This window comes from Schistocerca gregaria, chromosome 2 (assembly GCF_023897955.1).
Source record: "Schistocerca gregaria isolate iqSchGreg1 chromosome 2, iqSchGreg1.2, whole genome shotgun sequence".
NCBI classification, from domain to species: domain Eukaryota; kingdom Metazoa; phylum Arthropoda; class Insecta; order Orthoptera; family Acrididae; genus Schistocerca; species Schistocerca gregaria.
Genome location: NC_064921.1, coordinates 409936113 through 410008201, shown reverse-complemented (window position 1 = coordinate 410008201; position 72089 = coordinate 409936113). Strand labels below are relative to the sequence as shown.

Sequence of the window (72089 nt, the reverse complement as noted above, 5' to 3'; positions counted from 1 at the left end):
CTTTGCCGTCTCTGACAGAATTACAATGTCATCGGCAAACCTCAAAGTTTTTATTTCTTCTCCATGAATTTTAATACCTACTCCAAAATTTTCTTTTGTTTCCTTTACTGCTTGCTCAATATACAGATTGAATAACATCGGGGAGAGGCTACAACCCTGTCTCACTCCTTTCCCAAACACAGCGTCCCTTTCATGCCCCTCGACTCTTATAACTGCCATCTGGTTTCTGTACAAATTGTAAATAGCCTTTCGCTCCCTGTATTTTATCCCTGCCACCTTCAGTATTTGAAAGAGAGTATTCCAGTCAACATTGTCAAAAGCTTTCTCTAAGTCTACAAATGCAAGAAACGTAGGTTTGCCTTTTATTAATCTTTCTTCTAAGATAAGTCGTAAGGTCAGTATTGCCTCACGTGTTCCAACATTTCGACGAAATCCAAACTGATCCTCCCCGAGGTCCGCATCTACCAGTTTTTCAATTCGTCTGTAAAGAATTCGCGTTAGTATTTTGCAGCTGTGACTTATTAAACTGATAGTTCGGTAATTTTCACATCTGTCAGCACCTGCTTTCTTTGGGATTGGAATTATTATATTCTTCTTGAAGTCTGAGGGTATTTCACCTGTCTCATACATCTTGCTCACCAGCTGGTAGAGTTTTGTCATGACTGGCTCTCCCAAGGCCGTCAGTAGTTCTAATGGAATGTTGTCTACTCCGGGGGCCTTGTTTCGACTCAGGTCTTTCAGTGCTCTGTCAAACTCTTCACTCAGTATCTTACCTCCCATTTCGTCTTCATCTACATCCTCTTCCATTTCCATAATATTGTCCTCAAGTACATCGCCCTTGTATAAACCTTCTATATACTCCTTCCACCTTTCTGCCTTCCCTTCTTTGCTGAGAACTGGATTGCCATCTGAGCTCTTGATATTCATACACGTGGTTCTGTTCTCTCCAAAGGTCTCTTTAATTTTCCTGTAGGCAGTATCTATCTTACCCCTAGTGAGATAAGCTTCTACATCCTTACATTTGTCCTCTAGCCGTCCCTGCTTAGCCATTTTGCACTTCCTGTCGATCTCATTTTTGAGATGTTTGTATTCCTTTTTGCCTGCTTCATTTACTGCATTTTTACATTTCCTCCTTTCATCAATTAAATTCAATATTTGTTCTGTTACCCAAGGATTTCTAGCAACCCTCGTCTTTTTACCTACTTTATCCTCTGCTGCCTTCACTACTTCATCCCTTAGAGCTACCCATTCTTCTTCAACTGTGTTTCTTTCCCCCATTGCTGCCAATTGTTCCCTTATGCTCTCCTTGAAACTCTGTACAACCTCTGGTTCTTTCAGCTTATCCAGATCCCATGTCCTTAAATTCACACCTTTTTGCAGTTTCTTCAGTTTTAACCTACAGGTCATAACCAATAGATTGTGGTCAGAGTCCACATCTGCCCCTGGAAATGTCCTACAATTTAAAACCTGATTCCTAAATCTCTGTCTTACCATTATATAATCTATCTGATAACTTTTAGTATCTTCTATAGCGATCCATAATTGCAAAAGTGTCGACAGTGTAGGATTTTTTTGCACGGACTGATCTCTCTATTACGTCGCATAAATGTTCGGTGAGATTCATGTCGGACAGTCTGGGGGCCAAATCATTCGCTCGAATTGTCCATAATGTTCTTCAAACCAGTCGCGAACAATTGCGTTATGGTGACATGGCACATTTTCATCCATAAAAATTCAATCGAGGTGCAGATAGTCTCCAAATAGCCGAACGTAACCATTTCCGTTTAATGATAGGCTCAGTTGGACCAGAAGACCCAGTCCTTTCCATGTAAATAAAGTTCACTTCGTTTGCAGTCACCACAAGCGTGCATAACGTCTTGTTGACATCTTGGGTCCATGTCCGCCCCGGTAGCTGAGTCATAACCGGCACGGTGGCTCAGCGTGTTCGGTCAGAGAGCCGCTTGGCCTCTGTAATAAAAAAACTGAGTGGAAGGATCGACCACCAAACTTGAACAGGATGTCTTGCGACGTCCGCAACGACCAAACACAACGATCAATAACGAACAAAAGGAAAAAAAAAATAGTGGTCAGCGCGACAGACTGTGAATCCAAAGGGCCCGGGTTCGATTCCCGACTGGGTCGGAGATTTTCTCCACTCAGGGACTAGTTGTTGTGTTGTCGTGTTGTCCTAATCATCATCATTTCATCCCCATCGACGCGCAAGTCGCCGAAGTGGCGTCAAATCGAAAGACTTTCACCAGGCGAAAGGTCTACCCTACGGGAGGCCCTCGTCACACGACATTTCATTTTTTTCAACTTGGGTCCATGGCTTCGTGGGGTCTGCACCACACTCCAATTCTACATTCAGTTGTTGCCAGCTGAAATCGGGACTTGTCTGTCCAGCCCACGGTTTTCCAGTCATCTAACGTCTAACCGTTACGGTCACAAACCTAGGGAAAGGCGCTGCAGGCGATGTTGTGCTATTAGTGAAGGCACTCGCTTCAGTCCTATGTATCCATACCCCATTAACGCCGAACGCAGTCAAGTCATCTAGATTAGTTTCCCTCAGTTCCCCTACATCACTGGAGACAGATAATGAGATGGCTCCTTCAGGAAAGTTAAAGTCAGATTTATTCCGCATAAATGTTCAATTGGGAAAGTGCTCCTGTCATTGATTAAACTGACAGCGACGGGACGTTAAACACAGTTATGTTTTTTTTCCTTCTTTTCGTCATGTCCAAATTCTTCGTACATTTTAAATTAGAAGAACCATTTGATCTCTGTTGTATGATAATCTCAAGAGGTCACTTTGCACGGATTGGTGAGAGTTGAATCTTCGGTTAAATTGGTACTGTCTGCAGTAACGTTAGGAAGCTGCTGCCGGTCGTCGTCTGCACAAGTGGCCATTTGGACTGTACACGTTATAACGGTAAAGGCCTCAGTTATCAGTCAATAAGAAACGAAATCCACATTAGCTATTCTGCTAGAACAAAAGACTGTTTATATAAAGGGTGACGCTTACATCGAAATCACCATGAATACTCTTTGTGGTAACGTAAACGTCAGTCCTGCGCTTGTAAGATGCGCGAATTGCGCATGAAATTAAATAACGTGATTCTCTTCCTCGACATATTTATGAGTTTCTGAAAAACGAAAATGAAAATTTAAAGCGCACCTTGGCGACAGTAATTTCACTGCATGTCCATTATACGGTTCATGTATTATTATAAGGTCCTGTTTGCTTACAAGGACGAAATTGCTACCTTGAACTTCATGTTAACGAAGAAGGACTGGACTGACTGAAGTTGAAAATAACTGCAGTAGCAAAAGAATGCAGCAGAATAGCAGTCAAACTACGCAGATAACATTGCTGCCTTTGGACGTTTCCGTAACTACTCTGAAAATCATTTACAATAACTTTGGAAATTCTTTACGACAGTGTGTATAACAGATGTATTATTTGGATCTAATTAGGTTATTATGACACTTAAACACATGCCAAGGAAAGTCAAACTTTTGCACAATGTCTAGGGCGCAAGACACCTATTCAAATGTATCAATATATAGGTTGGATTTCATTGATACTATCCGAACATGATCTCGGAATACGCTAGTATACCTCTAAACTATTTCTCCTTAATTAATCAGAATAATTTTCATTTTGCGAAAGGTAACTCTACAGTGTTACCTGGGTGGTATATGTCACACCACTGTATGTTTAGATATGATTTTCGGGGTAGTTAGTTTTCACTTCCCAAAAGTGCCACCAGTATCTTCATAAAAGTCAGAACGAAATAAAGTTTCCAATGTTATAGCAATAACTGCCCAGTTAGTGACGTTAATGAAGTACTACAAAACCAGTCGTAACATCATTTAAAAGTTGCCTGTTATACGGTTGTTTGTTTTCATTTGAAATCCTTCGAGTGTGTTTGCTTGACCTTTTGTGGTAGCCGGCGAGTTGGCAAGTTCAGTAACAGTGGTAGGAAATGCTTTCGTGTCGCTTACAGAAGCAATGTGAAGTGGCTGCATCACAGTGGTGTTTCAACACAAAGAATATTCCGAAGAACTTCTTATTGAGTGTGTAAAAATGTACATTTACCTGATTACTGTCTGAAAACATAGCAGTAACGGTGAGTTGTTAATCAGGAATATTCCAGAATTTGAAACACGAACATCTGCTAGCATGAGTTTCTTAGAAGTAGATACCTTAGGGGTTGCGAAGCAACTCAAATCGCTTGATACGGGCAAGTCTTCAGGTCCAGATTGTATACCGATTAGGTTCCTTTCAGATTACGCTGATACTATAGCTCCCTACTTAGCACTCATCTACAACCGCTCGCTCACCGATAGATCTGTACCTACAGATTGGAAAATTGCGCAGGTCGCACCAGTGTTCAAGAAGGGTAGTAGGAGTAATCCATTTAACTACAGACCTATATCATTGACGTCGGTTTGCAGTAGGGTTTTGGAGCATATACTGTATTCAAACATTATGAATCACCTCGAAGGAAACGATCTATTGACACGTAATCAGCATGGCTTCAGAAAACATCGCTCTTGTGCAACGTAGCTAGCTCTTTATTCGCACGAAGTAATGGCCGCTATCGACAGGGGATCTCAAGTTGATTCCGTATTTCTAGATTTCCGGAAAGCTTTCGACACCGTTCCTCACAAGCGACTTCTAATCAAGCTGCGGAGCTATGGGGTATCGTCTCAGTTGTGCGACTGGATTCGTGATTTCCTGTCAGGAAGGTCGCAGTTCGTAGTAATAGACGGCAAATCATCGAGTAAAACTGAAGTGATATCAGGTGTTCCCCAGGGAAGCGTCCTGGGACCTCTACTGTTCCTGATCTATATAAATGACCTGGGTGACAATCTGAGCAGTTCTCTTAGGTTGTTCGCAGATGATGCTGTAATTTACCGTCTAGTAAGGTCATCCGAAGACCAGTATCAGCTGCAAAGCGATTTAGAAAAGATTGCTGTATGGTGTGTCAGGTGGCAGTTGACGCTAAATAACGAAAAGTGTGAGATGATCCACATGAGTTCCAAAAGAAACCCGTTGGAATTCGATTACTCGATAAATAGTACAATTCTCAAGGCTGTCAATTCAACTAAGTACCTGGGTGTTAAAATTACAAACAACTTCAGTTGGAAGGACCACATAGATAATATTGTCGGGAAGGCGAGCCAAAGGTTGCGTTTCATTGGCAGGACACTTAGAAGATGCAACAAGTCCACTAAAGAGACAGCTTACACTACACTCGTTCGTCCTCTGTTAGAATATTGCTGCGCGGTGTGGGATCCTTACCAGGTGGGATTGACGGAGGACATCGAGAGGGTGCAAAGAAGGGCAGCTCGTTTTGTATTATCACGTTATAGGGGAGAGAGTGTGGCAGATATGATACACGAGTTGGGATGGAAGTCATTACAGCATAGACGTTTTTCGTCGCGGCGAGACCTTTTTACGAAATTTCAGTCACCAACTTTCTCTTCCGAATGCCAAAATATTTTGTTGAGCCCAACCCACATAGGTAGGAATGATCATCAAAATAAAATAAGAGAAATCAGAGCTCGAACAGAAAGGTTTAGGTGTTCGTTTTTCCCGCTCGCTGTTCGGGAGTGGAATAGTAGAGAGATAGTATGATTGTGGTTCGATGAACCCTCTGCCAAGCACTTAAATGTGAATTGCAGAGTAGTCATGTAGATGTAGATGTAGGCTGCTCACCATGTCAACAAATTTTCTTAAGATGATAGCAGACGATATTATTTAATCTTTTAATACCTTTTCTCAACAGCAAAAGACATCTGTTGTGAACTGTTTCTTTTTCATTCGTGAATCAAAAAGTAAATAATGTCTATGTTGGTGCTTATTTTATCCAGAACTTACAGCTAGTCAAAGAAAAATTATACAGAATTACACTACCAAATTCTTTAAAACGTGTAGATACAACTTGTGATAAGAGTAATGGAAAGAGAGGACCTTTGTCAGTTACTTCGTAAATTTGGTTCTGTGTGACGTTGCTTTATTATTCTGTAATATTTTTTACGTCAGTATCAAGTACATTTGGCTTAAATCATCTGAGTTGATGTTCCTCTTGGTGACATTATGGTGTTCCAACAGCTCGCTCTGACATTACAATTTGTGAACAAAAAAATTGTCACTGATGATAAACAATACAGTAGCCGAATACTAGTATAAATTTGTTTAAGCAGAAACACCATGAGGCCGCTGTAGAAATCCACCCTCGCAATACTCCTGAGCGAAGATTACATACTACTTAAGCCAAAGTGTAATGAGCAAGGATAAATAACATACAAAACTGTTTGTGTTATTGATTTTTAACAAAGAAATACATATAAATTTCATCACATGTGAAACTACACGTTGCGAAAACTAATAGCAGACGTAGAACCGCATTTATGTAACAATAGCTGATGTGCATAAACTAATTGTACAGAAGCGAATGTATACAATTATCTAGTTGGTGATAATTAAGACACTTTATTGTTGAATTAAATGAGGTAATGTTCAGGGAATAGGGTTACGGAATGACACGTTAAAAGCAGCAGATACGTTTTGCTACTTGGCCATCAAAATAACTCATTATGGTCGACCCAGAGGAGATCTAAAACGACAACTGACAAGTACGAGAAAAATATTTCTGAAACTGAGAAATTTATTAACACTGAATACAGACTTGAGAGTAGAGTAGTCCTCTCTGAAGACATTTGTCGGGATTTTAGTCTTGTAGAGACGTGAATAGTAAATAGCTCAGACTAGAAGAAAATAGAAGATTTTAAGACGAAGGTTGAAGATTAGATGCATAGATCCAATAACTAATGAAGGGATACTGACTCCAATTGAGGAAAAACGGAAATGTACGGCACAACCTGACTAGAAGAAGGGATCGGATGACAGGACACATACAGAGGTATCAAGGTATCACCAGTATTGTAATGGAGGGAAAATTGTAGAGGAAGACAAACGCTTCAGTACAGCACATAGATTTAAATAGATGTAGGTTGCAGTCGTTATGTGGAGATGAAGGACACACTGCTGTGGAGAGATGCATCTGTCTTCTGACAGAATACCGTAATAATAATTCCGATCCCAAAGAAAGCAGGTGCTGACAGATGTGAAAATTACCGAACAATCAGTTTAATAAGTCACGGATGCAAAATACTAACCCGTATTCTCTACAGACGAATGGAAAAACTGGTAGAAGCTGACCTCGGGGAAGATCGTTTGGATTCCGTAGAAATATTGGAACACGTGAGGCAATACTGAGCGAAAGGCTATTTACAATTTGTGCAGAAACCAGATGGCAGTTATAACAGTCGAGGGACACGGAAGGGAAGCAGTGGTTGGGAAGAGAGTGAGACAGGGTTGTAGCCTATCCCCGACGTTATTCAATCTGTATATTGAGCAAGTAGTGAAGGAAACAAAAGAAAAATTCGGAGTAGGTATTAAAATCCATGGAGAAGAAATAAAAATTTGAGGTTCGCTGATGACATTGTAATTATGTCAGAGTTCAAATGGTTCAAATGGCTCTGAGCACTATGGGACTTAACATCTGAGGTGATCAGTCCCCTAGAACTTAGAACTACTTAAACCTAACTAACCTAAGGACATTACACACATCCAGGCCCGAGGCAGGATTCGAACCTGCGACCGTAGCAGTCGCTCGGCCACCGGGGCCGGCTATGTCAGAGTTAGCAAAGGACTTGGAAGAGCAGTTGAACGGAATGGACAGTGTCATGAAAGGAGGGTATAAGATGAACATCAACAAAAGCAAAACGATAGTGGAATGTTGTCGAATTAAGTTGGATGATGGTGAGGGAATTAGATTAGGAAATGAGGTGTTTTGCTATTTGGGGAGCAAAATAGCTGATGATGGTCGAAGTAGAGAGGATATCAAATGTAGACTGGCAATGGCAAGGAAGGCGATTCTGAAAAAGAGAAATGTGTTAACATCGAGTATTGATTTAAGTGTCAGGAAGTTGTTTCTGAAAGTATTTGTATGGAGCGTAGCCATGTATGGAAGTGAAACACGGACGATAACTAATTTGGACAAGAAGAAATGTGGTGCTACAGAAGAATCCTGAAGATTAGATGGGTATATCATATAACTAATGAGGAGGTATTGAATAGGATTGGGGAGAAGTTTATGACACAACTTAACTAGAAGAAGGGATAGGTTGGTAGGACATGTTCTGAGGGATCAAGGGATCACCAATTTAGTATTGGAGGGCAGCGTGGAGGGTAAAAATCGTAGAGGGAGACCAAGAGATGAAAACGCTAAACAGATTCAGATGGATCTAGGTAGCAGTAAGTACAGGGAGTTGAAGAAGCTTGCACAGGATAGAGTAGCATGGAGAGCTGCATCAAACCAGTCTCAGGACTGAAGACTACAACGACAACACCGTAACAGAACGTCTAATTGATCTACTTTTGGTTATGTATTTAAGACACTGGATCTAATGCATTGTTAATTTGTTGGTACTTGTAATATGGATGAATACTGAAGCATAGACAACGTAAAATCAGCTACTGTTAATTACATTACATATCGTATTGTATTGTATGGAACTGGCGACCTAGAGACGGCGGAGAGGCTTCGTACCCGCTGTAGCCCTCAATGGTTCAGAACCCCCCGACAGGCTACAGCAGTCCACTCACCCCACCGCGAACCCAGGGTTATTGTGCGCTTCGGCCCCCCGTCGACCCCCACTGGGATGGTCTCACACCAGACGAGTGTAGCCCCAAATGTTTGCGTGGTAGATTAATTATGGTGTACGTGTATGTGGAGACAGTGTTTCTGCAGCAATCGCCGACATAGTGTAACTGAGGCGGAATAAGGGGAACCAGCCGAGGCAAATGGAAAACCACCCTGAAAACCATCCACACCGGACCTCGACACTAATCCGCTGGGCGGATCGTGGCGAGGACCGGCACGCCTTCCCGCCTGGAAAGCAGTGCGTTAGAGGGCACAGGTAACTGGCACGCGAAAGTACATATACTTTTTGTTTCTTGTTTTTCGTGTTCCGTGGAAACTATAGGCCAAATTCACTGTCTTATTGTTTATGCTTACAAAGATGTTATTATTTAATGAGATAATTTCCGTACATATCAGTCTATGTGATGTATGCTTGATTTAATCATCGGTATCGGTATCTTGTATCTGGGGCTATTCGGATACTTTATACATAACACTTTATGTAGAGTGAAACAACATCAAGGTGTAGATGACCACGTAAATAGAATGGACAAGTCGGATTAAGCGGGCCTGGAGAAGGCCGTGTCGTTTCCAAAGGTACCAGCCATGCATTAACCTTCATCCTCGTCTAAATCTACATGATTACTCTGTAATTCACAAATTAAGTACCTGGCAGATGGTTCATCGAACCACCTTTAAGCTACTTCTCTTCCATTCCACTCGCGAACAGTGTGCGGGAAAAACCAACACTTAATCCTTTCCATAGGAGCTCTGATTTTTCTTATTTTATTATGATGATGATTTCTCCCTGTGCAGGTGGAATCTAATGAAAGCTTGTAGTTGAAATTTAATGAGAAGTTCCTGCCGCGGCAAAAAGCACCTTTGTTTTATTGACTACCACCCCAGTTCGTGTATCAAGTCTGTGGCACTTTCTCCCTTATTTCGCGATAATACTAAACGGGCTGTCCTTCTTTGAATGTTTGCGATGCCCTCTGTCAATCCTATTTATACGGATCCAGCACCACACAGCAGTACTCCAGAAGAGGGCAGAAAGGCATAGTATAAGTAGTCTCTTTACTAGACCTGTTACGTTTTCTAAGTGTTTGCCAACAAATCAGTCATTGTTTTGGTTTCCCCATAACACTGTCTATGTGATCTTCCCAATTTAAGTCCTCTGTAATAGTAATCCCTAAGTGTTTAGTTGAGTTTACAGCCTTTAGATGTGTCTGATAGTAGTGGGATAAGCAGTTTCTGGTGCAAATCGATTAATTAATAACCCCCACTCCCAGATGACGTCATGGGTTTTCTCTAGCCAGCATGTCAGCCCCTACACCCTCCCATCAACCCCACCTCATACTGCCCAATTGGCGAGACTTTCGACTTTTGGCAGGAATACTGAATTTTATTGGTAAAATAGAATTTTCACGGTAAAATTCAGTTGTCAATTCAGAGAGCATAATATTAATGAAAAAAATGAAATTTGTGGTAAGATCTTATTGGACTAAACTGCTGAAGTCAACGGTCCCTAGGCTTACGCACTACTTAATCCAACTTAAACTAACCTACGCTAAGACAACACACACACCCATGCCCGAGGGAGGACTCGAACCTCCAATAGGAGGAGCCGCGCGGACCATGACAAGACGCCTAGACCGCGCGGCTGTCCCGCGTGGCTATATTAATGAAAATTATGGATGGAGACCAAAATTGTTGATGGAAATTGTTTATAAAATGGTGCTAGGTCACAAAAATCGAAAAAATTCCGAGGATGGGAAATTAGTAAATTATGCACTGCAGAGGAGATAATTTGCGTTTCGTAGGACAGGGATACCCTCATTTAACTTCTGCTCACATAGTAAAATGCGGTCGCACCACCATTAAGACACTCCAAGGTGCGCTGCTGGATGCTAGGGCAATGGCGCTTAAAGCTACTACACACGGTGCTCGTCCGTGACTGAATGAGCAACCTTGCACTCCGCACCAATCGCGCCGCTTGGCGCGGTATCTGGCGGCCATCAGCAGACTCGTGGGACCCAACCCAGACCAGGTTGGAGATGTCTTGCGCAGTGTTGTGGGCCCAGCCTACATGCACTGGGTCGCATACACCTCACTTCAACTCAGCCAGCTCGCCGCACACGCAAGGCCACCTTATCTCTTCCTGCTGCTGCTGAGTGCCGTGCTGCCTGCCACACATATGGTCACAGCTGCCCTGCATCTGGCCAGCCATTGAAGGGTATTTGGTATTTGGCGCGGCATCTGGCGGCCATCAGCGCAACCACGGCACCGGCCGCACACTGAGATGCAGATGGCTCACGCAAAGTTGATGGCCCAACCACATGCACTGGGCTGTCTCCCCCACTCCAATCTCGACTCAGACCCACCTTCCCACCCACACTGGGCCACTTCCCCGCATCCTGCTGCCTCTCAGCGCCATGCCAAGTGCCCTGCAAATGGGCACAGCTGCCCCGCGTGCAGCCAGCGATCGAAAGGAAGCGGTAGAAGTTTGTAATGTGAGCCACCATTCCCGAGGCACGTGGCAGGGGGTATCTGCCACATCCTCTAGGAAGAACAATACATTAGTTTTCGAAAGCTAGCGTCTTCCTCCCACAGCTGTGCATCAGAGAACAACACGTATTGCAAGAGACACCAAAGTTAGATTTCTAAAAAAACAAACTTTGGAAAAACAACGCTTCCAGACACCTGCAGCAGGAACGAAGGAAGTGCCAGGCTGTCTGTTTGTCCCTGAGTGAACAAAGGGTGATTTTCGAAAGGTTGCACCCGTGTCCTATTTTCCAGCACATATAGTCAGTTTCCAGCAAACAAGGATGTTTTGGAAAGTTCGCTCTATCACTCTGCCCCCTCTCTGCCGTAGATTTTTTTTTTGAAGATAGCTCTCCCTGACAGCAGCGTTCACTTTTCTGAGCCATTTGCACCAAGCCTGTCCCAACATCAAGCAACCAAACGAAGTCATGTTCTAAGTTGCTGGCAAGGCATTCTGAATTACTATCTACTCTGCAAAATTGAGGGTGGGGCGTGAAGTATATAGCCTACCTCCCCTGTCCCCCTATCCCACAACCATCATCACTCTGCCTTTGGCAGCGCCAAATTGAGTTCCGGTGCTCATTTTAAGGTGAAACGTTCACCTAGTAGCAGTGCCACCGGCAGTGGTGAAACGGCAAAACTTGGACCAATTGCCATGTAAGTGTTTATAAAAATTTATGAATTCAAATTTCGATAGTTACAAAAAAATTTATAACGAAGTATCAAGATCTTTCGAGATTGTGATACATTTTCGTAACAAGTGGTTATAAAAGTTCTCTTTCTTGCTGAAATGCTGGCAGACCTAGGGCATCACCTGGAAGATGAGAAGCAGCCATATAAATACATTTACAAGTTATGTGATAATTTACATGTTCAGAAAACATCTCTTAACGTATTCAAATGATAACAAGTGCATATAATATTTCTACTGTTGGATGCTAAAAGCCTACAGCAGCAGCAAGTCGAAGAGGTTATGCACCATCACGCAAGTACATATCCAAATTCTGTGTGTGTGATAATTTATGTGTTCAGAAAACAGCTCTTTATGTATTCAAATTGTAACAAATGCTTATAAAAGTTTTGATCTCACTGCTGCAGCATTAGAGTGGCAGCTGACTGAACTTGAACAGCTGCTGGAGGTAGAAAGGCATCGGCGGCAGGAACGTAGGTGCATCTGTAATATATTGTTGTTACATAGTTTTTTTTCATTGTATACAGTTGCGTGAGAAGTATATTGTTCATTGTTTTGGATACTGCTATGAAGCAAGAGGACAATCTAACAGGAGTGTATGTCGAGGATGATGACCAGCAGTCATCACTTCCATTTGGCATGAACCATGCATAATGAAAATCTTGTTGTAGGCAATTTCAGTACTTTTTTTGTTGTTGTTCTTTATAATCAATGCCTTATTGTAGACGACTTCAGTGAGATGGACTGATGGCTCCATGGCAGTTCTGGCGAGGGTGAGAGGCAGCCAAAGCAACTGCAGCCACTGCGGCGCCAGGCCTCTCACCCTTGCATATTCCCTAGGATCCGTGGAAGGTTCAGTTGGGCTAAGAAGCACAGCAACATTTTCCCACCCCCACCCCCACCCAAGGCTGACGGTGGTGAAGGCTCCAGCATGCATCAGCAGTTTTGCTGGACACTGTCCCTGGAACCCGGGTGCTCCCATAGGACCTCACTGCTGCCCCGTACTCCTACTCTGGCTCCGACTGCTCACCCTCGGCAACAAGCAAAGATATGTGCGCCTTGGCGCATACCCCTCATCCCAGCAGGTGCCTCCTCGCCAATGCCATCCTACACTGGGAGTATCCTGTTGTAAGCATTCCCTAGACATACAGTAGTTTTATTCATAGTATTAATGATAATGAACCTGTGGCAAACGGTAGAGCTCTCACCCGTTCTAATACTGAACAACATCAGATTAGCGGCGTCATGACCTCTCTAGGATACTCAGTGACTGCTAGGGCCTGCGTGGGTCGTATTGCTTTTACTAGAATTGAAAATCCGGCCAGAGGATATCGTGAGCCAGTCAGGTTTCTGGAAGCATGTCTCACAGTGCTTGAGACGTAACTCCTCAAAGCCCTAGATGACCTGACATTTAATTCCATTAAATGTAACACAGTACCCTCCCAAAAAGTATGGTGCTGCTGAGGAGAAAACACAGCACTACCTCTGTGGTGATAATGGTATTATATCTTAGAGCACATTAATTGGCGAGCGGTATTGTGAATCCACCTTGGGTTCTATACTGGCCCAGGTTTCCTAGAAGTAAATAAGAGACTCAGTTAAAACACTCAGCCGAATAGAACATGTCGACACCTACATTCATGTCTATGATCCGTTAAAATGAGAGACTAGTAATATTAAACTCCCTAACGACATAGCTGATAAGAAGGCATGTGTCACTGTCCAAAATGAAAAGGGTTAGACTTGTTTTGCAGTGTCAATCCTGGCTTGCAAAAGAAAAATCAAACAGAATCCAGAGCGCACATCTCGATATGGAAAATGCCTTAATATTCATGGATGTTATAACTATGACTGGTATTGAATTCTCCGCAAAGATTCAGGACATACCTAAATTTCAGGCACAAAATCCAAGAATATCAGTTAAAGGGTATGGCCTGAAGGAGCAAAAAACAAGGCAGATGAAGAAGAAGAAGAAGATGATGATGATGGTAACCAGCAACTGAAGCAGAACAAGTATACTGTAATTGGACCACTCCTTTTTTCGAAATGTGCAGGTGTGCGTGATCCTCATGTAAATATGCTGCTCTTCTCTGAAGGTGATAATTAGCTTTATGTATGTATCAAAGCCATGTCCAACGTCCTTAACTCTCAACTCAGTGAACATAAGAGTAAAAGACACAAGAGTAAAAAAACACATGTGCCTCAGGTGTCTAAATACCTTCTCAGAAGAAAAGTATTTAAAAAGGCATCTGAAGGACTGTGAATCCAAGGGACCATTATGTTTTGTTATGCCTCCAGAAAAAAAAATCATTAAATTCAAGAATTCACACCACCAGGGACGATGTCTGTTTGTTGTATACACTGTCTCCTTGCCCCTATGGCCCGCTATTAAAGGAATCCTGTAGCCTCACATATCACCTTCACAAGAAACATGTATTGTATGCTGCAGTGTACAGCTTGTATGCTCACATGATTCAAGTCTTAACCGTTGTTAATCTTATTTCAGTGGAAATCCTGCAGTTTGGTTACTCACTGAGCTTGAACAACTTTCTCGGGACGAAATTACAATTTATTTTAATACCTTCAGCTGCTAACAGGCCTTGATATATATCAACAGGGACAGGTGAAAATGTGTGCCCCGACCGGGACTCGAACACGGGATCTCCTGCTTACATGGCAGACGCTGTATCCATCTGAGCAACCGAGGGCAAAGAGAACAGCGAGACTGCAGGGACTACCTCACGCACACCTCCATCGAGACTCACATTCTCACCTTGTATGTCCACACACTACATTCGTGGTGTCCCACCCCAACACACTCATTACTCGTGGGAGACATTCTTACCAAGTCCCGTAAGAGTTCGGGGAATATGTGTGCATCGGAACAGAAGAAGAAGGTCATTGCCTGTGTTGCCAGAACTATATACTTATATGGATATGGTGTGTTCTTTTGGACATGTCCAAAAGAACAGACACCATGAATGACCTACAGACATCTAGAATGAAATTAGAATTATATTAATACCTGCAGCTGCTGACGGGCGTTGATATACACCAACGGGGACAGATGATGCTGGATTTGAGTCCTGGTCGGGGCACACATTTTCACCAGTCCCTGTTGATGTATATCACCGCCTGTTAGCAGCTGAAGATATTAAAATAATTCTAATTTAGTTCTAGATGGCTGCAGGTCATCAATGGCGTCTGTTCTTTCGCACAAGTCCGGAAGGACAGATACCATATCCACATAAGTATGCTTTCATTGGGATGTTGATAGGCTTTACGGTATTAACATCCCCGTGAAAAAATTGAAGAAGACAAAAAAAGTTAACTGTCATATTTGTGGGCTGCCGTTACATAGGAAAGCTGAAACTCCCCATAGAGCTCATTGCCATTTTATGGGGACGTTCTGCGGTGCCTCTATAAATGCATGCAGTTTGAAGTACCAATTACCACAACACATTCTCTCTTCTTTCACAATTTAAGCGGGTATGATGCTCACTTTCTACTTGAGTAGTTGGCTAATTTGGGTATGAAGAAAGATTAAGTCAGTGGGCTGCCTGAGAATTAATGACGCCAAAAATTAAGCTCCGCTTCCTTGAGTCTGTACATTTCGTGGAGGCTTCACTCCAGAAACTTGTTGGCACTAAACTTGTTGGCACTCTACCGAGGATGATATGCACATCACTCTACCTGCATACTCTGATGAGGAAAAGTTTCAACTTATAATTAGGAAAAGAGTTTTCCCTTATGAGTATAAAATAAGGCGAAACTTTACAAAACCAGACCACCCAATATATCTGCATTTACCAGAGCTCTCACAGGCGACACAGTAACTAGTGCAGACTATGAGCATGCCATTAATGTCTGGTGGGAATTCAACGTTCCCAGTTTGGATGAATATGTAAGACTAAACATGGACACCAATGTGCACTTGCTTGCACGTGTTTTTAAAAAGATCCAGAGTGTATGCATGGCCACCTACTCTCTGAACCCCACCATTTATTACATGGCACTTGGGTTGTCCTGGGATGCAAGGCAGAAGAAAACGAGGCACAGCATTGAATATTTGACTGATGCTGGTATGCCTCTTTTCTTTGAGCACAGTACCTGTGGAGGACTGGGAAACTGTAACTCTGCAATAGCTGTAATCAGTACTGCAATGTAATGTAGAAATTTTCATCCACAACTGTTAGCGATGTAGGAATAATCAGTCAATACTGCAATGTAAAGTAAAAAAATTCTTCAACCAGTACTACTATTTGTAAAACCAAGAAATCTAAATGTGTGTCAAAATGTTTCAAACAGTAACAAGAACTGTGAATATTAAAGTAGTATTACTTTGTGTATTGTAAAAACAAAAAGATTTGTGAACGTAAAGTAATATTAGTACTGTGAATATTTGCGTCCAAAGAAAAGAAGTTGTAATTCATTACAATACGTCTTTCTTGTTATTTCACAAATCCTTACCCTCAAAAATGTATATAAAGGCTGTGTAAGACACACAAGGCATTAGTTTGAAGCATAAGGGACGTGCTGTTTAAGTTGAAAGAAAACAAAATATATCTAATGATTGTATGGGATTTCGTCTATCGTGCTGCAAATATAGATTTTTGGAACCAGATGACGCGTGATCGTGCACGCATGTCTGAGATTATGTCACCTGTGCTTCAGCGAAGCCACAGACATAGGACCTGGACAAAGCGACGTACAATCTAAGTGGGAGCTAGGTAAAAAGAAAGGAAAACACGGAATATGAAGTAAAAAGAAAATTTATTTTCATTAATCCAACTTTAAAAAAAAATTACGTTTTCATAAGCAGACGCAACACCATTTTCACACATCTCGTTCCTCTTGAGCTGTAGGAGCACAGAGCACCCATAGAATTTCAGGTCTTGAGTAGCTGCAAACCTTAAAATTCGATGCAGCCTTGTGATTTCCTCCTCGTCTTTGATGTAGATGATGGTATCAGGATGATCGAATACTAGAAGCGATGTCACGATATCTTTATAAGATATACCAGGATCATTCCAGTGCTAAGTCTACGGAAGAACACACTCCTCTGTATTTTAGCACAATTCACATCCTTGAAAGGCCTGAACGATGCAATGCTTGCTGAGAAAGTCTCTATTATACCAGCATCTCCTGTGTATGCTGTGAATGCAACATCTGTAATTATGAATTGTCTGCACTCACCAGCGTAGAAACCTTGACTGTCAGCAACGTTGTCTACACTCCAAGCTGCCATTGTGAAATTCTCTGGGTATGATACGGCACTTGATTATTTATACAACACCCTCCACAATACCAGTAGGTGATGTGATATTTACTGCATTACGCGCAAGCTTGGATCCCACTGTATGGCTACTATTCATTTTCTTAAATGATCCATGCAAATATATGAAACTCTCGCATGAAAGAGTTAAAGCGTCTTGGTGCTGGATGACAATTCCAAATTATCGTTCTCGTTAAATGTTGTTGAGAAATAAGGTTTATGCTAGAAGTGTTCTTGGCGTATGATTCGCTCATCATATTTCAGTAGGCCAGATGTATTGAGCGACTTCACTGTGAGGTTTCAAGCCTACTGGTTTAAGAAAGTCGTAGTTTGCACGTGTTATCACCTTGCAGTTCTTTTGCGAAGTGCTGTGCTGTGTGCGCTGGTTTTAGACTTTACTCCCATCCTGCCTTAGATATAGTCACACAATGATTTCCTTACCACGAATGTCAACATGTTGCTTAGTCTGGCCCACAATACGCAGATCCGGGTAGTACAGTACCTGAACTGTAGCTGATAGGTATATAGCACTGGTAGGAGTCTCAACAATCTTGTACAATGTTCCAATTGATGGGAATAATCCTTGAATTGAATGAATTAATCTATCGTTGAGATATGAGTTCGTTACATTGTTACACTCAACACGGATTGCACTGAAAGGACAATATCCACTATGTGATGATATTCGTAAAACTTACTGGGATCTGAACTAAAAACCTGTCCCTTTGTGAAACCCAGCAGTGGGGCTATTCAACCTTTCTGCTTTAAATCAATCGATGCATTGACCATCCTTATTTCAGATTTAAGTGTACTGATATTTGCTCGGAGCTCAATCCCTTTTCCTGATTGTTTTAAAACTTCGTTTAAATCGTCAAAATCGTGTGTACCAGGTTCAATTTTCGCAAATTCGTTTTTAGCATTAATTTGCAGTTGCAGTTTATTGTTAGCCTCTGTGATATTCGGGATGGTGTTGTATGTCTCCTGTCTAGTCAGCCCGATACTCCAATCTCTAATGTTTAAAACTCATGTAATACAGAGTATATGACATTGCACCTAAACATCAACTGGTGAATGGATGCTGTATGCCCGTCCTCATATATCATTCGTAAACGTCAGGAGGAACTTGATGCATAGATGACGACACAGGAATGTATTAAACACTTGGTAGCGTCGAAAATTATTGAGCAAATGTTTTCTGCCGGTGAAATAAAGTAATTCTTCTGGAGGCTCCAGGTCGCCGAATGAATCGAAATAGTAGACATTATTTTTCCTTTTTCAAGATATGCTACCCAGGTCCTCCTGCAACATTTAGAGTCACACTTCTACATTATCTTGATTTCCACATAGTCTTTCGTAAAATATTGCACATAAACACACCCCGGAATCTCGGAATGTTGAAATTCTTCTTAACAAACTTAAGCACATCTGTATTTGTAATCTCCTGACTGGCACGACTGATAGGATTTTTTTTATTTATCGAGAGACCTAGTCCTTTCTTGAATGGTGTCAGGTATATTCCTTTTCTGATGACTGCGGTTACGTCTTCGTGCCTGCTCCAATTACTCCTGGGAGTTTTGTGCGGTCTTGACTGTTGTGGCAATAGCCGCCGCGCCCGCAGCGTGTGAACCCAACGCCGAGAGACCGGCTAGGGCAGGAATGAGGAAGGGAATAATTCCACCTGATGTCTTAGGTATTGGTAGAGCCTTGGGTGATTTAATGGATCTTCTTTTTCTCACTCCTTTCAGTTGCAGGGTGCTTTTAAATGCATACATCGCTGTCAGGATGCAGTTCTTCAAGCACCCTTTGGTTGTCTTTTTCTTCTTTAGCGCCCAACATGTAGCGCACATAACTTGGCTCAACTTTTTCAAGCCCAAACCCAACTTAGCTTTACCATGGACAATTTTTTCAACTGCAAATGCTGCAATGCGTTGACCTATACCAGTATCCCTTATCGCACGTATTGCCTTAGTTTTAACAGCTAAAATTCGATCTGCTGTGTGAGACGATCTTTATTTGCTGCATATGCGATGTCGTGTTCCAAACACGCTTCGTCGAGCAGATTTATCCACTTGTCACTGTCTGTCATCCTTTTATGAAGTTTTGTTTCAGGTCCACAGAAGTTACATCCAACAATGTAGTTTGTCGACAAAATCACCTCCTGCTCTAATGCGTCTCCTATAACGCATGTTATGTGTTGTGGTTGGCAGGAGAGCCAACACCATGTTAGTAGAGGAGGCCGAAAGACACGCGTTTTAGCTCACACAGGCTGGCGTGAGGTCTGGAACAGGACAAGGAAATTAGAATTTATAAAAACGGACGTAGCTGGTGGAATACGTAACTTTAATCCATTAATGACGAACGTCGCTCTTGACGGTACATGATACACAATATCAATAGTAACTGAATATAGCGCCTTGCTAGGTCGTAGCAAATGACGTAGCGGAAGGCTATGCTAAACTATTGTCTCCTCAAATGAGAGCGTATTTTTTCAGTGAATCATCGCTAGCAAAGTCGGTTATACAACTGGGGCGAGTGCTAGGAAGTCTCTCCAGACCTGTCGTGTGGCGGTGCTCGGTCTGAAATCACTGATAGTGGCGACACGCGGGTCCGACGTATACTACCAGACCGCGGCCTATTTAAAGGCTAGCACCTAGCAAGTGTGGTGTCTGGCGGTGACACCACATTCCTCTCCCGCAAATCGGCGTACGGTTGTGGCATAAGGCTTCCGCCCGCCATGGGGAGGACCCGATGTTGACGTATGTGACGAGGTGGAGAGCCTAACAACAGGCGAGGCTGTGCCACCCGCACCCTGCCATTAGGACCGCGGGGAGCTAGGAAACGCCTGAAAAACTACTCCTGCAACATGCGGTGCATGCGTCCGTAGAGAGACAGGAGGGGCCGAACGGTCGACCTCCATCGGGCTGGGGCACCCGACGGGCGAAGACGACATATGGTCCGGAGCGGGCACGAGTTCCATGTCGGAGGACAACTGGTCAAGGGAAGCGATCGGCGGCGCGTGACCCAAGGAGGCGCCCGGCGGTTGCAGCGACGCGTCCACTGCGGGCGACGCCGGCGGGAGAACAGGCGGCGGCGGCGGCGGTGGCGGTGGCGGCGGCGCGTCGCCATGGGGCAAAATGAAAGGCAGCGTCGGTAACACCTGGGGCTGAGGCGAGCCAGTAGATGGGTGCCCGGGGCGCTGACCGGACGGCACCGTCGCTGAAAGTAAACGGCGAGCGGCTGATCCCGTGCGACGACAGAGGCGCAGCTGATTGAGATGCCGACGCACCTCACCAGAAGCCCCCAAAACCAGATACATAGCGCTGCCGAGGCAGCGAAGAATGCACCCTTCGAGCCAACGCCGTGAACCTCGATAGTGGCGATAGTAGACAACGTCTCCTGGAGCAAAAGCAGGTGTCTGCCGCTGCACAGGAACCTGATGTGGCGGATGTAGCAAAGACATCAACTCAGCCGGCGAGCGACCATCTCGAGGCTGAGAGCGATACCAGGACAAAAAGAGCAATAATGCGTCCTCCCGAGAATGCGACTCTTTCAACTTCAACATCTGTGACTTGAAGGTCCTGACCAATCGTTCAACGGCACCGTTTGACTGTGGCGAAAACGGCACGGACTTCAGATGTTGAATACAATTGGCCTTGCAGAATGACTGAAGTTCTGCGGACATGAATTTTGGGCCATTGTCGGAAACAACAGTCTGTGGAAGACCTTCAATGCAAAAGATAGCGGATAACGCTTGGATGGTGGCAGATGACGTCGTGGAAGACATCCGACAACAAAAGGAAAATTCCTGAATGAATCTACCACAACCAACCATCGAGCATTCCAGAATGGACCAGCAAAATCGACGTGTAAGCGTTGCCAAGGGGAAGTGGCTTTTGGCCATGCAAAGAATTTCCGCGTTGGTGCTGATTGTTGTTCGGCACACACCATGCAAGAAGAGCACATATTCGTAATCCGGCGCCGATTCCGAACCAAGTACAGTGCTGACGAGCAAGTTGTTTCGTTCTCACTATACCCCAATGTCCTTGGTGGAGCAGCTGTAACACAGAGGACTGTAACGAACGTTGTACCACGACCCTGGACTGATCATTATCAGAACGCAACAGCAAAACACCACGTCGTACATAAAGTCTCTCCTTGTGAGCAAAAAATCGGCGAACCAACGGGTCTCCGATCCGTGACTTTGACAAGGGCCATTGCGTAGCAACAAAACGCAGAACGGGAGCAAGGACAGGGTCGGCAGCTGTGGCTGTAGCTACGCGACGAAAATCAATCGGAAACGATTCGACCACATCATCGGTTTCCGCATCAATGAACATGCAAGCAAGTTCGGAGAAATCGAATGCCCTATCCTCAGCAACAGGCAAGCGGGACAACGCATCGGCGTTTCCGTGCTTAGCAGTGGACCGTTGCAGTGCCGCCGTTGGATAAGTAGCTGCAGCAGCAAGTCGTATACCCCTAGCTTACTTATTTGTTACATAGTTTAATTCTTAATTTATTTGCGTGTTTTTGGGTACTTGCATTGTTTAATTCATATATTTCGGGCGTATTATAGTATTTGAGAGTTGTAGCATCGCGCTTTAGTGTTTACTTGGTAGATTCTTACTTAAATTGCGTGTGAGTTTCATATAGGAGGTGTAATTTCGAGTTTTAGTTACTGTAATCGTAAATTCACGCAGATTGTAGCGCAGTCGTTAGGCATTTGTACAGGTTAGTTGATACATTCTTTGTGTGTTTCGCTTGCGATTGCTGTGTTCGGATGTGGGCTGAGTTGGCACCCCTTCGCTCACAGCTGCAAGCGGCGCTGACTTCGGTCGCGCAGCTTGAGCCTGTTGCGAATGGGCACCACTGTGGGGAGCCGGACTTGGGTATCACGGGGATGTCAACCTCGTCCCGTCTGTCCCCAGATCGGTCTACCGCTGTGATTGCCCCGGTTGCTGCCCGCAGTGGGGCTGAGCCCTCGCCTGTGGTTGATTGGGAGGTCGTTCCAAGGCGTGGCAGGCAGCGAAAGACGTCCGCGGAGGCTGATCAGAAAGCCTCCCCAGTGCGTCTGACAAACAGGTTTCAGGCACTGTCTCTGGCTGAGCCAGATGCAGCTACCTGCCCTGTTTCAGAGGATCATTCTCAGCCTTCAAGGTCCGGGCAATCGCAGAGGGTGGGCTTATTGGTAGTTGGTGCTTGGATCAAGAAACAGTCGGAATTATAGTTGTAAATTGTTGTAGTTGTGCTGGAAAAGTCCCTGAGCTTCAAGCGCTAATAGAAAGCACAGAAGCTGATATCGTTATAGGTACAGAAAGCTGGCTAAAGCCTGAAATAAGTTCTGCAGAAATTTTTACGAAGTCTCAGACGGTGTTCAGGAAAGATAGATTAGGCAGAATTGGTGGTGGAGTGTTTGTGTCTGTCTGTAGTGGTTCATCTTGTAGTGAAGTCGAAGTAGATACTCCGTGCGAATTGGTATAGGTGGGGGTTTATACTTAACAGCCGAACTAAGTTAATAATTGGCTCCTTCTACCGCCCCCCAGACTCCGATGATACAGTTGCGGAACAGTTCAGAGAAAGTTTGAGTCTCGTAACAAATAAATACCCCACTCATACGGTTATAGTTGGTGGGTACTTCAACCTTCCCTCGATATGTTGGCAAAAATACTTGTTCAAAACCGGTGGTAGGCAGAAAACATCTTCCGAGATTGTCCTAAATGCTTTATCCGAAAATTATTTCGAGCAGTTAGTCCACAAACCCACGCGAATTGTAAATGGTTGCGAAAACACACTTGACCTCTTAGCCACAAACAATCCAGAGCTGAAAGAGAGCATCATGACTGATACAGGCATTAGTGATCACAAGGTCGTTGTAGCTAGGTTCAATACCGTTTCTTCCAAATCCATCAGAAACAAACGCAAAATAATTTTATTTACAAAAGCGGATAAATTGTCACTAGAAGCCTTCCTAAAAGACAATATCCATTCCTTCCGAACTGACTATGCCAACGTAGACGAGATGTGGCTCAAATTCAAAGATATAGTAGCAACAGCAATTGAGAGATTCATACCTCATAAATTGCTAATAGGTGGAACGGATCCCCCGTGGTACACAAAACAGGTCCGAACGCTGTTGCAGAGGCAACGGAAAAAGCATGCGAAGTTCAGAAGAACGCGAATTCCCGAAGATTGGCTAAAATTTACAGACGCACGAAATTTGGCACGGACTTCGATGCGAGATGCCTTTAACAGGTTCCACAACGAAACATTGTCTCGAAATTTGGTAGAAAATCCGAAGAAATTCTGGTCGTATGTAAAGTACACAAGAGGCATGACGCAGTTAATAACTTCGCTGCGCAGTGCCGATGGTACTGTTACCGACGACTGTGCCGCTAAATCGGAGTTATTGAACGCAGTTTTCCGAAATTCCTTCACCAGGGAAGACGAATGGAATATTCCAGAATTTGAAACACGAACATCTGCTAGCATGAGTTTCTTAGAAGTAGATACCTTAATTGTTGCGAAGCAACTCAAATCGCTTGATACGGGCAAGTCTTCAGGTCCAGATTGTATACCGATTATGTTCCTTTCAGATTACGCTGATACAATAGCTTCCTACTTAGCACTCATATACAACCGCTCGCTCACCGATAGATCTGTACCTACAGATTGGAAAATTGCGCAGGTCGCACCAGTGTTTAAGAAGGGTAGTAGGAGTAATCCATCGAACTACAGACCTATATCATTGACGTCCGTTTGCAGTAGGGTTTTGTAGCATATACTGTATTCAAACACTATGAATCACCTCGAAGGGAACCAACTATTGATACGTAATCTGCATGGCTTCAGAAAACATCGCTCTTGTCCAACGCAGCTAGCTCTTTATTCGCACGAAGTAATGGCCGCTATCGACAGGGGATCTCAAGTTGATTCCGTATTTCTAGATATCCGGAAAGCTTTTGACACCATTCCTCAAAAGCGACTTCTAATCATGCTGCAGGCCTATGGGGAATCGTCTCAGTTGTGCGACTGGATTCATGATTTCCTGTCAGGAAGGTCGCAGTTCGTAGTAATAGACGGCAAATCATCGAGTAAAACTGAAGTGATATCAGGTGTTCCCCAGGGAAGCGTCCTGGGACCTCTGCTGTTCCTGATCAATATAAATGACCTGGGTGACAATCTGAGCAGTTCTCTTAGGTTGTTCGCAGATGATGCTGTAATTTACCGTCTAGTAAGGTCATCCGAAGACCAGTATCAGTTGCAAAGCGATTTAAAAAAGATTGCTGTATGGTGTGTCAGTTGGCAGTTGACGCTAAATAACGAAAAGTGTGAGATGATCCACATGAGTTCCAAAAGAAATCCGTTGGAATTCGATTACTCGATAAATAGTACAATTTTCAAGGCTGTCAATTCAACTAAGTACCTGGGTGTAAAAATTACGAACAACTTCAGTTGGAAAGACCACATAGATAATATTGTGGGAACGCGAGCCAAAGGTTGCGTTTCATTGGCAGGACACTTAGAAGATACAACAAGTCCACTACAGAGACAGCTTACACTACACTCGTTCGTCCTCTGTTAGAATATTGCTGCGCGGTGTGGGATCCTTACCAGGTGGGATTGACGGAGGACATCGAAAGGCTGCAAAAAAGGTCAGCTCGTTTTGTATTATCACGTAATAGCGGAGAGAGTGTGGCAGATATGATACGGGAGTTGGGGTGGAAGTCATTAAATCAAAGACGTTTTTCGTCGCGGCGAGATCTGTTTACGAAATTTCAGTCACCAACTTTCTCTTCCGAATGCGAAAATATTTTGTTGAGCCCAACCTACATAGGTAGGAATGATCATCAATATAAAATAAGAGAAATCAGAGCTCGAACACAAAGGTTTACATGTTTGTTCTTCCCGCGCGCTGTTAGGGAGTGGAATGGTAGGGAGATAGTATGATTGTCGTTCGATGAACCCTCTGCCAAGCACTTAAATGTGAATTGCAGAGTAATCATGTAGATGTAGATGTAGATGTAGATGGATCCCCTATCTCTTCTATATCGACTCCTTTCTCTTCCTCTGTCACATCAGATGAAACTTGCGCTTAATACAAGCCTTCAGTTTAATCTTTCCACCTATTCGCACCCTCCTCTGCATTTAGTAGCGGAATTCCAGTTGCACTCTTAATGTTACCATTCTTGGTTTTAATTTCACCGAAGGTTGTTTTGACTTTGCTATATGCTAAGTAAGTCGTTCCAACAATCATTACTTTTTCGGTTTCTTGTCATTGTTCATGGAGCCGTTTCGTCTTAGCTTCCACGCGCTTCCTATTTATTTCATTTCTGAATGACTTGTATTTCTGTATTCCTGAATTTCCCTGAACATTTTTTTATTTCCTTCCTTCATCGATCAACTGAAGCATTACCCATGGTTTCTTCGCATGTACCTTCTTTGTACATATGTTTTCCTTTTCAACTTCCGTGACTGCCCCTTTTAAAGATGTCCATTCCTCTTCAACTGTACTGCCTGTTGCCTTACTGCTATATCTGTAGACTTAGTTAACTTCAAGCGTATCTCGTCTTTCCTTAGTACTTCCGTATCCCACTATTTTGCGTATTGATTCTTCCTAACTAATTTCTTAAACTTCAGCCTACTCTTCACGAATACTACATTGTCATCTGATTCTATTTCGTTTCTAGGATTTCGGAATCTCTGTCTGACCATGATGTAATCTAACTGAAATCTTCCAGTTTCACCTGGCCTTTTCCAAGTATACCTCCTACTCTTGTGAGTCTTCAACAGAGTATTCGCTATGACTAGCTGAAATTAATTACAGAATTCAGTTATTTTTTCTCCTCTCTCACCCCATGTCTCAAGCCCATATTCTCATTTAACCTTTTCTTCTACTCCTTCCTCTAAAACCGCATTCCAGTCCCCCATGCCTATTCAATTTTCATCTCCCTTTACGTACTGTATTACACTTTCATTATCCTCAGACACTTTCTCTATCTCTTCATCTGCAGCTTGAGACGTTGACAGGTTTACCTGAACTTTTGATGTCAGTGGTTTGCTGTCGTTTCTGATAAGGATAACCCAATCACTGAACTGTTACAGTTACACACTCTCTGCCATACCTTCCTATTCATAACAAATCCTACTTCCTTTATATAATTTTCTGCTGCTGTTGATATTACCCTATACTTATCTGAGCAGAAATCCCTGACTTCTTTCCATTTCATCTCACTGACCCCAACTATATCTAGTTTGGGGCTTTGAATTTCCGTATTCAGATTTTCTAGTTTCCCTACCACGTTCAGCTTCTGACAATCCAGGCCCCTTCTTGCAGCACATTATCCTTCCTTTGACTATGCAAACTTTTTCTCATGGTCACTTCCCCCTTGGCAATTTCCTCCTGGAGATCTGAATGGTGGGCTATTCCTGCCAATGGGGAGATCATCATAACACTTTTCCAGTTACAGGCCACATGTCCTGTGCTTACACGTTATGTATCGTTAATGCAGTGGTTTCCATTGCCATTATTACTGACTCTTTCTCCTTTCGTGGCAGTTTCCCACCCCAAGGACAAGAGAGTGCACTAAACCTCTGATCACTCTTCTGCCCTCATTGACAAGGCCATTGGCAGAATGAGGGCGACTTCTTACGCCGGAAGTCTTCGGCCGCCAGTGCTGATTATTAATCAAAATTTAAGCAGTAGCGGATTTCCAGTCCGGGACCGTGGACCTTTTGATTAGTAATCAAAGACGCAACCTTTGTAAACTGCACTTAAACACTTTTAGTTGCATTCTAGATGTCTTTCACAATATGCCAGTCTCTTTCTGCGGATGCTCCTATACCATTACGTAAAGTCTTCGAACCACTGGTAGTTAAATTACACCCTGAAGTGAACAGCATCGTTGCACAGGAGGTAATTAGTATCTTCTCAACCACTATATCCTTACTTTGCCCCTGCAGTATCACTGGAATATTTTGCGATGCTGCATATGATGGGGTCCAATACCGCCCTGTGTCATGCTGTGTAGGACCTCCAGTGCCCTTCGGTGAGCGAAGGACTGGCTGGGTGTCTTCAACAGTCAATAATAGCTCATTGTACTGCTCCAACAACCTGACCAGGTGTGCGACAGAATCCCAGGTTGCTGCTGCTGATACAGATCCCAACAGGCCAGATGGTGCTATCGCTGCAGGTCCCGACAGATTGGGACTCCTCGCTGCTGCAGGTCCCAGCAGGCTGGAGAACACTACGCCCACTGGTGAGCAAAGAAGTAAAACCGTTACAAGCGATAGTAGCACCATAAAGACATCATCGTTCTCTCAACGACAGTAAACACAGACGTTAAGTTAGGGGTACTGACTCTTGTGCAGCTTCTTCCTTTTCTTCGGCTGCTGCGGCTGGGCAGCGCTGGACGGTCTTGCCTAGCGCTTCATGCTGATTGATTGACTTCAACTGAGGCTGCAGTGCTCCTGGGCCCACCTTATATCCCGGATGTGATCGGGTGCTGCATTCCTATTATTTACTTCCAATTTCGAATGGTTGTGGTGGCATAAGTGTGAACTAGATCAGTTGCTTGGTCCTCTGGATTGGAAGCAGATGTCTCTTGTGAGATGGAAAACTGAGTGTGCATTTCAAAAATGGTAAACAGTTATAACAACAGCATTTGACCACATGACTTGCTGATTGCTTCTTCATACCTTTCTGTTTCTTAGCCATTATCTGCTGAACAGTGTTCCTCTTCTTCTTCAGGCACACATACAATATAACTCCTTTCGATTCTGTATGGGATGCTACAGTCGCAATCCTCAGCTGTATGCTGACAGGTAACATGGGTGCTAAACTCCACTCAGTCAGACAGCTGCACCTCTTCAACTGAATAAACTCCGCACAGCACCAAGGATGGTGAGTGAGTGTGGTGGGATGAGAGAATTGGTTAGTGGAGGAGGAGGTGGACTGGGATGAGCAGTTGATGCTCTTCAATGGTATATGTTACATACATGTATATGATTCCACTGAAGCGAATTAGCAACAACTGCCCACCTCTTCCATTTTGGAAGAGAGAATGCTGCATGAGGAATATCTCTGCAGTTTGTGCATGCACATGACCCTGTATCGGCTAGAACATGCATCTTAGCTCCATGCATCTGCAAGGCAACAATATTCTGAATTTAATTTCTCTGCTTTCTTTCTTCTTCCACCCTTACGTAGTAAACTGTGGCTACAGTCCTCCGTCAAATACGTGCATGTAATACAGCTATTGAAAGCCGCTCTATGCACCACTGTGATGCTTCCACGACAGCTCAGCATAGGCTGAACCTCTCCCAGAAATTCTGGGCACGAGGGAGGAGCTAAAAAATCCCGCCAAAATGTGAATTTGTCGCCTGTTTCTGGGTAGTGATGGGGGTGTGGTGCCGGGGACAAAGAAATCACACTATGTTTGACATTCGCGCCATTTTTTTGAATTTCCCACCAAAATTAGAAATTCCCATCAATACGGCAGTTTTAACAGGGGGAGGGGAGGGAGGGAGGAGTGGGGCGGGGACTTACGCGCAGGCTGTGGAAAACCAATGATGTCATGTGGGCGTGGGGGTAATTAATTGATCAATTTAATTAATTTCCGTAATTAATTTGATATCAAAGTGTACCCGAAACTCTCTTATCCCACCACTTCTGATGTAATCGTGCAACCGAAATTTAGCGGAGTCTTTTTTATTGCTCATGTGGATGACTTCAGACTTCTCGTGATTTAGAGTCAGTTACCATTCGTTGTCTAAATCGTTTTCCAATTCGTTTTGATCGTCTAATGACAGCATCATATGCAAACAATCTAAGAGGGCTGCTCAGATTGTCTCCTAAATCATTTACGTATATCAAGAAGAACAGAAAGCCTATAGCACTTCCTTTGGGAACACCATATATTACTCCTGTTTTCTGAAATAAAGCGTTTTTTAAAGTAAAAACTCTTAATGTCTAGACCGTAATTTTCCTATCACAATTAAAATTCGATAACTAGTTTCGGTTGCTATCTGAAACTATCTTCAGATCGTTCAAAAAATGAAAAGGCGGTGAATAAGCGTTAGAAAGCATCGTTAGCTGTAGTAATGCAACAATATGCATTCGCAAGCACCAAAACAATAACAGTACGTAGTTGGAAATGTCAACGCGAGCAAACCAGGTTGGAGACGGTACTTTTGCAGGTTGACGGTCGTATCGGAAACCGTCTAGTTGCATGAATAGAAGTTGGATGAAAAACTCATGACATGCAATAATATATCATGTATTATCGGTGGACAATATATGCAACGATTCCAACAACTGAACAGCTGACAGCTCCAAATCTTATTCAACGCCTTTTCATATTTTGAACGATCTGAAGATGGTTACAGATAGCAACCGAAACTAGTAATCGAACTTTAATTGTGATAGGAAAATTGCGATCTAGCCATTAAAGGTTTTTACTTTTAAAAACCCTTTTTTATTTACTAAATCACACTGAGACCGCCGCCTCCCTCCTGACAGTGTCAGACTTCACTTATGTTCCAGTCGATGACTTTCGACAGTTATTATGATCTGTGACTTTTCTGACAGGGAATGAAGGATCCAGTCACAAAACTGAGACGATACTCCATAGGCACGCGCTTTAACTACAAGTCGCTTGTTAGGAACGGTGTCAAAAGCCTTCTGGAACTCTAAAAATATGGTATCAATTTGATGTTCCCTGTCGATAGCACTCTCTACTTCATGAGAATAAAGAGCTAGTTGTGCTTCACAAGAACTATATTTTTTGAATCCATGTTGGCCAATTGTCAATAAATCGTTTTGTTCGAGGTAATTTATAAGGTTCTAGCACAGTATATGTTCCAAACTCCTACTGCAAATCGCCATTAGTGATACTGGTCTGTAATTCAACGTATTAGTCGTATTTCCTTTCTTGGATATTTGTGGGACCTTAAACCATTGGGAAAAACTACGGAAACGCAAAATTTGTGTGGTTGCAGAGAGATCTGAAATCTGCTCCTTCCGTTCATGAAATCGACTGCGCCACCTCGCTAGGTTTTAGTTGCAACTGTTGCGTGCTACCCATTTCTACGAGTAATTTGCTTGATAATATCATTTTTTCTCACCCACACTTGTAGAAAATAACAGCTGATGGACTCAGTTGATCAGGTAACGCAACGCTACCATATTGTGATCTGGCTGAAAAACGGAGTTGTGAATATCAGTAGGGTAGCAGTTGATTCCTGGGAGTATCTGAATGCATACATAATAATAACTCTGATGTCTATGAAACTAATGTTACACTTAGCGTCATACTCATGTGTTACATGTTTTAGTGGTACCTGTTGAAGAATATGCTAAATTTGGTGATATTATCTTCGTGCCATTTACTAAAAGTATTGTGTCTTAAACAAACTGGCTATGTATCTGAGGAATGAATGGCTCACAGTGTGGTAACTGCCTGGTGTTGTAGCAGCAGTTCTTGTTGTATCAGCAGGTAGTTCCAATGTAGCTACTATAGCCCAGGTCTAGCTTGGTCCGCTCCCACGGCCACTTGCAAAAGCGACTGCAGTGTCGTACTTTCATTCAGTAGCTCTAAACAATAATGGTGGCGATAAATCTCGAAGAATAGGAAGGAATGTTAGGGTTTACCGCCCAGTTAATGACGTGGTCACTAGAAACGAAACAAAAGCTCGGAATGGAAATGTATGGGGAATAGGGCAGCAGAGCACTTTCAAACAAATCATCTCGGAATTAATTTTGAGCGATTTAATACTAGCACAGAACACCCAAGCCACCGTGGGCCGAACGGGTACCTCATCCGCTGTCCTCCGGAGTACAAGTCCAGTGACTTACCTCTGTGCTGCCTCCCTCGGTTTCGTCTTTGGGAATACCTATCGAATCGCCCACAATGTAAACATTAATGTCGCAGGGAATATTTTTACTCACAAATGATGCTAGAAGCGCCGTCGGCACACAGTCGTCTTTCCCGACTTCGGAATAGGATGTGAAAAATTTTGGAGCCACATTTGTCCATGAGATTTATGTAATGTTTATCAGATAACACAGGTTCATTATCTTACATGAAATCCTTAGACAAAATTTGGAAGAAATTTAATAATAACTGAAGAGATGAGCGTTGCTGGCGTTGGCAAACAGCATAACAAAATAATTTTTGGATTGCAACTTCGGAAACTTTGCTACGTGTGTTCTTGTAAATCGGTACACATTTAACATTGCTTGAATGCTACGCAGTATACAGCAGCTGAAGTACATACATAGGTGTCGCAAGTAACATAAAAATCGACATCTGCTGTTTAAATTCTCCACAAAGGAGAGAAAAATAGGGTCCCGGGATACTAGAAATTGTCTGGAGGAGTTAACGCAGTGAGCGCAGGTGTTCGAGAGGTTTCATCGCTGAGTATGAAAGTAATTATTGCGGGAGTAACAAAAAGAGGAGGAAGTTGGAGAGGCGAGGGGAGGGACCTTCTGCTCACTGCAGTGAACAATCGGCGGGGCGTTCGGGCTGCGAGAGCACGGCCACGATCGTGACCTGTGGCGGCGGCGGCCCACCTCCGATGACGTCACCCGGAGTTTCCAAGACTTCCTCTCGGAAGAGATGCGGCTCTCGATACCCAGGCGGTGAAGACAGATTCACGAAATTGACGCACGGAGACGGCAGACATTACCTCAACTGTATGATAGAAGTTCTAGAACGTGCATTAATGGTTTAGCGTCTTTATAGGAAATGAGTACGTCATGCTTCGAGTTGACACGTTGTTCAAAGATAACGAAAAGCTGTGGATTATCCCCTCTCAGTTGTAATTTGTACTATCATCAGAAGGTACTATTAGGACCCAATTATGAGATAAAAGTGCCACAGATGCCAGAAAGAGCCATTTCATGGCTTTATCATTGTTCTGAAAGAAAGGAAACGTTCGCTCTAAGGAACTACTAATTTCACAAAGGACAACTAGACAGTAGTTTTATCTGCACGACAAAATTCGACGATGTATGCAGAAAAAATCGTTAACAGAGCTCACAGTTACCTCTGTATCTGAGGTTTCATAACAAAATATTTTGCGTGGAGAAGGAAGGTGTTATGCAATGGAAACGAAGTTGCTGAGAAATAGTTTACTATAATTCGCAATATTTATTGACATATGCATAGCAAATTTAAGAGAAGGCTAGGGAAGAGATATTCTTAGTGTAGAGCACATCACTGCTAGACTTCATGTGAGGTACTTCAAGTATTCTTTATTATTTATTTCATTGCTTCCTTTGGATCTACTCTCTCTAGTTGGGTATAATAGGTCAAGTGTTTAACACTTTTTGAAGTTGTTACATGTTTTCATCGTGAAAAATTTGTATCTCAGTATAGTAGGCTTGAAGTAAACTTAATGTGGTAGACAGACAAAATTAGGCACCTCGTGATGTGTAAATATTGGGCGACCCGGATAAGAAACGACTGTAGCTAGTAGCAACGGTCGGTTCAGATTTCAGCTACAACCAGAGAGGAAGATGCGGACAGTTTCCAATTAAAACAGCAGCCAGCCAAGAAGACCCAGAAGCTGTATCTAGTACGAGTGCAGAGTTTCACATAATTACAGCTAGCGAAGAAGCTCTAGCTTATGCAAGTCGATAAGCGATAAAACAACAGCTAGGCAGTAAGCTCATGAAAGCTTGGCAAAACATTCCAAAGGAATGAAACTGGCTTCGGATTCAACTCATGCTCCTGTAGAAACCATTGATAACATAACAAATCCTGATGTCAAAGAGCAAAATAATCTCCGCAATATTATCGGAGTGGTTCTTCAAAAAGATGAACAGAGTGTGCTCGAGACTGGAACGAAACATGTCTCATTCGACAATTTGTATTTGCAGGTATGTATTTTTACATTTCGTAGCTACAAGAAGGATATAAAATGTAGACTGGCAATGGCAAGGAAAGCGTTTCTGAAGAAGAGAAATTTTTTAACATCGAGTATTGATTTAAGTGTCAGGAGGTCGTTTCTGAAACTATTCGTATGGAGTGTAGCCATGTATGGAAGTGAAACATGGACGATAAATAGTTTACACAAAGAGAGATTAGAAGCTTTCGCAATGTGGTGCTACAGAAGAATGCTGAAAATTACATGGGTAGATCACATAACTAATGAGGAGGTATTGAATAGGATTGGGGAGAAGAGAAGTCTGTGGCACAACTTGACAAAAAGAAAGGACCGGTTGGTAGGACATGTTCTGAGGCATCAAGGGATCACAAATTTAGCATTGGAGGGCAGCGTGGAGGGTAAAAATCGTAGAGGGAGACCAAGAGATGAATACACTAAGCAGATTCAAAAGGATGTAGGCTGCAGTAGGTAGTGGGAGATGAAGAAGCTTGCACAGGATAGAGTAGCATGGAGAGCTGCATCAAACCTGTCTGAGGACAGAAGACCACAACAACAACAAGAACTACAAGAAGTATTATACTTACCAAGACACGACAGAAAGACTTTACTATAGATGCAATATGTCGTCACTTCCGACCAAACGTCACTTGATAATGGCAATAAGCCGAAACAGACCTGCTGTGTAAAACTTTATAACGACATATTACCTTATTGCATCTAGTTTTTGAGTACTAATTTTTATTATATCTAATACAGACGTATTCTATGTTGCAGGCCCAGAAGAACATAAAGTATCATAGAGAGTAACGATGACTATTTTTTGATAGGTGCGGAGCTGTACGATCCACGTGCTTCGCAGAGTTTCTCAGCAATCTTCATCTCAAGTACCGCGAAAGGCGTAATTAGCGTAACAGGATATCTCACTGTACTGTTTTCCCGTGACGTCAACTTCTTGCGTAGCTTCTGCTCTCTACGTCGATAGCAAGCGGGGTGGAAGGAATTGTGGCAGCTGCGAGTCCTTGGCCGTGACAGAAGATTCCGGGTGAGGATAAGCGAGGTACCGCCCGCCCTGGCCGGTCAATGGGAGCGACTTATTGTGGTGGGAGGGGGATTCCCGAGGCCATCCGAGGTCCGGCTATAAGTACAGGTGGGCGGCAGCGCGCCACGCCGGAGTGCAGTCAGCCGCCTGTGGTAGTCCTCGCAGCAGCAGCAGCAGCCAGCAGCCAGCAAGCAGAAGCATGGCCAACGCCGCAGCCACCGCAGTCTTCGTCGCCGCTTGCCTGGGCTCGTGGTGGGCCCTGGCTGCAGGTAAGTGTCTCCACACCAGTTCCAGCTTGAGAACCCCCCGGCGCTGTCTCTATGCGGTTAACGTTTCTCAGCCTCCCCCCTGTCAGAGAACCACTGAAATGTTGGGGAAAGCGTAGTTTACACTGCACTCATGTTAATTTTTTTTATTGTTGCTCACATCTGTAAGTTGGCGATATTGAATGAGACGTGGTTAATTTCATGTTCGGCATCCATAAGGAGAAATATGTAGATTTTCTCAGGTGTCTCACCCAAAATCTGATCATGATCAATTTGAGAACGGTTAGGACCGAAGCCGACAGCTTGCATTAGCAGGATTTCTGCGATACCTTTCTCTGTGAATTGCAGAAACCCGAAACCATTAGTACTTCAGACACAAAGATTTTAAACTTGGCTGAAACAGCAACTGTTGAAATTCTTCACGGTAAATGATGACAGCCAAAACAGTTGCAGGATAAAGATTTATTAAAATTCTTGACCACGGTTTCGGTATATCTAAATATACCTTCATCAGAAGTAAAATATACTAAAATCACATCCTGCAATGGAGATTCATAAAACAATTGTGCCAAAGGGTCGACCCTCTGTCCATAATTGTGTTGTATAAATGGAGATGATGTTTTAACAACTGACGACGCCTTTGGCACAATTGTTTTCTGAATCTCCATTGCAGGATGTGATTTTAGTGTATTTTACTTCTGATGAAGGTAATTTAGATATACCGAAACCGTGGTCAAGAATTTTAATAAATCTTTATCCTGCAACTGTTTTGGCTGTCATCTTTTACCGTGAAGGACTTCGGACGACGTTAATCTCCCCATCATATCTCTTTATAATAATCTGGCATTTATACAATTAATTCCAATAATGTATTAGTATGACTGCATCGTAAAATGAATACAGTTACTCTTTATGTAAACACACTACTGAACGTACACTACCATATTAGTTTCATATACAGGATTGGCAGAAACAGTCTGAAAAACTTTCATTACTGTCGCAGGGTAAGTTGTATCGAGAAATAATTGCTAAGAAAAAAAAAATTCTATACGTTGCGCTGTTTCCGAGTTAATTAACATAGAAATTAGCCAATCAGGCTGTTGTGTGCTTGAATTCAAGCGGCCTTCCAAGGACTGTGTCGCTAAATGTGTTCTTCCTTTGCTTACCTATAACCGAAGAAGAGAGAAATATAAAAATTGGACATGGATCGTTAGAAAGAATCGCAAGCCAGCCACAGGCTGAGCAGTCTTGTGTGCTGTCATGTACGCTATAGTCCGCCCGCGGTACCTGAATGGTCAGCGTGACGGATTGTCAGTCCTCAGGGTCCGGGTTCGATTCCCGGCTGGGTTGGGGAATTTTCTCCGCCCAGGGACTGGGTGTTGTGCTGTCCTCATCATCATCCTGTCATCCTCATCGACTGCAGGTGGTCCCAATCCGTATCTTCTGATACGGATCTCATTAGTGTCTTACTGTGATATTATAATATTATTATATTGACGATGGTTCTAAATTCACTGTTAAATGATTTTATGCTTGATATGTGCAACTTACTATGAATTTCCTATCGCTTGTCACTGTGAAATCAATGGTTTTTCCAGACAACACTATGTAGTTTATAATCTTCCAATTTCGTTACGGCTGCATTCAGTATCGGAGTATACACAGACCTTCAAGGGGTAAATTTTTAACATTGCAGAGCAGCAACGGACCCAGTTACTTACTGACTCTTTATGTCATATGAGGAACTAATAAAAATACTGTGATTTCATGTGGTAAAGTGTATTAACAAGACTTGTTTCGAATTTCATGAAAGGATTGCATCATGATATCTGTAATTGAGGAACTGTGTGTGTGTGTGTGTGTGTGTGTGTGTGTGTGTGTGTGTGTGTGTGTGTGTGTGTTGGGGCTTACGGGCGCTCAACGTCGAGGTCATCAGCGCCCTGACACACATTAAAAGAAACGGATGTGGACAGGCTTAGCAAAATATAAGCATACACACAAAGAAAGCAGGAAAAGAAGGAAAATGCTGTATAAGATAGTAAAACGTTAGGAAAACGAAAACGGAGCGTCAAGAAAGCCACAGGAAATTGTCATTGGCTGGCCACTTACATAAAATATGGGGGAGCTTCTCACCCTGTGAACAAATTAAGACCCTCTCCCTATAATCTCGGGAAAACACTAAACAAGTCAAAAAATGGTTCAAATGGCTCTGAGCACTATGGGACTCAACTGCTGTGGTCATTAGTCCCCTAGAACTTAGAACTACTTAAACCTAACTAACCTAAGGACATCACACACATCCATGCCCGAGGCAGGATTCGAACCTGCGACCGTAGCAGTCGCACGGTTCCGGACTGCGCGCCTAGAACCACGAGACCACCGCGGCCGGATGAATTTAGAAGTATCACCAACATAATACTATAATATTACAGTAAGACACTAATGAGATCCGTATCAGGAGAGGAAAATACCAAACTTTAACCACATTCGTCCGAGTGTTGCCTAAAAGAGATGGAAGGTCCGCTGGCAAGTCAGCCGCTGCCCGCTGGTCAGAAAATAAAACGCAATCCAAGAAAACGTGGCGCACAGTGACCTGGACGCCGCAAGCACCACACATTGGAGGGTCCTCTCGCCGGAGCAGGAAGCCATGCGTCATAGGCCTATCCGAAGCCTAGTGAGAAGAACCTCGTCCCGTCGACAGGGCTAGAACGAAGTACACCATGCACTCGTTGTGCGCTTGACTAAACGGAGCTTATTGTCAGTCACTTCCAGCCACTCATCCTCCCACGGATGGACGGCTCGTGAGCTGAACAGCCAGGTGAGTGCGTGCAGAAGAGGGATGGCACACTGAAATACTTGCGAATCGAGACAGGCCTCGTTGGCTGTTGACTAGGTTTTTAGAAAAAAAGTACCGTGTCGTCCAGGATGCATCCAAGTAGACAGATGAAAATTAATCTGCTCTTTTCCTTCTCAGCATTATATAACACGTTCTGGCTGTAGAAGAAACCGCAATAAATGTTTGACTCTCGGCGTGGAAACAGTCTCCATACTGAGGTTCGGTAGTCATTCGCTCCAACACAAAATTCAGTTTACGAAACACTATATCACATAATGTTCTCGCAAATCTGTCGTTGTCAATGAGTCCGGCGAGCGTGAAACCACGCCGATACGACCGGTCATGTTTCGTCGAATGCCGCTATGGCATACCGTTCAACAAAGGATCTTCCACGACGTCTTAACATTTTCGTGGTTGGAAGACAGAGCCGGAATCAGTATGATTTTCGCGAGGCGCCTTGACTGACATACTGCCGTCATTTATCAAACTTTTGCTGACTTTTATACGTTCTTTCAACTCTCAAGATATCTCCAACTGGCAGAAAAGTCTAACTTGTCAGTTTCAATCGTATACGTGTAACCGACAGTTAATCAGCTTTTAACATAGTACTATGGCACTGGGTGCCAATGTCCTCTGCTGTCGGTAAGACTGTTGGGAATCTATTTGCAGTATCTTACCTCAGCCAGCCGTTGCGGCCGAGCGGTTCTAGGCGCTTCAGTCTGGAACCGCGCGACCGCTACGGTCGCAGGTTCGAATTCTGCCTCGGGCATGGATGTGTGTGATGTCCTTAGCTTAGTTAGGTTTAAGTAGTTCTAAGTTATAGGGGACTGATGACCTCAGATGTTAAGTCCCATAGTGCTCAGAGCGATTTGAACAATTTTTATGGTACCTCAATTTTTATAATACTTGTTAAATTCCTACTATGGGACACTTCTTTTTCAGGTCAGTTGTCTCAGGAGTGCCTCGGTTGCATATGTGAGGCGGCGTCGGGATGCGACGTGAACTCCGGCTGCAACGGCGACGTGTGCGGTCCGTTCAAGATCACGTGGGCTTTCTGGGCGGACGCAGGCAAGCCCGTCATCTCCGGGGACAATGCCAACAGCGACGGAGGTCAGTCACGTCACTCACTCTCTGTGAAGGCAACGCACTAGCTGTCACGCTCACTCAGTTTTAATTCGTCACTGTGTTCATTTATGTAGAGTTCCTTCAGCGACAAGGAAGTAATAATCTGAAAGATGCACACTGCCTTACAATAAGTACCACTGCCCAAACTCCACGTCAGTTGCAGAAGGCAAGAGACGCTCTCCTGCATGTAATCTCTCCTTCTGAGATGCAGGCATGCTTATGGCGTAACTGTTCTGCAGTTCCAGTTAATTAAACCGAATATTTCTGTATTGTCAATTCCGTGCTGGGAAATTTATGTTACGATAAATTTTTCAGTTCTGCTGTCTCTAATGTATTTTGTTAAAAACGAAGTAATGCTACAAAATCGAGTTACAGCGAATAGTGGAAATATATAAGAAATTTGCGCTATATGTTCAAATACTTAGTTCGTTCTGTTGAGGTGCACTGATTTATTATGCAGATTTACAGTTCTGTGCCACTGTTACCTTAAGGAGTCGCTGTTGCGCATAACCACAGATATAGACCTTCAAAACAGATTTCTTTATCCCTCCTGTACCCATCAAACTTGGTATTTGCTAGAGATAGTAACCTCAGATTGCTTTTCCGTTAATACAGATTTCTCGGTTCATGAACAAAAAATATATTTTTATATTCTGTATGTCATGAAGAGAATTACCTCCTATAGGTATCGCGGAGTGAAGTCTCTCGGAAGTGGAAAGAAGTCAAACATTTTATCAAGTATGAGGCAATGTCATGACATAAATTATTAAATTTTTTTTATACAGAACTAGTGAAATGTATTGCAAATATGAGTACCAATATTTGATAAGCAACTCCAGAATATGATTTGGAGCTAATGCTAATTTTAGTAAGTAAAGCACAGATGGCGTGACAAACATGGATTAATGCCTGCCTGGGAGCCATGTTTTTGAAGCAACAGCAGGATAAAAATTTCTATATGATAGCGAGTAAACTGAAAAAGATGCTCCAAATATGAAACACCGACGAGGAGTAAAATAAAACGCTGAGACAGCCGCAAACGAAGTTTCTGGCAGATTAAATTTTTCCGCCGTAACGGACTCGCATTTGAAACGTTTCTTTCGCCCGCAAGTGTTTTATCGACTGTGCTATTCAAGTACAACTCAGGTCCCGTTCTCCTGCACAACTTGCGGTACTACATTCCTAGAAGGAAGGTCATCACGGATACACGAATTATGCATGTTGTTCCCAGAAATAATGTTCACTCTGCAACAGAGTGTGTGCTGATTTGGAACTTCCTGCAAGATTAAAACTATGTCCTGGACTGGGGCTCGAACCTGAAAACAATCTGCAAGGCTGTGGCTAAGTCACGCCTCGGTAATATCCATTTCCCCAATGTCCCGCAGGGTATTCATTAGAACTTACGAGAAGTTTGCAAGTTAGGAGATATGGTGTAAGTGGGTAGATCAGTCGGTTGAGCATTTTCTTCTGAAAGGCCGAGGTTCGAGGTCCGGTCCATCACACAGTTTTAATCCATTCCGCTGCGGAGTGAAAATTAATTCTGGAAGCTGGAATTCAAAAATTTTGTTTTATTCAACATAGTCATGGTATCGAATTATAGCACATCTAGTGTGAACGGCTATAATGATTCCCATTATTCACAGAAACAAGACTTAAAATGACACCAATTAGTGCTATAAGTCAATATCTCATCACGAAGGGACAGACACGTCGATACACATTTGAATAATGTTATGAAGGTGACTGTGTCTAAGAATGCGTATATTTTTATAAATTCCGCAATATTCTCCTTTGGGAACGTTTCACATTGTGTGTGTGTGTGTGTGTGTGTGTGTGTGTGTGTGTGATGTGCAGTAACATACCGCGTGCGTAATACGTTTTTGCACGTTACGTGATATGCTGCATCTTGATGCTGCTTGCCACGCCCCATCTGCCCCGAAAGCTTCACATAAGTCTAGTGTGAAAAGTGACCCCTGACCATCATAAGACCATTGTGCAGAATGAGCCCTCAACTGCATAATTTCAGTTAAATTCCTACAAAAATCCTAATGTTACACTGTCCTAAACTGAGAAATAGAAACGTAACACTCGAGCAGTGAAGACGCTGTACCACACACTGTGCAAGATTAAAGTAAGGAGACCATGTGAAGGTGAACCGAATCGGTGAGCACGGAAAGGCAGCCATCTGCTTCCAGAAACGCAGTAGCAGAAGGAGAAGGAATTCCACAAGTGTACAATAACGGAACAAATTAAAAAATGTTAGCTTTAGTCGTTAATTGTGATTTAGTAATCAGGCTCTGTACTCTACCTCGTTTCCTGCAGCGTTCTTTTCACCACTGCTCTTATCGTACTTAATTTAGCTCTGATAAGAATTCCAGTTTTGTTTCACGATGCATCACAGATATCGAAATTATTAGCCGCAGCTGAACAAGCATGCTGGCAAACATTTGCTCTACCCCAGTCATTGCGAAAGAACGAGCAGGAGTAGCTGTCGTAATATCCGACAAAAACAAGGTTGCGTCATCACTTTAAAGTCAGTATTTATTTATAGAGACTGTGTACTTAACGCTGCTGAAGAAACACCGCTATTAAGCAGAACCATTTTACCGCGAGGCCAGACCATCTGCAATAAACAAAAAATCCTATGTCTCGCATCATTGTAAGCACCTACAACATTTAGTTTTACTTCCAAGTAAAGAGTAACCGGCGTTGGGTTCACAAAAAATAGTTCGAAAACTTGAGATCGTAGAGTGACACACGTCTGTTATGTGCAGCGTATTTTAATGTGTTTGATGAACTATTGTTTCCCCTGAGATTCTCGAACATTCTGGAAGACTTTAAAACCATCTGCCTTTAAGGATTTTCGAATGTGGAAAATGTTGACATTTTCCTACAAACAGATTTATCAGTTTTCCTTGAAGTTTTGACCAACAGTTCAGACACCTTAAACTGTCTAAATTTTGGTTTTTAACTAAAACATGATGACGAACTTAAGTTACTTGCCACCATATTCTGTATTCCGATGATCTAAGTTATGGTTGGCTAAGTACTTGTCGAACCCAAATCTATTTGTTTCTCGTGTCTGCCATTTGTCACCAAAGCGTCTTCATTTTCGCAGATCTTTGTGTTGAAATGCAGTCAGGCTGTAGGTCTTCGGATATTCAGCCAAATGAAACACGCCGGCCGCTGTGGCCGAGCGGTTCTAGGCACTGCAGTCCGGAACTGTGCTGCTGCTACGGTCGTAGGTTCTGATCCTGCCTCGGGCATGGATGTGTGTGACGTCCTTAGGTTAGTTGGGTTTAAGTAATTTTAAGTCTAGGGGACTGATGACCTCAGATGTTAAGTCCCATAGTGCTTAGAGCCATTTTCTTTGAAACATGCCTGTATTATTAGCCTAGGATTACCTGCCTGTATTATTAGCCTAGGATTACCTGCCATGAAGGGCAACAAAACGGGGCGTAGAATATGTGGACGTACCGCTGTGCTATATGAGTGCTGCAGATGATAAGCAAAGAGGTCTTGCTGTGAAATGAAACGGCGCTCCAGATCATCAGTCCCCGTTGTCGGGCCATAAGGCGGGCGACATTTAGGCTGGTAACCCACTGCTGTTCTCTGCGTCTCCATGCACATCTTCGATGGTCATCGTGGACCGGTTTAAAGGGATATCCATCACTGAAGCTTCTACTACGTGAAAAATATTCCACGTCTGGTTTTGTTGCCCTTCATGGCAAACCAGCCTGAGCTTACATTTCAGCAAGATAGTGCCCGCTCTCATATGGCGAGAGTTTAGACTGCCTGTCTTTGTGCTTGCCAAACCCTGCCTTGGACAACAAGACCTCCAGATCGCTCCCCAAATGAGAACGTCTGAAGCAATTATGAGCAAGGCCTTCCAATCAGTTTGGAGCTCTGACGATCGAAACCTCCAATTGGACATAATCTGGCATGATATCCCTCATGAGGACATCCTACAACTCTGTCAAGTAATGTCAAGCCGAATAACTATTTGCATAAGGGCTGGAGATGGACCAACACGTCATTGACTTGCTCACTCCGTGAAGCTCTTCTCTTAAATAAATCAGCCAATTTTGCTAAAACTGTAATAATTTAGTTGTCTGTACTTGTGTATCACAGGTACCGATTTCCGACCAGTTCGGAAAATTCTTTCCGCTTAGATTCCTTTGTCTTAGAGTGTATTTGGAGGTACTAACCAACATAAAATCATACGAATTGTAATAGGCGTAATTATTAGTCTGAAAATGGCGTAAATACTAATGTAACGTTGTTCAGTATACGTCCTCAGTCACCAACAGAATTATCTGCACTTATACCCGTTAAGCATGAATGTAACATGCAAAAACCTAAATCGTAACATTATAAAGTGCTTTCGCTTTCTCTTTAGAATAATAGTGTTTAGACGAAGTTGTTCTGTATTTCAAGCATTCGACCTCTTTGCCCCAAAATGTCAGAAAGGGCACACATTTTACGTAGTTCAAAAGTAAACTAATATCTTTTCTCCGTAAATAGTCGGAGCTCTGCCTTTACGTCTCATCGACTGCATACACAGAAACTTTGCAGTTCGATATTGTTAGACAAGAAGGACAAACTTTACTCCTTCTTTTTTATCGTATGCACAAGTTTTACTTATAGTAACACTGATAAATATTGAAGAAAGAACTCTCCATGAACTAATAACTGTTAGTATCTACAAATAAGCATCTTTAAGTTGTAAAATTGGCTGATGTAATATCGTAAAAGGAAATGAAAAAGAGAAAAAAGCTGAGACAGTTTTGCTATCTTCATTAGCGTTAAGCACTGTTCCTTGAAGTACTCATTATTTTAATTGGAGTCCTGAATCCAAGTAAAGCAATCATCCTCTTCAGTTTAATTTATAGTGAAACTTTATACCTAATAATTTACCAAACATTACTTGGTCTCAAACGACCTATTCCTTCTAAGCTTTAAACATTTATTGCGGTAGAATTTGTCGACATTCTGTGTTGATTAATTAACTGTGATGCCTCGTTACAGCTTACGTGCGATGTTCGTCAGACGTGTACTGCGCAGCCTCAGCTGTGGGAGCCTACATGTCCAAGTACGCCACGGTAAGTGCTCCGTCTCATCAGTATGTACACGACTAGCATATATATATATATATATATATATATATATATATATATATATATATATCACTTATCTGGTAGGATAGCACAATGCAGTGATACTTACACTTGCTCAGATGTATATACAGGGTGGTCCATTGATCACGACCGGGCCAAATATCTCACGAAATAAGCGTCAAACGAAAAAACTACAAAGAACGAAACTTAGCTCGCTAGATGGAGCTGCCATAGGTCAAAAGGATATCAACTACGTTTTTTTTAAAATAGGAACTTCCATTCTTTATTACATACTCCTGTAGTACGTAGAGAAATATGAATGTTTCAGTTGGACAACTTTTTTCGCTTTGTGAAAGATGGTGCTGTAATAGTGACAAACATATGGCTCAAAATTTTATACGAACAGTTGATAACAATAGGTTTTTTAATTAAAATACAGAAAGTAGGTAGGTTTGAACATTTTATTTCGGTTGTTCCAATGTGATACATGTACCTTTGTGAACTTATCACTTCTGAGAACGCATGCTGTTACAGCGTGATTACCTGTAAATATCACATTAATGCAATAAATGATCAAAATTATGTACGTAACCTAAATGCATTTGGCAGTACGTGTAACGACATTCCTCTCAACAGCGAGTAGTTCGCCTTCCATAATGTTCGCACATGCATTGACAATGCGCTGACGCATGTTGTCAGGCGTTGTTGGTGAATTACGATGGCAAATATCCTTCAACTTTCCCCACAGAAAGAAATACGGGGACGTCAGATCCGGTGAACGTGCAGGCCATGGTATAGTGCTTCGACCACCAATCCATCTGTCATGAAATATGCTATTCAATACCGCTTCAACTGCACGCGAACTATGTGCTGGACATCCATCATGTTGGAAGTACATCCATGCTGTCATGCAGTGAAATATATTGTAGTAACATCGGTAGAACATTAAGTAGGAAATCTGCATACATTGCACCATTTTGATTGCCATGGATAAAATGGGGGCCAATTATCTTTCCTCCCATAATACCCCACCATACATTAACACGCCAAGGTCGCTGATGTTCCAGTTGTCGCAGCCATCGTGGATTTTCCGTTGCCCAGTAGTGCATATTATGCCAGTTTTCGTTTCCGCTGTTGGGGAATGACGCTTCGTCGCTAAATAGAACGCGTGTAAAAAATCTGTCATCGTCCCGTAATTTCTCTTGTGCCCAGTGGCAGAACTGTACACGACGTTCAAAGTCGTTCCCATGCAATTCCTGGTGCATAGAAATATGGTACGGGTGCAATCGATGTTGATATAGCATTCTCATCACCGACGTTTTTGAGATTCCCGATTCTCGCGCAGTTTGTCTGCTACTGATGTGCGAATTAGCCGCGACAGCAGTTAAAACACTTATTTGGGCATCATCATTTGTTGCAGGTCGTGGTTAACGTTTCACATGTGGCTGAACACTTCCTGTTTCCTTAAATAGCGTAACTATCCGGCGAACGGTACGGACACTTGGATTATGCCGTCCAGGATACCGAGCAGCATACATAGCACACGCCAGTTGGGCATTTTCATCACAATAGCCATACATCAACACGATATCGACCTTTTCCACAATTGGTAAACGGTTCATTTTAACACGGGTAATGTATCACGAAGCAAATACCGTCCGCACTGGCGGAATGTTACGTAATACCACGTACTTATACATTTGTCACTATTACAGCACCATCTATCACAATGCGAAAAGAGTGGTCCACTAAAACATTGATATTTCTTTATCTACTACACGAATATGTAATGAAAAATCGGGGTTCCTATTTAAAAAACGCAGACCATATCCGTTTGACCTATGGGAGCGCCATCTAGCGGGCCAACCATAGCGCCATCTGGTTTCTCCCTTCAAGGTAGACGAGTTTCGTTCTTTGTAATTTTTACGATTTATCCTTGAGAGAGAGAGAGAGAGAGAGAGAGAGAGAGAGAGAGAGAGAGAGAATGTATATGGAAGAAAAAATTTCTCTACTGGTTTACATGTCTTCCTGTCATAGCTGAAATTTGCAGCGACAAAGAAATGGGAACCACAAATTTTCACAGGACTATATTGCATTTTCTTTTCTGCAGCCAGTTTTAATAGAAAACCTTTACACGGTATCTTATATATGTTTATTAGAGTATCGTGTAAAAATTTGAAGTTCATTGCTCAAACACTTTTCGAAAGTTTTGTAAACAACTTTTCCTCCTTAAAATATACATATCAGTGAGGATGTTCATTTGAGTATCGTGTAAAAATTTGAAAGTATGTTGCTTAAAGGAAGTGGAAAGTGAAATGGATCGCAGAATGAGAACTGACGAGATGTTGAGCAGCGTCGAAGAGGAGAAGAACTGCATGAGGATGATACAGAAGAGAAAAACATCTTGGGTGGGGCACAAGTTACGTAGGAATTGTGTGCTATAGAGAATCATGGAGAGAAAAGTAGAATGAAAAGAGGGAGAGAAACAAGATGATCTGGAATACTAACAGATGTGAAGAGAGGAAGAAGTTACAAACAATGAAAGAGGATACTCAGGACAGGAAGACATGGAGGGTGTCAACTTGGTTCATGTATTAGGGCAGCTTTATTGAAAGAGAGAGCCTGTGAAAATAAGTAAAAAAAAACAATTAATTGTAGCTACATGAGTAGAGTGCATTACTGTTACACCAATAACATATGCATATCATGTAAACTGACTCGTTCTTCATCATTTCGATAAAAGAATCATTCAATTGATCTGTGGAACAAGCAACTAAATCTTGTAACTCTTAAATCGAAAATATAAAATTACACACGTTTACAATATGAACTTGTACTTTTAATATATACAATAAATACTCAAAGGCGGGTGTGCATAAAAATAAAGTTCCACTTTCACGAAATAATTTTTGAAGTCAGAACTGGTATAATGTAACAAAAACAGACAGTCTAGATCGAAGAAAGTGTTTATTTTTCTGGTAACTGGTACCAGTCATAGAACGACCGTTTTCAAACCAGTACGTAACACCGCTGATGATGCGTGTAGCCAGTAAGTGGAACTGCTGTACGTGCTAAGAGGCACCGATCAGCAACACTATTGTCGGCTAGTGCCTCTTAGCAGATACAGCAGCTGTTGTTGATCGGTGCCTCTTAGCACGTACAACAGCTCCACTTACAGGCTACACGCGTCATCAGTGGAGTTATGTACTGGTCTGAAAATGGTCGTTCTATGACTGAAACCAGTTACTGTTTCGGAAAAATAAACACCTGTTTCTATCTAAACTAGCTGTTTTTTGTTAGATTAACTGCACGAGTTTTTACATAGTCCTCTGATGTCCACTTCAGAGAACATTGTAACGTAGATAACAATAAAACAGCTTTGGTTCTTATTTGAAAAAGTACAGTCCAGAAGCACAGGCACAGATTAAAGCTTTGATTTCTGTCTTTGTGTTCATAAAAGAAGCCACAATATGAGATTGAAAATTTTACTATTTTTTTTAAAGAAACAGCAACATCATTTGTTAAACGAAAAAGTGATTCCGGCAACAAAGCCATTTTCGAAGAATTCCCTGATTTGCTGCGATCTCTGTTTGCTTTTTTTTCCTTTTTTGAGGTTCCTTTTTTCTTTTGTTGAGGGGTCCCTTCTTTGTCTATACGCATTTGTTCAGCGGTAGCACATGTTCAACAGCAGATGTTTCATACTGGCTGTTTTCCTTGGTGTATTCTTGTAACAAGACGTGATCAGTATACCACTCGAGTATTGCGGTTCTAGACGGGCGCCATTTTTACTAGTTTCTTCTTCATTGAGGAGGATATATCTCAAAATTAGTTTTATATCGTAAATATTTTTAATCTCACACTCGCAATTTTAGAATTACAAGCTTCATACTTATGTGCAGTTTTCTGTCGCCTCTAGTTCCACCACTCAAAGCGCAAATAAATTTACACTGCAGTCACAATATAAGGAGCATACAGAATGGAAACTCAGCTACAACTCAAGCGTCAAAATTAAGGCGCCCAGCGCGAAGTCTGCCATATTGATACCGTGTAAACAGCTACACTATGTGGTCACCAGGCTGAAAATGACTTACAAGTTCTTGGCGCCCTCCATCGTAGTGCTGGAATTCAATATGGTGTTGGCTCACCCTTAGTCTTGATGACAGCTTCCACTCTCGCAGGCATACGTTCTATCAGCTGCTAGAAGGTTTCTTGGGGAATGGCGGCCCATTCTTCACGGATTGCTGCACTGAGGAGAGGTATCGATGTCGGTCAGTGAGGCCTGGCACGAAGTCTGCTTCCAAAACATCCCAAAGGTATTCTATTGGATTCATGTCAGGACTCTGTGCCGGACAGTCCATTACAGGGATGACGTTATTGTCGTGTAACCACTCCGCCATAGGTAGTGCACTATGAACAGGTGCTCGATCGTGTTAAAAGATGCAATTGCCATCCCCGAATTGCTCTTCAAGAGTGAGAAGCAAGAAGGCGCTTAAATCATCAATGTAGGCCTGCGCTGTAACAGTGCCACGCAAAACAACAAGGGATGCAAGACCCCTCCATGAAAAAACACGACCACGCCCTCCCACCTCCTCCGAATTTTAATGTTGACACTACACACGCTGGCAGATGACGTTCTCCGGGCATTTGCCGTACGCACACTCTGCCATGGGGTCGCGGTTGCCACATAGTGTACCGTGATTCGTCACTCCACATAACGTTTTTCCACTGTTCAATGGTCCAATGTTTACGTTCCTTACACAAAGCGAGCCGTCTTTAGGCATTTATCGGCTTGTTGTGTGGCTTATGAGGCGCCGCTGGAGCACGAAATCCAAGTTTTCTCACCTCCCGCCTTACTGTCATAGTACTTGCAGTGGATCCTGATGCAATTTGGAATTCCTGTGTCATGGTCTGGATACGTGTCTGACTATTATACATAACGACCCTCTTCAACTGTCGGCGATCTCTGTCAGTCAACAGACGAGGTCAGCCTGTACGCTTTTGTGCTGTACGCGTCCCTCCACGTTTTTACTTCACTATCACATCGGAATCAGTGGACCTAAGGATGTTTCAGAGTGTGTAAATCTCGCGTACAGACGTATGACATAAGTGACACCCAATGACCTGACCACGTTCGAAGTCCGTGGGTTCCGCAGAGCGCCCCGTTCTGCTCTCTTACGACGTCTATTGACTACTGTCGCTGATATGGAGTAACTGCTAGTAAGTGGCAGCATAATGCACATAATAGGAAAAACGTATGTTTTTGGGGGTGCCCGAATACTTTTGATCACATAGTGTGTCAGTCGCGATCAGTTCACTGTTCTGCAAAGTTGTGTGTGCATTATGTCAGAGCCAACTGAATTCGAACGTGGGGGAGACTATTGGTGCTCACATGATGGGTGCTCCCATAACCAGGATAGACGAAGGGCTTGATGTTTCAAGAGGCACCGTATCTTTGATTTATATCGTTTGCAAGGAAAGCGGAAAAACATCGTCCACTAAGTCAAAAAGCGCAAAAAAGCATGTATTAAGTAATGGTGGCAGACTATGGAGCGATGGAAGGACGAGTATTGCTGCCCGCTGTTTCTTAGTTCTAGCCGTGTTTACGTCCCAAGAGTTAAGCAATGCGGAGGTTTCATGATGACTGGTGCAGTCATATTGTCATATTCCATGAGCCCCATGGTCACATTACTGCATAGGATTATGTGACCATTCCGGCTGTCAGGTCCATCCCATACTACAATGTATGTTCCCCAATAGTGATGGTGTGTTCCAAGATAATAAGACATCTGTTCTGACATTGTTAGGGATTGGATTTGTGAGCACTAGGACGAACTGTCGCATCTCCTCTGGTCAGCAGGCACCAGATCTCAATATTTTTGAGCCTTTGTGGTCTGCTTTGGAGAGAAGGATTACTAAACACATCCATGATCTTTACCTGAACTTGCCACTATTTTGCAAGAAGAATGGTGTTAGATTCCCTTGAAAATCATTCAGAGTCCGCATTTATTCTTTCCAAGAGGCCTGGGAGCTGATTTGAACGCCAACAGTTTTCCTGCCCCGTTTTAGGCTTGCTAATGTGCTGCACTTTCAGTGTTTCCATATTTTTGCTCATCCCCTAAGCACCGCATAGTGATAAATGTGGCGAACCGTATCCAGTTGTCTGAGATAGGCAACGACAAATGTTCTGCAGCAGGGCATTACAACGTCACTGTCAGACAGACTTACTGCCTCACTTTCCCTTCCTTCCTCCCCCCCCCCCCCCTCTGTCTCTTGCTCTCTCACTCACACGCACACACACACACACACACACACACACACACACACACACACACACACACAGTTACGCTCTACACAGCATCTGCACTGTTACTATCATTGCCTACTGCTTGGCTAGTGAGTATATAGCCTGTTGCTTGGCTAGTGATTCTAGGTTATTGTCTTGAAGTATTGTTCAGGTCGTAGATGTTTGCGTTATACATTTTATGTCATTTACTTATTGCAGTTACTCCACCGAATAAGCATTTGGCATCACTTACGTGACTTGACTTCGGAGAACTATGAAATTTTCACTCACACTTTTGTATTGACTCGTGTCGATATGCTTGCCTACTCCCTTGAAGTGAAGATCCCTTCTTCTAACCAGTTTCCATTTAGTAGCTCAACATCAAATGACTGCTTCGGCAGATTAGGCTTCTGTTATAGGTCGACATGTCTCGTCCATCCAGACTGGTTTCTCGGGACATGTTGCCCAAAAATTGTAAGTTTTACTCTCTTAATACTTTGAAAGTCCTCACATTGGTACCAACTGAACACGGAGAATCGACCAGAAACATTTCAGATAGAAGCAGTTCTGTTTCTCGACATAGCTCCGATGTCAGCACGAGGTGTCCGAGGAGCAGAAAAATGTGAGGAGGACGGGAGCTCTGTGCACAGAGAGCTTCCTATGTAACAGCAAATAAAGGCACATCATACAGAACTGGTATGAATTTCTCAAAAATTTCTGAAATTTTTATCTTTGTAAGGCATTCAGGTGACAGAATGTGCTACTCATTAATTCGAGCGAACAGTAACGGTAAACTTGGAAGAACTGATATACGAGGGGCGGTCAGTAACTAATGCAATGTTTTTTTTTCTTCTCAGTCAATTTCCGTTTAAAAAACGTTGAATTTGTTGTGGGACATCGTGGAATATTCCCGCTTCAGTCCTATAGTTTCAGGAAGTTTCGACAGGTGGTAGCGCTATACGTTGCCTTCAAAATAGCGTCTGTAACGGAGCGAAAACAATAGCACGCAGATATTGATAGGTGCTTGCAGAATGTCCACAGAGATCTGACAATGAACAAAAGGGCTCATACAAGTTTACGCACCCGAGAGGAGGCCACAAAACTTCATTGGGTTGTTCTTCCTCATGCTTCGTACGGACTCGGATCTCGGACTTTTCGACTTCCATCTGTCTGGCCCAATGAAGGATGCACTCCCCTGGAGCAGTACGTGGATGACGGGGATGTTATTGATGCAGCAAGACGTCGGCTCCACGTCGACCATAGAGTGGTACCACGGGGGCATACAGGCCGTCCCAGTAAGGTGGTGTGAAGCAATCGCATTGAATGGAGATAAAGTTGAAAAATATGGGGTTGTAGCCAAAAGAGTGGGAAATAATATGGTGTATTGGAATACTGAATAAAACCAATCTGCTTTCAGAAAAAATCTCTTGCCTTGGTTATTGAACCCCCTCTTGCTGGCAAAGGAAAGATCTGTGACTGATATGTTTTAACAATTTTACTCCCCGATACAGCCTCTCTCGTTTGCTCACAGCTGACTTTATTTTGGCCCTCTTCGGACACACCAAGCACTATGTTTTAACATCTTATGAATGAACTGGTTATCCGTGAATCAGTATCAGTGAAACAGAATTTAGATTTCTGAAGATGTAGATAATACTAGATGCACAGAATAAACTCTGCCTGTAAGAGCTTTGTAACTTGTGGAAGGTGGTCAGGTAAGATATGCACTCCCTTGCGGACACATCCGTACGAACGGCTGAATTGATTTCAGATAAACCGTTCTAAACAAAAAACAGGATAACCGGATCGAAATTTGTGTTCTTCTTCTTTTGAACACGAGCTCTGAGTATTAAGTATTTCGCTCGGCGGCTGAGGACAGGCCAGTAGCTACCGATCCCATGGAAAGTATCAACTCGAAAACATTAAGCGAAGATGCACATCCTACTAAGTCAAATATATTTTATGTGTAAACTTGGCCTTAATCAAGAATAACTTTCAGAATCTAGTTTGGTGTGTGTTTAGCTTTGTGTAATGTCCACGTGTAAAGTAAACACGAAGCGTAGAGAATTCCGCATGAATGTGACGGCCAAAATTTTTCGAAGAATCAACACGTCTCATTAACATGCCAGTGCTTGTACCATAAACAACAGATGAACAAGAGAGATTTCTTTCACATCTGTGACGTGCAGCAGATAACATTTCCCAGAAGCCGGACACCTCAGGTTCTTAACGACTACTCGTTCACTCACTAACGAGAGGCCATGTCAGATTAGTACGTTAAAACGCAGGAGCTCCACGTAGTTCCCAGAAGTTGCGGTAATGTATTTGTCCCCGGACTGGAAATGCCGGAAGAATGCTGCTGTGATAATAGCTACGCATCATGCGTTGGATGCGTGAAGGCGGGAGATGGTCATATAACGACCTGCTGCCTAAACACAGAGCTAAGAGGACGACCACAGGGCTCAGGTGTTGCGAATAACGGCAGTCAGCTGGCGCTGCCTTGGAGGAACTATCGACTGACTGCATCGAATATAAAACATATGACACTACAGAAACCTGCTGACTACAAAACAAGACCTCTGTAAGGAACGAATTCAACGTCCGTGCGCATTTCCCTTGAGTCGAAATGCGATGCATATTGCTGCATAAGGAAATATGAACGGCAAAGTTGATATGGCTACGGGACATATTATTCTCACCAGTCACTTGCAATATCTTTATCTTTTAGTGATGGTGTCTTGTTACAAAAACAACAATAATATATCCCGTTAATTAAGAGGTATGACAGGTCTGAATATTAACGAATCATTAGTTTAATACGTCGTGATTACAAAATACGAACATGAAAGATTTACACAATAGTGGTAAGAGTAAAGCAGAATCAGGTCTGAGGGAGACATCAGTTTGTGTTCCCGAGAAATGTACGAATACGGAAGGCAATATTCGTCTACGAGTTCTCTTTTTGGAAGAGATAGTGAAGAAAGGCAAACCTACGTTTATGGCATTTGTAGATTTAGAGAAAGCTTTCGACAGTGGTGATTAGAACACTCTGATCGTAATTCTGAAGGCAAGAGGGGTAAACTACAGGGAGCGGAAATTATCTGTTAGTTGTGTAGCAATTGTACTGCAGTTATAATCGTCGAATGGCATGGAATGGGAGCTGCAGTATAGAAGAGAGTGAGACGGTGTTTCAGTCTATCCCCGATGTTATTCAGACCGTACGCTGCGTGACCAGTAACGGAAACGAAGTCGAAATTTCGATAGGGAACCAAAGTTCAATGAGAAGGAATAAAAACTTCGAGCTTTACCAAAGACGATATAATTGATAATTGGAAGATCAGTTGAAAAGAATGGATGAAGTGTTGAAAAGCAGTCGTTAGATGCATTTTGACAAAGGTAAAACAAAAATTAATGTGGTCGAATCAAAGTTGGCGACGGTTAGAATATTAGATTAGATGTGGAAATGATTATGATGATGATTTATGGCGGAGGGCGCTAAACAGCAAGGCTAACAGCGCCCTTGCATTAATGATATACCGAAGAAGATGGTAAAAATCTATGGAAGACCACCAATAAAGTGGAAAATTACGTTTAATCCCACCACAGGAATCGTGAAGCAACCCCAAAAGGTGTACTTCAGAAAAGCCCGTAATAAAATCCCAGAGAGACACAGCGGGATAACTAAATAAAATGGATAAAATGGATAAAAACCTGCGAAGATCCTGTTGAAAAAGGGGACAGGTAACCGTAGTTGGTTGACGACTTAGAAATAATACGTGACCCCGCCACTATGTGACACATTAAGATCTCACACCCAGTTTTTGAGAAGAATTCCGGAACCACTCAAAATCTTACGACACGAACAACACTCTCCTCGCAGAACTTAAGAGCCGAAAGTAGCTTTCGTATGATGTACCACTGCAAAGTAACATGGTCCTATGAAACTTGGACCATGCATAGAAGGAACTGTTACTGTATGGTACATAAGGTAAATGAAATAACTATTCAATGAGACGACCAGAAATTGCACTTTTATTTGAAGACGGTATTTACACTACTGCCCATTAAAATTGCTCCACCACGAAGATGACGTGCTACACACGCGAAATTTAATGACAGGAAAAAGATGCTGTGACATGCAAATGATTAGCTTTTTACAGAATTCACACAAGGTTGGCGCCGGTGGCGGACACCTACAACGTGCTTACATGAGGAAAGTTTCCAACCGATTTCTCATACAGAAACAGCGGTTGACCTGCGTTGCCTGGTGAAACGTTGTTGTGATGCCTCGTGTAAGGAGGAGAAGTGCATACCAACACCTTTAAGACTTTGATAAAGGTCGGATTGTAGCTTATCGCAATTGCGGTTTATCGTACGCGACACTGCTGCACGCTTTGGTCGAGATCGAATGACTGTTAGCAGAATATGGAATCGGTAGGTTCGGGAGGGTAATACGGAACGCCGTGCTGGATCCCAACGGCCTCGTATCACTAGCAGTCGAGATGACAGGCGTCTTATCCGCTTGGCTGTAACGAATCGTGCAGCCACATCTCGTTCCCTGAGTCAACATATGGGACGTTGGCAAGACAACAATCATCTGCAAGAACAGTTCGCCGATGTTTGCAGCAGCATGGACTATCAGCTCGGAGCCCATGACTGCGGTTCCTCTTCACGCTGCATCACAGACAGGAGCGCCAGCGATGGTGTACTCAACGACGAACCTGGGTGCACGAATGGCAAAACGTCATTTTTTCGGATGAATCGAGGTTCTGTTTACAGCATCATGATGGTCGCATCAGTGTTTGGCGACATCGCGGTGAACGCACAATGGAAGTGTGTATTCGTCATCGCCATACTGGCGTATCACCCAGCTTGATGGTATGTGGTGCCATTGGTTACAAGTCTCGGTCACCTCTTGTTCACATTGACGGCACTTTGAACAGTGGACGTTACATTTCAGATGTGTTACGACCCGTGGCTCTACCCTTCATTCGATCCCTGCGAAACCTAAATTTCAGCAATATAATGCACGACCGCATGTTGCAGGTCCTGTACGGACCTTTCTGGATACAGAAAGTGTTCGACTCCTGCCCTGGCCAGCATATTCTCCAGATCTCTCACCAATTGAAAACGTCTGGTCAATGGTGGCAGAGCAACTGGCTTGTCACAATACGCCAGTCACTACTGTTGATGAACTGTGGGATCGTGTTGAAGCTGCATGGCAGCTGTACCTGTACACGCCATCCAAGTTGTGTTTGATTCAATGCCCAGGCGTATCATGGCCGTTATTACGGCCAGAGGGTGTTGTTCTGGGTACTGATTTCTCAGGATCTATGCACCCAAACTGCGTGAAAATGTAATCACATGTGAGTTCTAGTGTAATATATTTGTCGAATGAATATCCGTTTATCATCAGCATTTCTTCTTGGTGTAGCAATTTTAATGGCCAGTAGTGTACACTGAAGCCACTGCGATTTCTAATGGTTCCGTGTATATTAAAAGGGGGGGGGGGGACACCGTTCTTAATAGGGCGTGTGATCGCCATGGACGGCAGCGCATGCTCTGCAACGTGCTCCCACGCTGGGCACAAGGTTGGTAAGAAGTTCTTCTGGTAGAGCGTTCCATTCCTCTACCTGCGCGGTTAACGACTGTTGGATGGTCGTTGCCGCATGTGAAATTGCTGCAATGTGTTTGAAATTTCACCCGCCGTTTGACGTGTGTGTCCCTTCATGTCTGTTACACAATGCAGCCGTTATGTGCTCCTGTAACTGACGGTGGGGACCTCCCCTCTCCTTCTAGCAACAGTGCCTCTGGTTCGGAACGCTCATAGTGCCCGGGAAACAAATCTAAAGTCGCCCAAATACGTCTCCGCACCTTGCTGTAAAGACCAACACCGCCATAGTGCATCGTAACCGCTCGCTGATTGACACAGTGTCTTTTCCCATTTCTTCGACTGCATCGCGTTGCACGGCGAGCTTCATTTGGCGCTGTAGTCGTGCTAACCTCTCGAAATGTGACATACAACTCTCTGTGCACGGCTGGGATACCTCTGGAAACGTGCTCCCGCACTTTCATTAATTCTGACCGAGTTGTTAATATTTTATGTTACTTATCTCGCCCTTAGGTTTTGCAGAGTAGGATTTTATGACATTATATAGTTTATTGTACCATATTCTGGCGTTGTATTCACAAATCCGAGAATTCCTGAACATCATTCTAACAAAATATCTCCCCTCAGCCTAATTAGTTCTAATATTACACTTTCTGATTCTGTAGGCTGCCTTAAAAATTCCTGTGTTATCAGTGACATTCACTGTCCAGGAGATCGTCGGATATCAACTTTATAGCAGCAGCCATAAAAACTATACAGAACCTATTCTAAAATAAACATAGTATTAATGGCTGGTGTTCCGTATCTCTTGGAGGCATCCATTTAGCTAGAACATACGTTCTATGTAACATTATACGTGACGAATTGATGAGATACTGGACCCGCATCCATGAAGAGAGTCATGCAGATTTAGGTGTTCCGTGGTTTCCCGAAACTGCGAAAAGGCAAATATCAGTATGATTCCTTCAAAGAAGATACAGCATATTCCCTTCTTCATTCCTCTCTTGTGCAAGTTTGTGCACCACCTCTTAGTGACTTCTAGGCCGACGGGACGTTAAACTTCCTTCTGTTCTTTTCTTACACATTGTAATAGTTAATTAACTCAATTTTGTGATTCCACTTCTTCGTTAAAAATATGTTGTTGCATGGGTTGTGCAATCCATGTTCGTGTATTATACCATCAGCATTCACAAGAGCAGTATTTGTAAATCTTTGCTCTATTTTTACTCTTGTATGTCTTACAAAAGTTCGAATGTCACTTTAGGTCGTCTGTCATGATTGTATACTTTTATTGGTTATATTTGATGGGGATTAAAAACCACACAGGAGCAATGAATGTCAAAACAATTTCAGCAGTTTACATTAATGCAGAGTACTTTATGAGGATAATAAAATTAGAGTTAAGAAGGGATAAAGCTCTTGCACTTCCCTTCGTTGTTAAAGATATTCTATATATTGCTGAGACAGTTACAAACCGGAGAAGGAATCGCTAAAGTATGGGTATGCGAGCAGAAAATGAGGATATGTATGGTCTACTGCTTGCGCACGAATAAGTCGTTGTTTCCGAGGATGAGAAAGAATAAGTTCAGAAATTTAGTAGAAGAATACAGAGAGTTAAGTACGAGCATAATTAAACTTCCGGGCAGATTAAAACTGTGTGCCGGACCGAGACTCGAACTCGGGACCTTTGCCTTTCGCAGGCAAGTGCTCCACCAACTGAGCTACCCAAGCACGACTCACGCCCCGTCCTCACAGCTTTACTTCTGCCAGTACCTCGTCTCCTACCTTCCAGACATTACAGAAGCTCTCCTCGCAGGAAGCTACTGGAGTTGTTTGACTAAATTATACACATGAATAGCGACAGAATACATCAAAAGTGTGTCCATGGAGACCTCCAGGAAGGCTGAGAGGAGATAGACAAAGAAAGGATTGGAAGGCAGAAATTACAAATGTCATGCAGGACAGACGTTTGATAGATAGTTGTATCTGCACAGCTCGCTATTTTAAGTTTTAAAATTTAGTTTTGATGGACAATAATGCGACAGAAAAACAGCCGCGGCTTGTTCTAAGGAATTATGCAAGAATTGTCCAAGACTAACTACGGGAAATTATAGAATAGACGTATGTCAATCGCAGGATGGAGAATTCCACCTAGTTTCTTCCGACCTAGATTAATTTTGTGATGCTGAAGGTGCTCTTTACACTATTCGTTATTTCAGTTGGAGCCTCATGGTGCATGGAGAACATCAAATCTGAAGTGAATAGGAGGCAATACGTTTCCTTAATATTGCTTGCACACTTCCGAAATTAATATAGGTTTTACAGATTATTAATATAGAGTGTCTTCGAACATGGATTGACAACATTTCTCTTAATTTCTTTCAGGACTGTAACGGTGACGGACAGATTGACTGCTTCGACTATGCAGCCATTCATCGACTCGGCAAGAACGCCTGCAATGGCCAGATAGATCTAGGCTTCCAGAACAGGTTCCTGCAGTGCCAGAACGCTTTGGGATAAGCCTTGAGGATGGTGTCAAAGAACGTCCTGTTTCCTTCCGAGACACTACACTGATGGCGTAATTTCCCAGCAATACTGAGGTGCCTCAAGTTTCGGCAACAGACGAATCGTTCGTAACATAATGAAATGTGTCGTATTCTCCTTGTGGACATAAACTTGCATTTCAACTCATTTTCTGTTTAATCGAGCAAGAATCTTTTGTGACCTCAGATAGCAAATAATAGTTCTCCTTTAAAGACAATCACATTTGATAATTATTCCACATAGTATTCACAGTATTCATTGAAGCTCATATCATGTAACCTGTGTATCTGTGTCACACAAAATAATGTCACAATAAACTAAAGAGCCCAAAAATTTGAATGAAGTAATCATTATTTTTATTAATTGATTACTTTATTGTAACACAACGTATCTACTGTGAGGTTAATGATAATAGGCAAACGGTATTTTTCCATTCTGAACATTTAGGGTGGATCCGGACTTATCAAACAAAACTTTCTAGCAGTTTCCCGGTAATTGTATGTTTGTATCGCAGTTTGAACCACAAGGTACATAATAGTACTCAGCATATTACATTTCACTTTTTAAGTCCGAGAAATATAAAAGCAGACACTGTTCATAAGTAAATGCAAATGAAATAACGTCTGTACAAGGAAAAGGAATGAATATTATGGGATAAAATTTGAGTTAGTTCCTCTCGCTCACAGTCCTATCATATGAACGTGACTCAATCCGCTCTTTTAAAATGAGAGAAGAAAGATGTTTTAGAGAGCGAGCCATGCCAAAACAACTCAACATGGCGTGCAGGATATTTTTGACAAGTAAAATACCTTCAGAGTCCAAGGAGAAAGTGATAATTCTGATTCCAAAGAAGGTAGGTGTTGATATGCAGAAGTACTACCGAAACATTGTTTAATAAGTCATGATTGTACAATCCTGACACGAATTATTTATAGGAAAATGGAAAAACTATCAGAAGCCTATATCTCTGGATATCAGTTTGGATTATGATAAAATTTAAGAACGTGCAAGGCAGTACTGATCTTAGAATACATGTTGTAGAAATGCAAATTACCGATTATACTTCTGTAGATTTAGAGAAAGCTCCTGACAACGTTGAATGAACTATGCTCCCCAAAACTTTGAGGGCAGCGGGGATAAAAAACAGGAAGTAAAAGTTTATTTGCGGATTCAAAAAGCACATGGCAGTTACAATAACCGATAATGATGAATGGGAGCAGTGGTTGAGAAGGGAGCAATATGGGGTTATAGACTACTTCCAATGTTGTTTGATTTTTACATTTAGCAAGGACTAAAGGAAATAAAATACAATATAGAATCGGAATTAAAGTTTAGGGAGGAGAAACAAACATTTTGAGGTTTGCTGATCACACGGTAATTCTGTCAGAGATGGTAAACCCTTGAAAGAGCAGTTTAAAGGAATGCACAGTGTTTGAAAAACAGATTATAAGATGAACATTAACAAAGTAAAACAAGGATAAAGGAGTTTAGTAGATCCATGTTGAGAATAAGAGAAAATATGTAACATATAGTGGGTTATAATTAAACTTTCATTCCTTGAGAGTCCCCTCATGAAAAACGACAATTGTATGACAATTAAACTTTATGGAAACATTTGTAAGGACATTCGCAAAAGAAATACCGAAGAAACTATCGACAGGAACACAATTTCCACGTTAGAGGGTAACGTTTGTTAATTGCGTACATGTTTACATTCTGAGTAAAAAACTTCACTCAATGTGACGACCATCCTCATCCACGACAGCCTGAAACTGCACAACGTATACCATTCCACAATCTTTCATAGCAAATTTAGAATCGTGGACCATGGAATGCAATCTCAGCCATGGCAACAGTAACTTCAACAATTTCTGGCTCAACTGACTGTCAGCTGTTCCCAGCAGCAATTCCCAAATGTTATTCAATCCCAGTGTGGAAAGAGGACCTCTCCATATCCCTTTAATATGCCGATCATGTGAATAGCACAAGCACTGTTGCTGTTATTTCGATATAGCAGCTTTACATGGAAAGCCCTGCTCACCTTTAGCAGACACATGTCGGCCATCTGTAACTGTAATACACACCGATGTTTCTATTTCAATCGTACATTGGTCTATAAGTACTGACTCCTAATAGCAACTCATGGCAAGATCATTACTAACAACATAAATCCTGCAGTGCAGTATCCCAACATCTTTCCCTTGGGTATTGTACTGTATTGTATGTGAGTTGGAACCTAGAAAAGACAAGGCTTCGTCCCCGCCGTAGCCCTCGGTGGGACACAACCCCACAACAGACTACAGCAGCCCACTCACCCCACAGCCGCCCCACACTGAACCCAGGGTTATTGTGCGTTTCGGCCTCCGGTGGACCCCCCGGGAACGTTTTTCACCAGACGTGTGTAACCCGTGTTTGCATGGTATTGTAATTATGGTGTACGCATACATGGAGAAAGTGTTTGCGCAGAAATCTCTGACTGTGTAACTGAGGCGGAATAAGAGGAACCAGCCCGCATTCGCCGAGGCAGATGAAAAACCACCTTCAAAACCATCCACAGACTGGCCGGCACACGAGAACTCCACACTAATCCGCCAGGCGGAATCGAGCTGGGGACCGGCACATCTTCCCACCCGAAAGCAGTGCGTTAGACCGCACGATTAACCAGTGGGTATTCCCTTATGTTCTCACATGGTAAATACACTACTGGCCATTAAATTGGCTACAACGAGAAGAAATGCAGATGATAAACGGGTATTCATTGGACAAATATATTATACTAGAACTGACGTGTGATTACATTTCCACGGAATTTGGGTGCATAGATCCTGAGAAATTAGTACCCAGAACAACCACCTCTGGCCGTAACAACGGCCTTGATTCGCTTGGGCATTGAGTCACACAGAGCTTGGATGGCGTGTATAGGAACAGCTGTCTATGCAGCTTCAACACGATACCACAGTTCATCAAGAGTGGTGACTGCCGTATTGTGACGAGCCAGTTGCTCGGCCTACATGGACCACGCGTTTTCAATTGGTGAGAGATCTGGAGAATGTGCTGGCCAGGGCAGTAATCGAACATTTTCCGTATCCAGAAAGGCCCGTACAGGACCTGCAACATGCGGTCGTCCATTATCCTGCTTAAATGTAGGGTTTCGCAGGGATCGAATTAAGGGTAGAGCCACGGGTCGTAACTCATCTGAAATGTAACGTCCACTCTTCAAAGTGCCGTCAATGCGAACAAGAGGTGACCGAGACGTGTAACCAATGGCACCCCATACCATCACGACGGGTGGTACGCTAGTATGGCGATGACGAATACACGCTTCCAATGTGCGTTCACCGCGGTGTCGCCAAACACTGATGCGACCATCATGATGCTGTAAACAGAACCTGGATTCATCCGAAAAAATGTCGTTTTGCCATTCGTGCCCCCAGCTTCGTCGCTGAGTACATCATCGCAGGCGCTCCTGTCTGTGATGTAGCGTCAAGGGTAACCGCAGCCATGGTCTCCGAGCAGTTAGTCGATGCTGCTGCAAACGTCGTCCAACTGTTCGTACAGATGGTTGTTGTCTTGCAAACGTCCCCATCTGTTGACCCAGGGATCGAGACGTGGCTGCACGATCCGTTACAGCCATGCGTGTAAGATGCCTGTCAACTCGACCGCTAGTGATTTGAGGTCGTTGGGATCCAGCACGGCGTTCCGTATTACCTTCCCGAACCCACAGATTACATATTTTGCTAACAGTCATTGGATCTCGACCAATGCGAAAAGCAATGTCGCGATACGATAAACCGCAATCGCGATAGGCTACAATCCGAACTTTATCAAAGTCGTAAACGTGATGGTATGAATTTCTCCTCCTTACACAAGGCATCACAACAACGTTTTACGAGGCAACGCCGGTCAACTGATGTTTGTGTATGAGAAATCGGTTGGAAACTTTCCTCATGTCAGCACGCTGTAGGTGTCGCCACCGGCGCCAACCTTGTGTGAATGCTCTGAAAAGCTTATCATTTGCATTTCACAGCACCTTCTTCCTGCCGGTTAAATTTCGCGTCTGTATCACGTCATCTTAGTCGTGTAGCAATTTTAATGACCAGTAGAGTAGTTTTCGATCTACACTGGCTCAAGTAGCGGAAGGTTCATCATAACCAACTGGTATGAATAGTTATAAAAATAGAGAGAAATTAATACCTACCATCCAAACAAAGGTCAAGACATGACTGTGTTTCTTAAACTTAATTCAGCTACCACGTTTAATGAAAACGAAACAGCTGCTTTTGATCGTCTTAAAAGGAATTACTAAAGTGTTATATTAGGCATAAGATTAAGTGTAGTCTCATCAATTAATAATCTTCACTTTCCTAAATGTTCTCAAATAATAAACCAGAAAAATATATACCATGAACAAGTATTAAAGTAAGTTCATACAATCCTTTCAGTTTTTAGTTATTAAACCACCAATACAAGTTCTTATATGAGCAACCAACGATTACATAGTTAAAGTCTTTAAATCAGCTTGACAAAAAAAATAACTAACGAAAGCAACACCTGATAAACCCATAGACAAAAAAAATAATTTTATTTTATACCAAAAGAGGAAATAATGTTTGGTGCACAAAATCGCCAAATCACCATCTGTCAATAAAACACCACCAAGAATTATTCCAACACAAGTTGAAGCCTCTACATGAGCTTAAGGAACTCAAATGTGGAACAAAAAGTTGGTATGTTACATAACGATGCTAAAACGTTGAAAATGATTAGTATAAAATAATAAGAAACAAAATCTAATATTACAGGCAAATAAAAATTATTAACAAAATCGTAAATTATAAATAAAACTAATAAAAAAGGCCAACTAGCAATTAAAGGAAAAAAAGTTACATTAACAGCAGCTTGCAAACTCTCAGGTTTAGCTAGCAAATGAAAAATACAATATAATCATCAAAATTAAAACCATGTAAATAACAAACAGACTGATAAGAAGATAAATGAATTTAACCTGTAGCAGTAATTATTAAAAAACAAATTGCAAACACACAACAAAGAAAGACTAAAAGATTAATAATCTGTATCAAAATAATACCTAATTGTATTGAAATTAGCATGACAACAAATGCAAATAATGAAAAGAAAAATGGACAGAAACATTAAAGAATGAACCAATCATCAATAACTATTCAATAAAAAAGAGAATCGGGAAAATAGTTACAAACAAATATTTTAACACTGAGACAATCCAATAGAATTAGAGGAATCATTATCATGAGAATTAATTATAGAAAATAAAACATAAAGGCCTAAAGCATCATCTCTAGCACAAAAAGCTAAACGACTAGCAAAAGAATAATCACATTCAAATTCAATAATAAAAACAATAAATAATGAAAACAAAGAAAAAACAATATATTCTAATATTAATGAAATAATTCATAAATGTTTCCTTAATGAAGAAAAAACGCAAACACTAGCAAAATAAACCAATAAAACAAAAATAAAAAATATAAACTTCAGTTTTAACTGTTAGAAAGAACTCACATCTTGTGAACAGGAAGTAAGATTAATTCCACTTTTTAAACACTAGGGACAGAGAAATGTCATATCTTCAGTCTCCAATATCGATATTGTATTTCAAAAAGAAAACAATGTTGATTGGAAAATAACACTTGTTTAATAATGTATTTCACTCTTTTGCAGTGTCATTAGAAAGGGCACAAAAGGAAAATATTAGTAAGAAAAAAGCGTATGGTCCAGTCGTGAACCTCTTCAATGAGTAAATAAGTAATTTAAAAAATGTATTTAGGAAAAAAATTATATAGTATTCTCAAAATAAGCTTTCATCAAAACCGTGTGAGATAGGGAGTGGACCTATAAGGCAAACACAGTGGTAATAAATTTGTACGAAATAGGTGAAACAGCAAACAAACCAGAGCAGAAATCGCGAACTTTATCTTAAACACATCAGCACCGACAGACCAAAAGGTGTAGCTATAGGATCAAACATACAAACATAAAAAATATGACACCATGTATACACACAGCAGCAGTTTCCTTAAAACAGACATGTAGACATATGCATCGATTTGGAGGAAAACAGTATGCTGTATGAAGTTCAGTAGGTTAAAACTTCATGTGGATGGCAGAGATGTATGTGAGATGGAAATTAAAGCATTATAGATATGATGAACAGTTATAATAGAGAGCAACATCAGGAACTGCAAACATTTGAAATGAATTACAAGAAGGGCAGGAAAGATAAGAAAATACTAAACATGCTGATGTGCTATTCGGACATATTGAAAGAGCATTGCCATAGAAATGATAGCTGGCGTCCTGTTGGCTAAGATGAGCTGCCAGGTAAGGTAAGATATAATTATCTGATAAGAAAATATCTGTAATGAGGATTACAAGTAAATAAACAGATATTCAAAATTCAGAATTAAAATATAAAGAACCCAAATGTGGTGTCAGCAAGGCGAGAAAACAGCATTTATCCACATACGAATATAAGACAAAAGATTTAAGCAGAGGCAGCTGTGAAAAGTACACACGTTCACTGTAACACTCAAAAAGTATTTGAAAGCCACAAAACATAAGGATGAAAATTCAATAAATATATAGCTAAGTGAACACTTTAAAAACTGTCAATACTGGGTCATTATGAGCGATCATCTGACTGTTGTGAAGCAGTTCTTTTATATGATGTGAATGTCTAACTATCTCCATATCTTCAAGGAGCTTTAGTTGGTTTGCCTTTCTGATCATCGTAAAAGATCTGTAGATTGTCAAGCATATGCAAATGGTGACCTCTCAAATTAAAATGCGCAACTAAAGTCAAGTGCCATTTGACCAGATTTTTGTTAGTTAGCAAATGTTAATAAAAACTAGTTCTGAACATTCTACAGGTTTGTCCTATGTAAGTAATGTCACAATCATTACATTCCACTTATAGACACCAACACTAGCGTATTTTTCATTTTTAATGAATACTGTTTTCTTGTATACTCACCCCAGTGTTATGGGCTTTGTGTTTCACTTCAGAATTTTGCATATTTAGTTATTTACTTGTAGTCTTCATTACAGTGATTATTTTCCTATCAGATAATTATATCTTATCTTACATGGCAGCTTATGTTAGCATTGTAGCATTCTTTCCAAATTTCAAAAGTGGACATCAGCTACGCATTGCATTTACTTACATTTTCTGCCTTCACTTGTAATTCCTATCAAACATAGTGACACATGGCGCCATTGAATAAGTAGAGTGTTCTGTCTGACGCTACTGGCTCAGATGGACAGATACCACTTGGGCTTCAGTCAAAATAAGTTTGTCAAAAGGGACGGGTTCGTATCCAGAAACACCTTGGTTACCGATTAAAGGAAACCCTTATCAATGTCATATTGTTTCCTAATCTGTTTAGCTTTTAAGCACAGATGCGCATCTTAACCCTGAACCTTTCCACACACAGCTTTCAAATTAAAAGTTACGTCATCTGTATTGTGTAATTGAATCAGTGGTGCTTATATAGTTTTCAAGTGTTGCATAAGAGCATTTAATAAGAGAGACTGTGTCCAGCACAGTAGTAAACACTGCTGTTTGACCTGACAACAGGCGGGCTGGAGGGCCAGAAATCTTGTAATCTTCATCAGATTGTCTGCTGTTTTGATTTCTTTTGCAAACGTTTATTCATCTTTAGGTTTAAGGTAAAAAATTGTAAATTTGTTCATTTTGTGCAGAAAACAAAGTTATGGTTATACATTGTTAAAGACACAGGTTGTGTGAAAAGGAAGTTACACTGGTGGGTCCTCCCTTTCACGTTTTCCTTAACTCTCGTAAGTTCCACATATCACATGGTTTTCATTGTTGTTCTCTTTCATAAATGTTCATCAAATCTTAAATACTGTAGTTTCTATGTTACATTTATCTATGCTACCTATAAGAAGTTTTGCCTTACTAAACTTCACTTGCAGTACAGTTTGTCGTCATTTGTTTTGAGAAAACTACTGCTGTTTATACAGATGACACATTTCTAAGCGTGGTCCTATGTCTGTGGTGGCTTCTTTGCACTTACTGCTGCTTTTACTTATTGCGTTCAAACTTTTTACCACTATATTTACCTTATAATCCTCGCCCTATGTTACAGGTTTTTCGATGAATGCTGATTTGCAGAATACCATGTATGTTTCTACTTACAATTTTTTTTAAAAATCAGTTGTACATTCATTGTGAAGGTGCATGATAGGACCATGCCCCCTTTTCTTATCAATACTTCCCTTCTTTCTTCTTACATTGCAGATAACATAATGCTCAAACTTCCTCTCCTTTTCCAATCTTAATACCTCAGAGTAGCACTTGCAACTTACATCCTCAGTTATTTGCTGGATTTACTCCAACCTCTGTCCTCCACTGCAATTTTTACCCTCTACAGTTCCTCTACAACCATGGAGGATATTCCCCGATGTCTTACGAGATGTCTTATGATCCTGTCCCTTCTTCTTGTCTGTATTTTCCACACATTCATTTCCTCGACGATTCTGTGGACAATGTCTTCTTTCCTTACTGTATAAGTTCACCTGATTTTCTACATTCTTCTGTATCACCACATCTCAAAAGGTTTGAGGTCTTCTTTTCTGGTTTTCCACAGTCCACTATGTACTATCGTAAACTGCTGTGTCCCTTTTCATAAATGTCTTCTTTAAATTGAGGACTATGTTTGCTACTAGCACATTTCTCATGGCCAGGTAGGCTCTTTTGGCAGCGCTACTCTTTTATATGTAGTTGCTCCGTCTGTCATAAGTTATTTTGCCGCCAAGGTAGCTGATTTCCATAACCGTGTCCACTTTGTGATCACAAATACTGATGTAAGTTCCTCAGAATTCTCAGTTTGGCTACTTCTAATTACTTTTGTCTGTCGCCGATATACTTTCAATCCATATTCTGTATTCATTAGACACTTCGGTCCATTCAACAAATCGTGTAATCTTCATTTTTACTCAGGATATCAAAGTCATCAGTGAATATTATCACTGTATTACACCCTTCTTAATACCAGCTCTTCATTCTTGGGCTTCGACTTCTATTGTTCCCTCTTAGTTCTTGTACATATTATACATTACCCGTCGTTCTCTATAGCTTACCCCTTATTTCTCTCGGGATTTCGGATATCTTTCACCTTTTTAAGTTGTCGAACGCTTTCTCTTAGTTGACAAATCACACTAATGTGTTGTTACATGCTGTATTATTGCACTTGTGTTGTGTTGTACAAGTTCAGCAAGTTTACAATAAAATTACTTAAATACTATTAAGTGACATGAAGTTTTATTTAATCACTGCTTTTTCCAGTTAATGAATGTTATTTTGTTAAAGAAATTTCCACCTGGGAATGTGTAGCATTGTTGTCTATGAAGCAGTGTACATGCCACTAAGTTCATTCACAAATAAACTATATGTATGATAAGTAATCTGAACTAAACAAGATTAATGATGTTCAATAATTTGAATGGTGTTGTTTAAAAGACTGTAGGCTAGTTGCAGATCGTTTATCAAAGTTAACTCTGTTACCTTGTGGCGGCAACACTTTTCTTTAAGTAAAATGAACAGTTGTCATTCAATACCACATGTACACAACATTAATGTGTTTTCCTGTCAATATATTTCATAAACGTTAAGAAATTACCAGGCTTCATAATTAGCAGATATCAATTTATATTACATAAGATGCTGTTTGTATTCATATAAGTTCCATGTATTAAATCTAACTGGAATTTATTTCTTCAGAGTGGTTCCTTGGCCATTTTTACTGCAATAATAACCAACAACTTTAAGTATGTACAGAAAATCAATTTAAAACTGCCACTGCAATATTTCACTAAGATGGCGGCTAACATAAGGGAATCACTTATCGATTCTACTTCAGGCTGTGTTTTACTTGTAAGCTATAATATATATTAAAATTTTTCTCACCTTCACTACGTGCAGTAACATTCTAAAATATTTGTGTTGCAGAACACATTAATATTCACCATTTACCAATAAACTATGCTGTAGATCAACAGTGCTAAAGGCTGCACTCTTTGATAGATGAGCAGAGAAATTAACATTTATATAGAATGAGAATTAGAATGAAATAAAACTCCAAACAAAGAAGATTCATTTCAATAACAAATATCGGTTAGCAACAGAGTTTAGTACAGTTTTTCAGACCTCTGTGTTATGAGACATCAATCACATCCTATGAGTACAATAATTCAAACAAGGCTTTTTCTACAAAATCATAGATAACAAAAGATAAAGATTTTCATTATCTTTTTACAATGGTATTGTCTGAGATACAATTTTTTACAAAGTATTAAGTCACTGACAATAATTACTTTATTACTGATGAAGTCTTTTTTATTAGTATTATGATAATAGTATCAAAGTTGTCACATTCCACATTCAATGCTGTTGTGAATATTATTTTGAACAAAATACTGGCGTGGATATTCTTTTCAGAACTGCCTCTCTGGTGTCTTCCCTAAAACCAAACTAATTATCACCTAACATATCCTCGATTATTTATTATTCTCATCAGCAACTTTGATGCATGAACTACTCTGCTTACCATGTGACGATTATCGAGCATTAGACTCTTGCGATGTTTGGAATTATGTGGATGCTGATTTTCCAAAAGTCTGAAGATGAATCGCCAGTCTCCTACATACTACACATCAATATAAATAGTTGTTTTGTTGCCACTTCCCAAAGTGATTTCAGAAATTTTACCTATCCCTTCTGCATTGTTTGATCTTACATCTTCCAAAGATATTTTAAATTCTGGTTTCAATACTAGATCCCCTACCACTTCTGTATTGACTCCTGTTTCTTCTTCTATCACGTCATTAGATGGGTCCCCCTCACAGCAGTCTTCAGTATGCTGTTTCCATTTATCTGCTCACCCCTTTGCATTTAACAGAGGAATTCGCATTGCATTCACAATGTTAATACCCTTGATTTTAATCTCACCAAAAGTTGGTTTCACTTTTCGCTATGCTGAATCAATCCTTCTGACAATCATGATTATTACATTTTTTTCTCCCTTTATGAACTGAATTACCCTTTCAATAGCCTCATGTTGTTCCTGTTTCTTCATCTTCTACTTGCAATGTTGGCATGCATTTTTGAAATATAATTGTCAGTGTGGATTTCCTGTCACCCCTGATGTGAACCACACTACCACTCAGCTGTTCACAGTAATTCACTCTATCCTCTACATTCTTATTCATAATGAATCCTACTTGTGTTATATCATTTTCTGCTGCTGTTGATACTACCCAATACTCATCTGACCAGAAATTCTGGTTAACTTTCGATTTAACTTCACTGATCCCACTCTATCTAGACTGAGAAACTTTAAACATTAGTAAGTCAGTTAATAGAGAGAAAAAGCTAGATCTTTAAAAAATTATATGACCATTCAATTTTAATAATAATAATTATTATTATTATTAATTTGTTTCTAACGCTATTGGCAGTAGCTAAATTACCAACATTAATCAATGACATATTTTGCAATAACATAACTATGGTAATGAATAAGATACAATCCCATTGTAATTTCTTAGTAAGTCTCTAGTTCTTTTCCTGGCACCAAAAAAATATTTCGCTTTGGTAAGATTTTGGATTGTTACTAGGATTGTATTTAGTGATTCAAATTTTAACTAGATTATTTTTAGCTGTACATTACACTTGATGTATATAACAATTACATCTATGGGACATAGTCTACCTTGACGTCAAATGGCATTCTGAGGGGCAACAGTAATTACAAATCTATTATTACCAATCTCATATTTAAAAAAATTTTGGTTCAGTGAGACTGAGGATTTGCTGTAGATAACAATTCGGCTTTTACATTGCATTTCATACGGACATTTATAATAGCAGTTATAATGACAATTCATGTACTTGTCACTTACAAATATATATTTACAAACAAAAGATATTTGATCATAATTTACCATAAATGACTGTTACATTTGAATTAATAACATTATTGATGATATTATGCTGAATACATCGCACTCTTGTGGAAGATGACAATAATTTTGTACCAGCAATTCCTTTTGTTACTGCACTTCATATTCAACCAGAATTATACTACTTATTTGCTTATGCTATTTTACAATCCACCCCAAATAAATTAGTTCTTATTACTTTATATCTATCGATCAGAATTCTTATATTTTATAATTTTATAATAAAATTCAATTTTCCTATTTGTCAAATATTCTTTTGAACTATAGTAGTTTTTCATTTACTATCATGGATTAAAAACAACAACCAGTTGAACAACGTTATATCATTACAGGACAAATTATAATAATCATTTATAGTACCTATTTTCTGATGTTCACTTTAAAACCTATGACACAAATTAAAGAATAAATTTTAAAAATGATAATCATCTTAAGGAAAGCATATGTTTTGAAACCATAAAACTAGAAGATTACCCCTTTTATTAAGTTTTCAACTCCTAAAATATTTTACTAAACAAATGGAATCAGTAAAATCCTTAAACCAATAAATAAAATAATGATGACAGTAGAAAACTTTTTCAAAGTAAAGTAAATTAACTTATCATAATGCAATCGAGGTAAAATTCCTCACACTCATATAAAAGCAAAAGATACAATTGTAAATTTAAGACAAAACATAATAAAATGAAAATCACCTCCTAAGAAAATCAAATCCAAAAGTATACTTATCAAAACAATTGTGCTATACATCCAAAGAAAAAGTAAATCCGCCTGCACCATATTCGATATCAGAAGTAAGGCATCATAAAACTGTTTCAGATTGACTCTAAGAAAAACCAAAGGGAGTATGATTAGTTCCAGCATATATGAAGCAAAGCAATCTATAAGCAAAGGACAAGGAACAACAAATGAGCATTCAAGATGACCATTCTTAAAATCAAATGTACTAAACCCACCAACTAAAATAATGAAAGACAATAAAATCAGAGGTAATCTAACATCATAGAAAATAGTTCAGATATCAGAATGTAATGAACTTAATAAAGAATAATTTAACTTTTATGAACAAACACCAATTATCACAGTGTAGTGCAACATAAAAAATAGAAAACCAAAAGAAAACTATACACATTTTATTAAAGGAGAAATTAGCAAAATAATTGAAGAAATTTTCAAATTATGAACAGGGAAATAATCAAGAAAATACTAGATATCACAGTAATACATTATTCCTTCCAACTTAATTTAATTGCATTGCTGAAAGGTTGAGGAATGTCAATAAAACCTACCTCACTACTCCCTTTAGAATGTGAGCTAACCTAAAACCCTCTCTTCAACAGAGTTTAAAAAAGTTATGTTAGTTGAAAAATGGATCACTAAAAGAACTATTTTAAAACAAATACAAGCAAATCATGAAGTATCAACACTAATTGTAGAAAAAATCTACATAACTGAACTCTTAATGAAACATATACACATCAAAAAGATTTTACTCACCTCAGTTAGATTAGATTAGATTAGATTAGATTAATACTTGTTCCATAGATCATCAATACTACACTTTGTAATGATGTGTCAGGTTAATAAAAGATGTCTGTACAAGATATTACATTACACAAAATATTGAATGACACTAATGTTTAAGTTGGCTTTTTTCCCCTCCCGTAATTTATATCTAAAAATTCAGCCAAGGAGTTGTCATCTCGAAATTCTTTTAATTTATTTTTAAATCTTGGTTGGCTATCTGTCAGGCTTTTGATGCTGTTTGGTAGGTGACCAAAGACTTTTGTAGCAGCATAATTTACACCTTTCTGTTCCGAAGTCAGATTTAACCCCGCATAGTGAAGATCATCCTTTCTCCTGGTGTTACAGCTATGTACACGGCTATCACTTTTGAACTGGGTTGGATTGTTAACAACAAATTTCATAAGTGAATATATATACTGTGAGGTTACTGTGAGGATCCCTAGATCCTTAAATAGATGTTTGGAGGATGACTGTGGGTTCAAAGAGTTCCGGAAAATTGGAATAGAGATAAACAAAATCAAATGGCTCTGAGCACTATGGGACACAACATCTTAGGTCATCAGTCCACTAGAACTTAGAACTACTTAAACCTAACTAACCTAAGGACATCA

The 72089-nt window shown here is 41.4% G+C and overlaps 1 protein-coding gene across 1 annotated transcript; it reads left to right on the top strand.

Annotated features, from left to right (window-relative positions):
* Positions 1-34279: 34279 nt before the first annotated feature.
* On the top strand, positions 34280-58269 carry LOC126322976 (invertebrate-type lysozyme 3-like). The gene is made up of 4 exons (XM_049994598.1): positions 34280-34417; positions 38193-38360; positions 43404-43477; positions 57772-58269. The coding sequence occupies exons 1-4, from the start codon at positions 34348-34350 to the stop codon at positions 57904-57906; spliced, it is 447 nt and encodes a 148-aa protein (XP_049850555.1). The 5' UTR covers positions 34280-34347; the 3' UTR covers positions 57907-58269.
* Positions 58270-72089: the final 13820 nt, after the last annotated feature.

Bases quoted from the DNA above. Each gene is read 5' to 3' on its own strand.
- LOC126322976 (XM_049994598.1), top strand. From the start codon at position 34,348: ATGGCCAACGCCGCAGCCACCGCAGTCTTCGTCGCCGCTTGCCTGGGC. The intron at 34,418-38,192 runs GTAAGTGTCTCC...CTTCTTTTTCAG, and splicing joins GTGGTGGGCCCTGGCTGCAG to GTCAGTTGTCTCAGGAGTGC. The intron at 43,478-57,771 runs GTAAGTGCTCCG...AATTTCTTTCAG, and splicing joins ACATGTCCAAGTACGCCACG to GACTGTAACGGTGACGGACA.